Genomic DNA, 72,089 nt, shown 5'->3' with positions numbered 1-72,089 from the left:
GTCATGAAATTAAACGTACTAAAATGACAAAATACCATCACAAATAGTTGGGAAGTCCATAGAGTAAAACAGAATTAAAAGTATATTGGACTGTGGGTCCTCGTCTTACACTGAAGTTGTTGACACAAGTCGATGGCCGTCCCATAGCTACCAAATATGCTGTCGCACTGTGCCGGCTCGGGAGCTGTTGTGGACTGACGTGCCTAGGTGTTGTGGCGTTATTGGGACTCGCATAACTCACAGAGGAATAACTGAACACCACCTTGATCAGTATTGAAGCCGCGGTGAACTCCAGGCCCATCACACCGGGAGATGATTGTGATGCACTCACACCATCCCATTTTCTGACGGGAGAAAAACTTACGACTATTCCGACGGGACCAGAGCCTTCAGCGAGCACGAATTTAACAAAGGAATTCCGACTGAGACAGCAACTCTGTGACAGTTTTTGGAACCGTCGGGTTGAAGAATACCTATTGGAGCTCCGAAACTACCACGAAGTTAAACGCCCATCGGGACGAGTCATCCCCTTTCGCCCTGGCGACATCGTGCTGATCCAAGAGGACCTTCGTCCGCGACATATGTGGAAGAAGGCCAGGATAGGAAAGGTACTACCAGGAAGAGACGGCAGGGTAAGGACGATAATACTCCGGACACCAGAAGGTCTCATCATTAGTCGTCCTGTGCAGCTGGAGGTCGACCACGGTGGGGAGGATGTCACAGAGTGATGTACTTCTCGCAAGTGAGAGACTGTTTGTTTACTCTTAGGACAATGTATCTTTGACTTGTTTTATTGTAGGATCTGTGACTATGGAATAAAGTTGTTAGACTGCTAATCGCTGCTCTACCGTGATTCACGACAGGCGTGCTTCCAGCCGTGTGCTTGACGGTAACGCTATGCTATTGGGCGCCTGATTTCCTTATTGCATTGGTCTGCTGTCGTTAGCCTCTCGCAACTCCGTCAGTGACATGCTACAAGTTTAAAGTCGCATACCTACCCTAAAGTAATTCTAAAAACTCGCTAAAAATCTCATGTCTTTAAAATTATCTTGTGAATTTAGAATATTGCTTTATTTCTTTTCATGGATAGCTATCTCGAATTCCTATAGTAAATCAAGTTTCCTCCCTTTCCTTTCTACATGCAATATTTCTACGTTGTCTTCTATGCTATTAAGGGGATGGCCTGTTTCATATATATGGTTCGCACCATCGCATCATATCATCTATAGTCACATTATTTAATTTATATGACATCTGAAAGATAACATCATGAAAAAAACATGTGCCTTTTCATGAAGTGTTAGTGAATTTCACACGTTATATGACTATTTACTATTTGTAATTAAAAAACCCAAATCAAACCTTGACAAATACTGATACGAGTGACGTTATTCACAGTCAGTAACTCAGAAGTGGCAGACCGCAAGGGTACGGTAATGTGGAATTCATTGACATCACACGATGCAGGATGGTATTTGTCATAGACACGTGGAAAATATAGATTGAAACTTCATGTGAAATATTGTGATCTTTTTTTATCGTTATACGAGGGTTGCCCAGAAAGTAATGCACCGCATTTTTTTTTCTCAGCCGAAAACAATACAACGAATGCGAAACGTTACGCATGTATTATCTGAAGTGCCCTGAGTGAGCGCGCCAAGTTTCCGTCACTTCCGACAGATAGCGTAGCTGCAGGACAGTTTCAAAATGGCGTCTGTAGACGACGTACGCTACAAGCAATGTGCCTGATGTGTTGGCAAACGTGCCAACACCTTGTAGATAGAGGAGGCCTAAATGCACGCTATAATCTAACGCAGACGGGCGTGAGGTCTGGAACAGGATACGTAATTAATGCTATAAAGAAAAGTACGTAGCTTGTATAATACTTATCTTTAATCCATCATTGTGCTACATCGCTCTTGACGATACAAATGAGACTTTAATTACAAGCACTGTAAGGGTAATGGCGCCTTGCTAGGTCGTAGCCATGGACTTAGCTGAAGGCTATTCTAACTGTCTCTCGGCAAATGCGAGAAAGGCTTCGTCAGTGTAGTCGCTAGCAAAGTCGTCGTACAACTGGGGCGAGTGCTAGTCCGCCTCTCTAGACCTGCCGTGTGGTGGCGCTCGGTCTGCGATTACTGACAGTGGCGACACGCGGGTCCGACATGTACTAATGGACCGCGGCCGATTTAAAGCTACCACCTAGCAAGTGTGGTGTCTGGCGGTGACACCACAGTGCCGTTATTGAATTTCTCAGTGCAGAGAAAGAAACTGTGGGAAATATTCACAAACGCTTGTCCAAAGTCTATGGAGCATCAGCTGTCGACAGAAGTACACTTAGGAAATGAGATTAAATCAAGACCCTAAGCTGTCGGCAGGCGTTGATATACATCAACGGGGAAATGTGTGTCCCGACCGGGACTCGAACCCGGGATCTCCTGCTTACATGCCAGACGCTCTGTCCATCTGCGCCACCGAGGGCACAGAGGATAGGGCGACTGCAGGGATTTATCCCTTGCACGCTCCCCGTGAGACTCACATTCGTAACTTAATGTCCGCACACTACATTCGTAGTGCCCCTGCCCATTATACTCATAACTCGCGGCAGACAATCTTACCAAGTCCCGTAAGAGTTCGGGCAATGGGTGTGCATCCAGCACAGAAGGAGGTCAATGGCCGGTTAGCCTTAACTACACTCCTGGAAATTGAAATAAGAACACCGTGAATTCATTGTCCCAGGAAGGGGAAACTTTATTGACACATTCCTGGAGTCAGATACATCACATGATCACACTGACAGAACCACAGGCACATAGACACAGGCAACAGAGTATGCACAATGTCGCCACTAGTACACTGTATATCCACCTTTCGCAGCAATGCAGGCTGCTATTCTCCCATGGAGACGATCGTAGAGATGCTGGATGTAGTCCTGTGGAACGGCTTGCCATGCCATTTCCACCTGGCGCCTCAGTTGGACCAGCGTTCGTGCTGGACGTGCAGACCGCGTGAGACGACGCTTCATCCAGTCCCAAACATGCTCAATGGGGGACAGATCCGGAGACTTACACCTTCTAGAGCACGTTGGGTGGCACGGGATACATGCGGACGTGCATTGTCTTGTTGGAACAGCAAGTTCCCTTGCCGGTCTAGGAATGGTAGAACGATGGGTTCGATGACGGTTTGGATGTACCGTGCACTATTCAGTGTCCCCTCGACGATCACCAGTGGTGTACGGCCAGTGTAGAAGATCGCTCCCCACACCATGATGCCGGGTGTTGGCCCTGTGTGCCTCGGTCGTATGCAGTCATGATTGTGGCGCTAACCTGCACGGCGCCAAACACGCATACGACCATCATTGGCACCAAGGCAGAAGCGACTCTCATCGCTGAAGACGACACGTCTCCATTCGTCCCTCCATTCACGCCTGTCGCGACACCACTGGAGGCGGGCTGCACGATGTTGGGGCGTGAGCGGAAGACGGCCTAACGGTGTGCGGGACCGTAGCCCAGCTTCATGGAGACGGTTGCGAATGGTCCTCGCCGATACCCCAGGAGCAACAGTGTCCCTAATTTGCTGGGAAGTGGCGGTGCGGTCCCCTACGGCACTGCGTAGGATCCTACGGTCTTGGCGTGCATCCGTGCGTCGCTGCGGTCCGGTCCCAGGTTGACGGGCACGTGCACCTTCCGCCGACCACTGGCGACAACATCGATGTACTGTGGAGACCTCACGCCCCACGTGTTGAGCAATTCGGCGGTACGTCCACCCGGCCTCCGGCATGCCCACTATACGCCCTCGCTCAAAGTCCGTCAACTGCACATACGGTTCACGTCCACGCTGTCGCGGCATGCTACCAGTGTTAAAGACTGCGATGGAGCTCCGTATGCCACGGCAAACTGGCTGACACTGACGGCGGCGGTGCACAAATGCTGCGCAGCTAGCGCCATTCGACGGCCAACACCGCGGTTCCTGGTGTGTCCGCTGTGCCGTGCGTGTGATCATTGCTTGTACAGCCCTCTCGCAGTGTCCGGAGCAAGTATGGTGGGTCTGACACACCGGTGTCAATGTGTTCTTTTTTCCATTTCCAGGAGTGTATATATGAAGATGGTATCTGTTCTTTCAGACATGACCGAAAGAACAGATACCATCTCCATATGAAGTACAATGAAAAAAAAAAGTTCAAATGTGTGTGAAATCTTATGTGAGGTAACTGCTAAGGTCATCAGTCCCTAGCTTACACACTACTTAACCTAAATTACCCTAAGGACAAACACACACACCCATGCCCGAGGGAGGACTCGAACCTCCGCCGGGACCAGCCGCACAGTCGAGGACTGCAGCGCCTAAGAACGCTCGGCTAATCCCGCGCGGCCATATGAAGGACAGTTAGTCGCCGGACACGGAGGGTGAGGTCATCAGAAGGTGGTTCGGCAGAGCTCCCCGATTTGCAGCGGTCTTTGAGACCATCCACGGCTATCACATCTGACATGTTGCAGCGAGCTGATGTTGTCATTCTCGAGGACACACGCATTACGATTCGGCAGTTGGCGCTGCGTCTCTCGATCAGCAAAGTAAGTGTGTTGTATGCAATCATCCGCACTCTTGGATACTCAAAAGTGTGTGCAAGATGTGTGCTGCGGTGTCTAACGGTGGATCAGAAATCGGACAGAAAAAACATTCGTCTTGATTTGTTACAACTTTTTGCAGGTGAGGGGGAGGCCTTCTTGTCTTGGATTGTGATAGGTGTTTAAACTTGGATTCACCATGTTGAGCCGGAAACAAAACGACTGTCGATGGAATGGTGCCATTCCCACTCCCTACAGAAGAAAAAATTCAAAGCAACTGCTTTCGCCGGTAAGGTCATGATCACAGTGTTCTGGGACTGTGAAGGTGTGATTCTCATTGATGTGATGCCAAGAGGCGGTACCATTAATTCAGAAGCAAATGTCAACACATTAACAAAACCCAAAAGGCCTTCTGGCGACTTCGCCGCCACAGCAACCGAGGAGATGTTTCGCTGCAACACGATAACGCTCGGCCCCACACAAGTCTGAGGACTGCTGAACGCCGGTCGGAGTGGCCGTGCGGTTCTAGGCGCCACAGTCTGGAGCCGAGCGACCGCTAAGGTCGCAGGTTCGAATCCTGCCTCGGGCACGGATGTGTCTGATGTCCTTAGGTTAGTTAGGTTTAATTAGTTTTAAGTTCTAGGTGACTGATGACCTCAGAAGTTAAGTCGCATGGTGCTCAGAGCCATTTGACTGCTGAACACATCGCAAAACAGGGTTGGACAGTGTTATCCTATCCATTCTACAGATCTGACCTAGCCCCCTCGCACTTCCACTTGTCTGGGCCATTAAAGGATGCCATCCGTGGGAGACGTATTGAGGACGATGAGGAGCCGACTCACACAGAGAAGCACTGGCTCCGCCACCAGGACAAAGATTGGTACTGACAGAGCATACACGCCCCTGTTTCGGGCTGGAGGAAAACCATAAAACGGGATGGTGATTGCGTGGAAAAATACGGTGTGTAGATAAAACACAATTCTTTCGATTTTTGCAATTCTCATCATGTTCAATTCAGAATCGTGGAAGAAAAAAATGCTGTTCATGATTTTCTGGGCAACTCTTGTATTATCTCTCAAACACCGAACAAATGAAATAATATGACCAGTAATGAGAAAAATAGATTAATAATTAAGTCTGAGTGGGAGTCGAATCATCTTCTCACACACGCTCTGATTACGAAGCTCGAACGCTAACCACTTTACCACCATGAGCTCTAACGTATGTCACTGACTCACATATAATACATAAGCTACATAATAGACGCGTAGAACTTCTCTTGTGATTTTCTCGAAATTGCCAGAGTACTGCACCTTGCTAATTGCACGTTATGATGTTTTAATGGCCCAATAAAGGTGTACAAACTTTGAAATAAATCTTTAATCCCAACGACGGGTCTCCCCTTGTCAGACGCCATCCAGTGACTAGTCTACATTCCAAGTTACTCAGCTCTCCTGACCCACGCACTCTTGTCTGCTGTTACTGATTTCTTACTTACAAAAAATACTCTTCGCCTCCTTTTGTACCGGCGGATCAGTCTCTCGTGAGATCTAGTGGTTGATTTCGCTTTACATTGGGGTGTCCAGATACTTTTCATAAGACACTGTAAGTGCCACAACGTGAAACGGTGATGCTCTGTAGTGGAAGAGGTTGGAACATCCCCTTGGAAAAATTATTAATGACTGTGCTGGTAAACCTCTTATGTTATTTGATTTTCAAACAGCTGAGCAAAACTGAACGTACTCAGACAGATCTCCCTTTACTTATTCTGATCATTAATAAACTGACACACAATGTTTTTATCTGACTTTCAATAATCCCTACAAAAGAATGGTCCTGACTAACAATAACCTATACCTTTCATGAATCACTTTCCTCACAAAAATCTTCACTACTCGAACTGCTGCAATACAGCGTCCATCAATACTGCCAGCTAGGTAAAAGATTCTAACTACGGAAGGCACTAACTACTGATAGGCATAGTCAGCAAATGAAAGATTTTAATAGAGAACAATCAATGTATTTGCCTTAATAATGTTCAAAAGTCATAATATACATATATCAGTTCATGACATCCTGTCTTACAAATTTCCTTTTTCTGGCGGACACACGTCCAGATCGTCCGCACTCAAAATACCGCCATCTTTCTCCCCACATCCACCACTGCTGGCGGCTCACCTCCAACTGCACAACGCTACGCACTATTCACATCCAACTGCCCAACACTACAATAGCGAATACTCCAACACTGCCAACCGGCCACAGATTGCACACAGCACAGGCAGTGATTTTCATACAGAGCGCTACGTGGCGTTACCAACATAAAAACCTAAACAGCCTACTTAGAAGGTGCAGGACTCCGTGGACTCACAGCATCGAAACAGTGCTCGAGACTGTTACGTAATACAGGGCTATTACAAAGTGATAGAAGCGATTTCATAAATTCACTGTAGCTCCATTCATTGACATATGGTCACGACACACTACAGATACGTAGAAAAACTCATAAAGTTTTGTTCGGCTGAGGCCGCACTTCAGGTTTCTGCCGCCAGAGCGCTCGAGAGCGCAGTGAGACAAAATGGCGACAGGAGCCGAGAAAGCGTATGTCGTGCTTGAAATGCACTCACATCAGTCAGTCATAACAGTGCAACGACACTTCAGGACGAAGTTCAACAAAGATCCACCAATTGCTAACTCCATTCGGCGATGGTATGCGCAGTTTAAAGCTTCTGGATGCCTCTGTAAGGGGAAATCAACGGGTCGGCCTGCAGTGAGCGAAGAAACGGTTGAACGCGTGCGGGCAAGTTTCACGCGTAGCCCGCGGAAGTCGACGAATAAAGCAAGCAGGGAGCTAAACGTACCACAGCCGACGGTTTGGAAAATCTTACGGAAAAGGCTAAACCAGAAGCCTTACCGTTTACAATTGCTACAAGCCCTGACACCCGATGACAAAGTCAAACGCTTTGAATTTTCGGCGCGGGTGCAACAGCTCATGGAAGAGGATGCGTTCAGTGCGAAACTTGTTTTCAGTGATGAAGCAACATTTTTTCTTAATGGTGAAGTGAACAGACACAATGTGCGAATGTGGGTGGTAGAGAATCCTCACGCATTCGTGCAGCAAATTCGCAATTCACCAAAAGTTAACGTGTTTTGTGCAATCTCACGGTTTAAAGTTTACAGCCCCTTTTTCTTCTGCGAAAAAAATGTTACAGGACACGTGTATCTGGACATGCTGGAAAATTGGCTCATGCCACAACTGGAGACCGACAGCGCCGACTTCATCTTTGAACAGGATGGTGCTCCACCGCACTTCCATCATGATGTTCGACATTTCTTAAACGGGAGATTGGAAAACCGATGGATCGGTCGTGGTGGAGATCATGATCAGCAATTCATGTCATGGCCTCCACGCTCTCCCGACTTAACCCCATGCGATTTCTTTCTGTGGAGTTATGTGAAAGATTCAGTGTTTAAACCTCCTCTACCAAGAAACGTGCCAGAACTGCGAGCTCGCATCAACGATGCTTTCGAACCCATTGATGGGGACATGCTGCGCCGAGTGTGGGAGGAACTTGATTATCGGCTTGATGTCTGCCGAATCACTAAAGGGGCACATATCGAACATTTGTGAATGCCTAAAAAAACTTTTTGAGTTTTTGTATGTGTGTGCAAAGCACTGTGAAAATATCTCAAATAATAAAGTTATTGTAGAGCTGCGAAATCGCTTCAATCATTTGTAATAACCCTGTACATGCAAGTCACGCACGTAAACACATAGTCTAACGTTCCACCAGTACCACTTTTTATCAAAAGCCAGAGCTTGTGGACATATGATGGCACAACTTAATAAATCTTAACCGATAATGATACGAACGAATGGTAAACGTGCACAAGGAGAGCGTCCTTGCCGCAGCACGATGGAAAAAGGCCGCAGTGAGGCTCTTACGACCCTTGGCACGTGTCTCACATCCGCCTGCCGACCACTCCAACAGGTTCCGCGGCAAAGAGAAGATAAACTGGGTAAATAATTAGCACACAGTTAGTATGTGGCGCGCAGCGTCCACGGCTGCAGCTACACACCAAACCTAGCCGTGAGAACGCTAGAATTGTGACGTAGCATTGGAGGGGTGGTGCTGAGTTTTACAGGCATATGTAATGAACAAAGTTTCTTGCTTTTATTACAAACAAATATTTAAACAGAAAACTCAAAACGTGAATCCCTCAGTTAGTGTTGCAAGAGAATCGATAAAACAATTTTATCACAGAATGTGGTTTTTTTAATACAACTTTTAAGATCAATGAGCAGGGAAAATTTGAATTTAAACTTTCATTCCCCTTTTACCTTTAAGAAACAACTAGTATTAAGACAGCAAACAATGAACCAGCGTCACACAAACGTACTTAGAATCAATCAAAAGAACTTGTAAGAAGGCTGTTTAAGTTTTCTTATCGGCAACGTTACGTAGCGCTCGGTATGAAAATCACTGGCTGTGCTGTGTGCGTGCAGTCTGTAGCTAGTTTGCATTGTTGTCTGCCATTGTAGTGTTGGGCAGCGGCAGCTGGATGTGAACAGCGCGTAGCGTTGCGCAGTTAGAGGTGAGCCGCCAGCAGTGGTGGATGTGTGGAAGGAAATGGCGGAGTTTTGAAAATATATATTATGACTGTTAAGGTAAATACATTGTTTGTTCTCTATTAACATCTTTCAATTGCTAACTATACCTATCAGTAGTTAGTGCCTTCTGTAGTTTGAATCTTTTATTTAGCTGGCAGTAGTGGCGCTCGCTGTATTGCAGTAGTTCGAGTAACAGAGATTTTTGGTGAGGTAAGTGATTTGTGAAAGGTATAGATTAATGTTAGTCAGGACCATTGTTTTGTAGGGATTATTGAAAGTCAGATTGCGTTGCGCTAAAAATATTGTGTGTCAGTTTAAGCACAGTCATGTATAAATGTTCAATGGCGATGTTTCAAACTATCAAATTATATATTGGGTTCATTTTCATGCATTTAGAATAAACAGTTTCAAAAGGACCCACAGGTAATCTTTACATAAATAACAAAACTAATCAACTGACATAACAGACAGAAGTCGGCACAAAATCTCACCAGCAATTAACGAGAAATCAGTATGACATAAGCGTACTTGAAATCAACAAAACAATTTGAAAATTATGTACTGCGTTGAGCTTCCTGCATTTAGAATAAACAATTTGAAAGCCTCCACAGATAATCTTTACATAAGGAACAAATCCCATTAACTAACATGGCAGACGAAAACCGCACAGATCTCGCCAGTAATTAACAAGAAAGATTTAAATTTACACACTGAATTCACCGTCCTGCATTTCAGAGTAAATAATATTAAAATGACCAGAGGTGATCCTTATACAATACACAGGTCCATACCCAGGTCCATTGAATTGACATGGTGTTATCCGTAGGCCGGTTAACAAGCGACTATATCGAGCTGTCCTATTCACTGCCCACTCCACTATACTGCCGCGGGAACAGCTTAATTCTGATTGGCTGTTGATCTAGACAACCCATTAGAATGTTCCTTCCAGATCATTCTCGCGGCAAAGCTTACCTTATCCAATCAATAATCTGATAGTAATTAACATAATTAAAACTTCAATTTCTAGTACTGTATTGTTTAATCAAAATAAGGTAAGTGCAAAATAATCTCCAAATTGATAAATAAACTTATTCCGCCACTAACTTCCATTCTGGCTGCTTTTATACAAAAGCAAGCTCACACTGACATACGCCATCCGAATCGTGGATGCACCATAACTTTCCCACGGTTCAAACGAAGGTCTTACATAAAATGACATATTAAGTTTTAACGTATGTCCTTCATACACTCTCTCAATCATTCTCATGCACACACACAGCAAAATTATAAGCAAATAATAATTTTGAGCGATTTTTGTATTAAGTAATTTAAAATAACTAAAGTTTTGAAACGGAAATTCTGATTAATTGATTTTATGCACTGATAACTTTGTAATTGCTTCAAATGATAACGAAAGTCAATTTGTTATTGTTTCTGATTGGGTTTTAAAACATAAGCGTCAGTTTTAGGATTTTTTGGAACTTCATTATCTACGGAATTATAATAAATAAAAATCTGAAATTTTGACAGCGTCATTTTATTAATAACAACAGCCTATGTACCAAATTTGAACAAAATCGAATAATAACTAATATGGATTATTTAGATTCGAAGAGGGTATGAATTTTCATGCCGACTGAATGTTACTCTATGCGTCAGCTGCTGTGTGAGCAAAGCGGAAAAAAAAGAACGTGGCCTCCTGCAGCCGCCATACCAAACGTTTGCGTGCCTTACTGCAACAATTGTGATCTCATAATAACTTGCTACGTTACAGAGATTGATCAAGTAATCGGAATGACAATCGATATTAAAAGTAGTAAATACAGTGCTGCAAACTTAAATGCAAACTTAAAACAAAATTTTTACACTCAGTTTAAAAACTGCGTAATATATGAAAGACCCTGTAGAAAGAACTGCTAAGGCGAACTACTGAACTGAAAGAAATACACAATGAGACGAACAGAAATGACACTTTACTTTTAAACAAATACAATAATTATACTGAAGTCATCGCGATTTGTGATGGGTCCCTGGACGTTACAGTGGCCAAGACGGTATGTGATCACCACAGAGAGCAGTGCATGATCTTCAACGTGCTCCCACGCCGGCAAAGGTGTTGGTAAGCAGTTCTTGTGGTAGGGCGTTCCATCCCTCCATCAGTGCGGGTAACAACTCCTGGATGATGTTTGGTGTATGTGGACACGCTGCAGCCATACTTCCCAACGCACCACGCTCGCGCTCGACGATGTTTAATCCGGTGGAACGGGCGTGCCAGTCCAGTCGCATAATACACTGCAGCCCCAACGAAACTGGTACAGGCACGTCTTTTCAAATACAGAGATATGTAAACACGCAGAATACGGCGCTGCGGTCCGCAACAACTACAGGGTGTTTCAAAAATGACCGGTATATTTGAAACGGCAATAAAAACTAAACGAGCAGCGATAGAAATACACCGTTTGTTGCAATATGCTTGGGACAGCAGTACATTTTCAGGCAGACAAACTTTCGAAATTACAGTAGTTACAATTTTCAACAACAGATGGCGCTGCGGTCTGGGAAACTCTATAGTACGATATTTTCCACATATCCACCATGCGTAGCAATAATATGGCGTAGTCTCTGAATGAAATTGCCCGAAACCTTTGACAACGAGTCTGGCGGAATGGCTTCACATGCAGATGAGATGTACTGCTTCAGCTGTTCAATTGTTTCTGGATTCTGGCGGTACACCTGGTCTTTCAAGTGTCCCCACAGAAAGAAGTCACAGGGGTTCATGTCTGGCGAATAGGGAGGCCAATCCACGCCGCCTCCTGTATGTTTCGGATAGCCCAAAGCAATCACACGATCATCGAAATATTCATTCAGGAAATTAAAGACGTCGGCCGTGCGATGTGGCCGGGCACCATCTTGCATAAACCACGAGGTGTTCGCAGTGTCGTCTAAGGCAGTTTGTACCGCCACAAATTCACGAAGAATGTCCAGATAGCGTGATGCAGTAATCGTTTCGGATCTGAAAAATGGGCCAATGATTCCTTTGGAAGAAATGGCGGCCCAGACCAGTACTTTTTGAGGATGCAGGGACGATGGGACTGCAACATGGGGCTTTTCGGTTCCCCATATGCACCAGTTCTGTTTATTGACGAAGCCGTCCAGGTAAAAATAAGCTTCGTCAGTAAACCAAATGCTGCCCACATTCATATCGCCGTCATCAATCCTGTGCACCATATCGTTAGCGAATGTCTCTCGTGCAGCAATGGTAGCGGCGCTGAGGGGTTGCCGCGTTTGAATTTTGTACGGATAGAGGTGTAAACTCTGGCGCACGAGACGATACGTGGACGTTGGCGTCATTTGGACTGCAGCTGCAACACGGCGAACGGAAACCCGAGGCCGCTGTTGGATCACCTGCTGCACTAGCTGCGCGTTGCCCTCTGTCGTTGCCGTACGCGGTCGCCCCACCTTTCCAGCACGTTCCCAGTCCGTAGAAATTTTTCAAACAGATCCTTTATTGTATCGCTTTTCGGTCCTTTGGTTACATTAAACCTCCGTTGAAAACTTCGTCTTGTTGCAACAACGCTGTGTTCTAGGCGGTGGAATTCCAACACCAGAAAAATCCTCTGTTCTAAGGAATGAACCATGTTGTCTACAGCACACTTGCACGTTGTGAACAGCACACGCTTACAGCAGAAAGACGACGTACAGAATGGCGCACCCACAGACTGCGTTGTCTTCTATATCTTTCACATCACTTGCAGCGCCATCTGTTGTTGAAAATTGTAACTACTGTAATTTCGAAAGTTTGTCCGCCTGAAAATGTACTGTTGTCCCAAGCATATTGCAACAATCGGTGTATTTCTATCGCTGCTCGTTTAGTTTTTATTGCCGTTTCAAATATACCGGTCATTTTTGAAACACCCTGTATATAAGACAACAAGTGGGTGGCGCAGTTGTTAGATCACTTACTGCTACTACAATGGTGGGTTATCAAGATTTAAGCGCGTTTGAACGTGGTGTTATAGCCGGCGCACGAGAAATGTGACACAGCATCTCCCAGGTAGCGATGGAGTGGGGAGTCTCCCGTACGACCATTTCACGAGTGTACTGGGAATATCAGGATTCCGGTAAAACATCAAATCTCCGACATCGCTGCGGCCGGAAAAAGATTCTGCAGAACGGGGCCAACGACGACTGAAGAGAATCGTTTAACGTCACAAAAGTGCAACCTTTCCGCAAATTGCTGCTGATTTCAAGGTTGGGCCATCAACAAGTGTCAGCGTGCGAACCATTCAACGAAACATCGTCGATATGAGCTTTCGGAGCCGAAGGTCCACTTGTGTACTCTTGATAACGGCGTGACACACGGCTTTAGGCCTCGTTTGGGCCCGTCGACAACGACATTGAACTGTTCATGACTGGAAACACGTTGTCTGGTCGGACGAGCCTCGTTTCAAATTGTGTCGAGCATATGGACGTTTACGGCTCATGAATCCATGCACCCTGCGTGTCATCAGGCGACTGTTCAAGCTGGTGGAGGCTCTGTAATGGTGTGGGGCGTGTGCAGTTGGAGTGATATGGGACCCCTGATAAGTCTAGATACGACTCTGACAGGTGACACGTACGTAAGCATCCAGTCTGATAACCTGCATCCATTCATATCCATTGTGCATTCCGACGGATTTGCCCGCATCTCGTGGTCGTGCGGTAGCGTTCTCGCTTTCCACGCCCGGGTTCCCGGGTTCGATTCCTGGCGGGGTCAGGGATTTTCTCTGCCTCGTGATGGCTGGGTGTTGTGTGATGTCCTTGGGTTAGTTAGGTTTAAGTAGTTCTAAGTTCTAGGGGACTGATGACCATAGATGTTAAGTCCCATAGTGCTCAGAGCCAGCCACTCCGACGGATTTGGGCAATTCCAGCAGGTCAATGTGTCACCCCACATTTCCAGAATTGATACAGAGTGGCTCCAGGAACACTCTTCTGAGTTTAGACACTTCCGCCCGCCGCCAAGCTCCCTAGTAATGAACATTATCGAGCATATCTGGGATGCCTTGCAACGTGCTGTTCGGAAGAGATCTCTACCCTCTCGTACTCTTACGGATTTATGGATTTATGGACAGCCGTGCAGTATTCATGGTGTCAGTTCCCTCCAGCACTACTTCAGACATTAGTCGGGTCCATGCCACGTCTTGTTACGGCACTTCTGCGTGCTCGCGGGATCGCTACACGATATTAGGCAGGTATGACAATGGGCGACCAATGTCGTCTGATAAAATAACTTCACTATCATTCATCGCTAAATGGTTTATCATTTAATACTGTACTCAAGTTCATAGAGCAACTACAGTGCAACTCATTGAACGTCGCCAATGGCAGCAGTTGAAAACACCATACCGTAGACATGAACACTAATAACTTGAAACAGGGAGCAAAGTGAGATTGCTACGGGGACAGAAGGTAGCACCTGTTGTTTACGTAAAATCTTGTAGTTCTTTTTGTTTTGATTATAAGAAATAATGTCTTAAAAACCTGAAATTCAGAACAGTCTTTTTTTTAAAAAAAAAAAGATTTCTCATCCTAAGTTTTTTTCAAAAGTTTTCAAAGATCAAAACTTCTAATTTTTATGTGCGAATGGGGAGGGGGGTCAGGTGGAAAGAGGGGGGGCAGTTTAATCGAAGTAGTGCCTTCAGGGCTAGTGGAACGTAAAATTTTAAAATTAAACACAGGTATTGCATCAGATTGACGTTCTTTATCTGGATCGTTTACTGCCCTCTGCGTTGCCTTGAAAATAGCATCAGTGGAGTTCTAAGATGATCGAACAATGACTTGCTTCTGACTCGAATGAATTCGTAGATATATTTTTCTAAAATAAAAAGAGAAATTCACTTAACAAAATAGTGTTGTGAACCTGAACCTAAAGAGATAACTTCTATATTTGCTTGTTTAACTTACAGCAGAATGGAACTCAAAGGTTCTTCCTTCGATGGGGTGTAATGTTTACCACGGGCCGATAAATTCTCTTTCGTTAAATTTTCAAAATTTTTTTGCTTTATTTATTGATCCACATCATCGTCAAACAGTGACAAGACAGAAAATTACCCGTCAAATACCACAAATACTGGCTTTTCTTCTCTAAACTGCTTTTGAGATGCTTTTATCAATTTTTACGTAAGCCTTTCATCGACTTCAAAAAGCACAAGCCTTAGTGGGGTGCTTTCACTGCTAACATAGACTGAATCCATGGCTTGACGCAGGATGTCACGATAAACAAGCAAACGTCTAAGAGCGCTGCTGCCTTATCCTTGCTCGTAATTTAGTATTGACCACAAACTAATGACATTTTAATGGAATAAATAGCTCCCATCTTCCATCGAGCTTGGTGTATTGAACCCGGAGGTCGCATTTAAAATTTTCTGTGTGTCGCCACATAAATATATCTCAGAAATCTCTCAATTGCGGATAATCATGTCTGACTAATTCTTTAGTCAGTTCAGTTCGGTAAAACTCAAGGAGATTGTTAATTTCAGATACAGTCAGGTACAACGCGAGCTTTTATTTATAGGACTTTATTTTATGTTCATAGGTACTTTTCCAGTAATCTCGGAATTTTTTGAAGAGTGGAATATCAGGATTTGAGGTCACTTGACTGAGTTTTACTTCGAACACACTTTTTAACATCAATTCACTCGTGTGATGGTGGCAAGGAAAAATGACCATATCTCCGTTTAATTGTTGTTCAAGAAGCACACAGGTACAACCGATTTATCGATGTGATGTACCTGAAGTTTGTGATTCTTGAAAATGTTTGCTAATCGGATGTGCACTGTTAGGCACTACCTCGGAATCAAATAAATCTGTCCTACTTTGAGTATACTGTTCATTTTCGTTGAAAACAATTATCTGTTCGCTACGTAAATTTTGCAAATCGGGCGTGTCGAACTGGGCAGCGTTCATTGTAACAGAACGTCCCGCGTCATCAATTGTCGTTAAATTAACAAAGGACATAAATGAATTCGTTTGTTCATCATTAGGATAAAAATCATTACAAGTGGTCGTTACGCACTGATTCTCTGTAAATAGAGGATTGTCAACATTACACTGAGTGTCGCAAGTACTATCGGTCAACTTATTTGAGTCGGCTATTTCACTCATTACACATCGCGATGTACTGTTAACAGTTTTTCGCGGCATTTTTCACAAAACAAAATTATTCACAAATGAAACAAAGACAATGAAAAATGCAACAAACACAAATACAACAAAGAGCAACAAATTGCCGATGATCTGTGAAAGAAAGAGTGACAAATTAGTAAAATGCGTTGCGCCAGATGCAAACTACGTTTAAGTAAATAAGAGCAGATATATGACTATTTATCAGAAGATTCACAAAGAAATACGATCCTGGCTGGATGTCGCCAAGTGTAACCTCCCCACACAAAATAAAAAATGAAAATGAGCCAAGTGCAACCGTCCCACAAAAAATATAATTTATAGTTAAATGAATTTTTAATATTGTGACCTCTGAACAAAATTGGCTCCCATTTATAGTCTGTGTGCAGAAATGCATTTACATTTAATGTTCCCACAAAATTCTTTTCTCATTTAATGTCAAGTTCGAAACAGAAAAATTCCTAAACACCTAAAATAATAAAAAAGTTTAGTAACCTGATAAATTTTAAGAGGACAGCAGCGCTGCCCTTCGACCCTGTATTCTGAATAAAAAAAGCAAAAATTCTTACCTCAATAAAAACTGCAATTATATCTGCTATTAATTAGATACTTTTCGACACAGCTTCATGCAATGCTGGCGTATATATTTTTTTATTCTTGGAAGGAATGATCATGCATTGGAAATATTCTTTAAATTGAAATGAATGCTTTTCTTTAAAAGAGTTACTTTATATCATAAAAATTATTATTGGGGAATTTTTTGGAACAAATTAAATTACAATTAACATACATTATTAAATATGCGCAAGGCTGCTTCTTTACCTTCTACAACAATACTCATCCTCCAGAGTCCTCACCAGCGTCCCGAGCAGGGCACACAGCCGACACATGCCGACTCCACCAGACTACTACTGTCGACTAGCGCAGACTAGCCACAAGCAACAACTAACGATAAACTACTCTCTGGTCAGAGATTCTGTCATGCCTCGCCCATCGCCGGCAAAGCATACGTCTTACATAACCCTCCAATGGGGGGTGGAGGGGTCAAAAATTTGGCAGTGATGGTGAGTCAATTGGACTTGCCATGAGCAACAATTTTTTTTAATTAACTAACATTACAATTACAGAATATATACATACACTCCTGGAAATTAAAATAAGAACACCGTGAATTCATTGTCCCAGGAAGGGGAAACTTTATTGACACATTCCTGGGGTCAGATACATCACATGATCACACTGACAGAACCACAGGCACATAGACACAGGCAACAGAGCATGCACAATGTCGGCACTAGTACAGTGTATATCCACCTTTCGCAGCAATGCAGGCTGCTATTCTCCCATGGAGACGATCGTAGAGATGCTGGATGTAGTCCTGTGGAACGGCTTGCCATGCCATTTCCACCTGGCGCCTCAGTTGGACCAGCGTTCGTGCTGGAAGTGCAGACCGCGTGAGACGACGCTTCATCCAGTCCCAAACATGCTCAATGGGGGACAGATCCGGAGATCTTGCTGGCCAGGGTAGTTGACTTACACCTTCTAGAGCACGTTGGGTGGCACGGGATACATGCGGACGTGCATTGTCCTGTTGGAACAGCAAGTTCCCTTGCCGGTCTAGGAATGGTAGAACGATGGGTTCGATGACGGTTTGGATGTACCGTGCACTGTTCAGTGTCCCCTCGACGATCACCAGTGGTGTACCGCCAGTGTAGGAGATCGCTCCCCACACCATGATGCCGGGTGTTGGCCCTGTGTGCCTCGGTCGTATGCAGTCCTGATTGTGGCGATCACCTGCACGGCGCCAAACACGCATACGACCATCATTGGCACCAAGGCAGAAGCGACTCTCATCGCACGATGAGCGGAAGACGGCCTAACGGTGTGCGGGACCGTAGCCAAGCTTCATGGAGACGGTTGCGAATGGTCCTCGCCGATACCCCAGGAGCAACAGTGTCCCTAATTTGCTGGGAAGTGGCGGTGCGGTCCCCTACGGCACTGCGTAGGATCCTACGGTCTTGGCGTGCATCCGTGCGTCGCTGCGGTCCGGTCCCAGGTCGACGGGCACGTGCACCTTCCGCCGAGCACTGGCGACAACATCGATGTACTGTGGAGACCTCACGCCCCACGTGTTGAGCAATTCGGCGGTACGTCCACCCGGCCTCCCGCATGCCCACTATACGCCCTCGCTCAAAGTCCGTCAACTGCACATACGGTTCACGTCCACGCTGTCGCGGCATGCTACCAGTGTTAAAGACTGCGATGGAGCTCCGTATGCCACGGCAAACTGGCTGACACTGACGGCGGCGGTGCACAAATGCTGCGCAGCTAGCGCCATTCGACGGCCAACACCGCGGTTCCTGGTGTGTCCGCTGTGCCGTGCGTGTGATCATTGCTTGTACAGCCCTCTCGCAGTGTCCGGAGCAAGTATGGTGGGTCTGACACACCGGTGTCAATGTGTTCCTTTTTCCATTTCCAGGAGTGTATATATAGGTGCAGAACATGAAATATAATATGATGCACATGCACTGAGTACAGAACACATCAGGCAATGACAAAATGTATACACAATGAGTGCAAAACATATTAACAAATGGCAAAAGTGCACACGCACTGTAAAACTCTTTAGCATTTTTACAACAAATAAACATAATGAGTACAAACCATATTGGCAAATGACAAAAGTGCACACGCACTGTAGTTCAGAACATATCAACAAATCATAAAAATGTATATGCAATGAATACAAATCATGTTACCAAAATGACGAAAGTGCACACGCACTGTAGTACAGAACATACCTGGGAATCACAAAATGTATATGTAATGAGTACAAATGGCATAAAGTGCACACGCACTCTAAAACTGTTTAGCATTTTTACATAACACATCATGGAGTGATGCACACACGCACTGTATAAGTCTTTAGCATTTTTACATATCATGGAGTAAAACAAAGTGCACACGCACTGTAGAAGTCTTCAGCATTTTACAAGAATTTAAACGCATTGTATAAGTGTTTACCATTTTACAAGAACTAGGAAAGGAATGGGAAGGATGGCGTCATGTTTGTAGCACTTTAGGTTGCACGCTGCTGCACTGAAAGTCCATATCTTTCTATAGAAGCACAACACCAAGTGAGACAATCTGAAGTTCTTTTCCTTGAAGTATTAATCAGTGTAGCCAAGACACTGAAATGTCGTAATAATATTCCACGCTATCATTTTGGTAGTACACTAGGTACACCAATTAGTGGGACCATAATAACATCTCCATCGCTCAAGGTGGTGGACAGCATGTCGTGTCAACACCACGTTCTTGTAAAGTACACCAACGTAGAATTAGTGCAAAAACCAAATATAGTGCTCCATGATCATGAGGATAGACAGGACAAACGGATATTGCAGTAATTCCTGGTAATTTGGTCAGAAGGTGAAGAACATTAAGTCACATACTAGTCTTCATTGAGAATTACACTAGTCTAACAACTGATTTGAGTAATTGGTGGCACTCATCGCCCAGTTACTGAACATTTCTGTACCATGTATGTAGTATTACAGAATAATGTTAATAAATTATCTGTTTACAGAGAACATTGGCACTCATTGGCCAGTTACAAACCATCAGAAGTCATCATTCAAAACAGGAGCTAATGAATGACACAGTATTAACACAATTCACTTAGTTATAGTAATCATTGGCACTCATTGTCCAGTTACAAAACATGTAGCAAGTATTGAATAGTACAAAACATTTTTCATCATTCAAGTGACACAACATATTTAAAATAATTATTGGCACTCATTGTCCAGTTACAAAACATGTAGCAAGTATTGAATAGTATAAAACATTTTTCATCATTCAAGTGACATACAACATATTTAAAATAATTATTGGCACTCATTGTCAGTTACAAAACATGTAGCAAGTATTGAATAGCACAAAACATTTTTCATCATTCAAGTGACTTACGGCATATTTAAAATAATTATTGGCACTCATTGGTCAGTTACCAAGTATTCTTATATTTTTATAAAACCTTATTCAGTATTATTCAGAAGTTATCATTCAAAATGAGAGTCAATTATTGGCATAGCATTTATAGAGTGTAACAAAATATTATTTACAGAAATTATGCGCATAGTATTTATGCATTATTACAAAGCATCATTCAGTATTACTCAGAATTCATTACTCAAGTGACATACTATTCAGAGCTGTTCAGTATTACTCAGAACTCTCTTAAACTGGTAGCATTATTTGGGACCGGTAATACATTTTTTTTGTGCTAGCAATGCATTGCGTTGGGATCGATAATTAGTTACTGGGGCATAACAATATTTGCTTTTGAGTTATTGCTGCAAATGAAGATGTGTAGTGTCATTCATCATGAGTCAGCTGTAGCAAGGTTATGAAACCAGTAGAGTATATGTGATCACATTCATAAATGACATAGGTTTAATGAACAACTGCTTATAGCACATTAATCTCATTAATAATTTCTCCTGCAAAATATACAAAAATGGATTATTAAACTGAAAGAAGAAACGCATATTATGCTGAAAAGTAGTGAATTTCGAATTAACAGGTAGTGAAATGTGTATAAAAAATATATGTGTTCTCTAGCTGTCCTTTCCAGAACCTTCAGTCATCATACCATGCGATATAAGACATACTGTCAAAACGAACTGCAACAAATACTTAAATAACTACATAGCATAAGTACATAAACTTCAACTTTACCCTCATCTGCAAAGAAAAAACTTCATTATCCATATTATCATAACTCCATTATTATCATCACCTGTAAAGAAAAACTTCATTATCCATAGTAGCATATTTTTCATCGTTATTCATCACCATTCATTATCATCTGCAAAAAAGTCACTTCATTATTCATTATACAACTATTCCTTATTTCTAGCATATTTCATCACTAAAACTAAGATGCGTAGTTCTGTCTGACAGCCTGCATCAATCGCCTCGTATTCTGAAAGAAAAAATTAGTTAAGACTGCTATCATACGATGTGTATAGTATATTCTTGTTAATGCTTGTGAATTCTGATCCATTTACTCTTCGTCACGAGGTATTGCATCTTCTTTCGTTCATTCCGAAGGTGAAACGCCCATTTCTGATTAATTTATTTCTTTTACACGTTATTGCTTTCTGAAAATGATGAACAAAGATTAATGTCTTGCATTTAAATCATATATCCACTGAATAAAAACTGGTTTATAGTAACATAATTGAGCATACAGCATAGCATGACAGAAAACGTAATATGTCAAAAACATAGACAGTGTTCAGAGGCAAAAATGTACACAGTGTATCACAATGTAGCAGCAAAAAAAAAAAAAAAAAAGTATAGTAGTCACGATGTTGAGATATCATAAGGCAAAATGTTAAAGTCAACTGGTGTTTGTTATATCTTAAATATTTCATAGTGCATACAAACAAAACAGGAAAACAATCATACATACATGAAAAATGGAAAGTATGCGCAGTCTGATATATGATGACAAGAAGAGCGACCTGCTAACCTTACCTTGCCGGGCACTTGCCAAGAAAAAATACGACAATCATCAGTAAGTAGTCACATAAATATGATTGCATAAGTGGTCATAAAATGTGTAAGTTCATCTGGAAAAATATGCACGGTCTGATGTGTAACGACAAGAAAAGCGAACTGCTAACCTTACCTTGCCGGGCAATTGCCAAGAAAAAATACGATAATCATCAGTAAGTGTTCATGTGAATATAATTGCATAAGTGGTCATAAAAAAAATTAGGAAATGGCATTACAGTGTGATAAATCGTAAAGTATGTTCATTCAATAAAAGGTTTGATGTTGGAGACGTGGTGGTTCCCTTTGGTTTTTCTGGTTCTCAAAGTTTCGACGTGTACTACATTGGGGTGAGGAATGCTGCGAATCCGATATGGACCTGCGTATAGAAGCTCAAATTTACTGCATCTACTCTTTACTCTGTTGGATAAATAGTGTGTACGTACTAATATCTTCTGTCCAATGTCAAAGTCACGGCCGGCCGCGGTGGTCTAGCGCTTCTGGCGCTGCAGTCCGGAACCGCGGGACTGCTACGGTCGCAGGTTCGAATCCTGCCTCGGGCATGGGTGTGTGTGATGTCCTTAGGTTAGTTAGGTTTAAGTAGTTCTAAGTTCTAGGGGACTTATGACCTAAGATGTTGAGTCCCATAGTGCTCAGAGCCATTCAAAGTCACGGCGTGTACAAACCTGTTTTTGCTGTCTTCTCCGGCGCTCTGCGGCACGTTTGATGTTGTTCAGCGCAATGTCAATTATTTCATGGTGTCGTAGTCGACGAGATGTAGGAAAGGTTACTAATTCTTTAATTTTGTTAGGTGGTTCAACATTTTTCAGTATAACAGACGGAGATAGCATAGTAGGTTCATTTGGAATGGAATTAATTACATCCTGGAATGAGAGTATGTATGTGTCCCAATCAATATGTTTTTTATGGCAGTATATTCTACACAGTTTACCAATTTCTTTCATTAATCGTTCACAAGGGTTCGAAGAAGCATGGTACCTGGATATATAGATCGGAGAAATGTTTCTAGCTCGTAACATACGTGTCCATATAGCAGATCGAAACTGTGATCCACTGTCGAAAATTACTTTCAACACATGCCCTACATGAAATAGAAAATGTTTTACAAATGCTTTCGAAACAGTTTTAGCAGTAGCTTTGCGTAACGGAGTGGAGGTAACAAATTTTGAAGTGAGTTCAACAGCGACAAAGATGTAGCAAAAACCTCTATTAGTTCTGGGAATCGGACCAAAAATGTCTACAGCGGCCATCTGTCTCAATTTAACAGGTACAATGGGATGTAATGGAGGATCATGTGAAGTCGTATCTGATTTAGCTTTCTGGCAGATTTTACTCGTCGTATACGTTTCTCCATGTTGGTAAAATAACAGTTCTGTCTCAGTATAAGAAAACATTTTCTGGCTCTGTAATGTGCGTAACTTAAATGAGTATACCAGATTAATTTGTTAACAAGTTCGTCAGGAATGCATAATAACCAATTGTTGCTGTCAAGATGAGAGCGGCGAAACAGAATGTCATTACGTACAGTGTAATGGTTTCTAATGGTAACATTATTCCTATCTTCCCAAATGTGTTTAATTTCTTTCCATACGTTGTCTTTATTCTGCTCTTGTGCTATGTCTCGTAATGACGACGAAATGAATTTTTCAAATGCAACTTGTTGAATGTACATAACGCTGAAATTTGCTTTGCAGAAGTTGGTTGCGATGTCTTGCTGATTGTTGTTAAGAGAAAGGGGTAGTGCGTCTGCTACAATATTTTGTGTACCGGGAATGTGAACAATTGTAAAATTAAATTCCTGTAAATAAAGTTTCCATCTACTTAATATGTCGTGTGTAAATTTAGCCGAAAGTAAAAATTGTATCGCTCTATGATCTGTGTAAACGGTAGTGTGTCTTCCATAAAGAAAATGCCTAAATCTGGTAAAAGCCCATACAACACATAATGTTTCAAGTTCTGTAACAGAATAATTGCGTTCAGCAGGTGACAGAATGCGACTTGCAAAAGTGATGTTTTTAGTTACTGTACAACCATCTTCTTCAATTTGTAAGTAGGCTGTTTAGATTTTCATATGGGTAATGCCACGTAGCGCTCTCTGTATGAAAATCACTGGCTGTGCTGTGTGCAGTATGTGGCTAGTTTGCATTGTTGTCTGCCATTGTTGTCATGAACTGCTATAGCTGGATGCGAACAGCGCGTAGCGCTGGGCAGTTGGAGGTGAGCCGCCAGCAGTGGTGGGTGTGGGAAATGAGATGGCGGATTTTTGAGTACAGAATGGATATTATGAACTGCTATGTATATTATGCTTTTTCAACACTATTAAGGTAAATACATTGTTTGTTCTCTATTAAATCCTTTCATTTGCTAACTATGCCTATCAGTAGTTAGTGCCTTCTGTAGTTTGAATCTTTTATTTAGCTGGCATAATGACATTTCTTTGTAGAGGGCATCGCTAATGCGACACGCTCGTTACTTGAAAACATATGATTTTTGTAATGCGTTGTGGGCACACAGCTGTGTCAAACACCTGGAGAACAAGCCATTAGGGCGTGCCTTTCATCGCTAATGCGACACCCTCGTTACTTAAAAACATATGATTACTCGCACTTTGTGCTAATTATTGAAATGCTTATGAATTGACAAGAAATATTTTTACATCTGCACACCTGATTATGACAAGAGTCTTTGTACGAGAGTTGAGAGCAATTAACTTATGAAATGAAATGTCACATGACTACTGAATGATATTTTTATGCTTTGCTTTTCGTAGTTGCTTATTTCATTTGATGTCTGGTTTCCAGCTGTGTTGCAGCATTGCTTTTATAAAATGAGATGCATTTGCTAATGTGAACTCTTTCTGTCAACAGATCTATTAAATGATAATTTTGTAATCCACATTCTTTAAAAAAGGAGCACTTGGAAAGGAAAGAACAATAAGAAGGAACTAGTAACAGTAACACTTAATTTTCTTTTCAGGTACATGGTAATATTTTTTTACAATCAGTTGTTATGGTGCACCACTTCAATTACATAGACATTAAGATGTGAATATGCATTTCCCTTGTCTGCATTGTTGTTTTTACTGTAATATTTTTTCTGGTTGCGCTATGTCATGTTTAGGTATAAGTTGCTGCTGTTTGCCAGGCATAGTGTTATTGAATTTGACTTTTGCTAATTTATGCTGCTAGCTTTGCCAATTTGCATTTTTTGTCATTTCTGTTTGTGTTGATTTGTTGTGATGCTGCATTGCCTCGTCCCTTGGTATATATATCTGAGCTCAGTAGATTTAAGTTAGCTTAAGAGGGGGTAGACTATATAAGAAACTGACTATGGAGAATAGGTAAAGAATGCATTGCGAAGAAAGATTTGGGCCCCAATGAGTATTGTACAATCAGAAATAATTATTTTGAAAGAAAGATGAATAGAATACAGGAACGAGGTATAGGTAGGATTTTCTTGTAAATAAATGATGAGGTAAGCAATATGTGAACATATAAATACAGAAAGCATGCTTGGATAGGATTTTTTGGTGGAAACAAATGTTGAAATAAGACGAAAGATCTATCGAATGAAGTTGTGGGGTGGACTGCAGTACCAAATGTTACACTGAAAACAAACCCTGTCCTTTCCTTTTGTGTTATCCCACTATGTGTTTGGGTACCCGTGTGTATTTGTGTTTTTCCTGTCTTTATGTGTTTAGCTGATGAGAGCTATGTTGTAGAATTTTTCTAATACTCTGTTATTTTCTTTGTGAAGATGCTTAGACTTTATTTATTCTGTTTTGTTTTAATGCTCATGTGTGAAGTTGACGTTTCAAAAGTGATTCTGATCTTTTATTTTTGTACTCATGTCATCATTCCTGTAACACTGATGTATATGTTTATTTGTATTCTTTTGTAAAGCCCCTATTACTACAAATATTATCTGTGTTGTTATGTTTTTAATGATGTATTTTGTACCTTTGTCATTGTATTCTTATGTTATAGAATTGTAATTGACGCCAGTTAATCAAATTAAGTAACTTGTAAGCATTCATTTCACTGCACACATTTCTGTTGGTCATAGTATATGGACGATATGTGAGAAGTAGGGACTGTTAGTGTTTGCACGTGTGTTAATAATTCAGCAAGGGACTGGATAACAGCATTGCTGGTTCTAAGGACAATTCCCAAAAACTTTGTGAATGCACAAGTGGTGGTTATGGACTTGCTCTATTATCCGCAAGACTCTTCAATGGTGATTGTGCACCTGCACAGTCACAACAGATGGCTGCTGGCCATCTCTACAAGGACTACAGTGGGTCTGCATCTTTGATGGCCCACCAATACAATACTCTCTACCAGGACTACAGTGGGTCTACTCTGTGATGACCTACCTACCAATATTCTTCGAAACGTCGACTGACTCTGCTGTGGGTTTGCTCTGTTGTGGCCCATTACCTATCAGCATGTCAAGAGTCAGCACTGTCTTTCCGTTGGAAGGACAACACTACTTCTTCAAGACTGCATGGAAATCCACTACTTCTGTGTGCAATTTCTTTTACTAATGAGACTTTGTGAAAAAAACTGTAATTACTATTATGATGAACGATCAGGACTGTCTTTATGGACTGTGAGAAAATTTTAGCTGTTGACCAACATTGTATCAATAAGTGTGTGCATTTGATATCTTTGTTATTGTAATTATGAAAAATTTTTTCAAATCTGTATTGGCCACTGGCCAAAAACATTTTGTAAAATTTTTTGTGGGGAGCATGGGGGCTATGTAAGTAGGCTGTTTATGTTTTCTTTATGTAAGTTTGCTGTTTATGTTTTCTTATTGGCAACGTTACGTAGCGCTCTCTGTATGAAAATCACTGGCTGTGCTGTGTGCAGTATGTCGCTAGTTTGCATTGTTGCCTGCCATTGTTGTCATGAACTGCTATAGCTGGATGTGAACAGCAGATAGCGTTGGGCAGTTGGAGGTGAGCCGCCAGCAGTGGTGGACGTGGGGAGAGAGATGGCGGAGTTTTGATAATCTGTAAGACTGAATGTCAATTATGAATATTAAGGTAAATACATTGTTTGTTCTCTATTAATATCTTTCATTTGCTAACTATCCCTATCAGTAGTTAGTACCTTCAGTAGTTTGAATCTTTTATTTAGCTGGCAGTAGTGGCGCTCGCTGTTTTGCAGTAGCTTGAGTAGCGAAGATTTTTGTGAGGTAAGTGATTTGTAAAAGGTATAGGTTAAAGTTAGTCAGGGCCATTGTTTTGTAGGGGTTATTGAAAGTCAGATTGCGTTGCGCTAAATAATATTGTGTGTCAGGTTAAGCACAGGCTTGTATAATTGTTCTAAGTGGACGTTTCACATGTAAAATTGTTCAAAGGGGACGTTATGGCAGACAACAATGCAAACTAGCCACATACTGCACACAGCACAGCCAGTGATTTTCATACAGAGTGCTATGTAACGTTGCCAATAAAAAACATAAACAGCAAACTTACATAAAGAAAACATAAACAGCCTACTTACATAGCCCCCATGCTCCCCACAAAAAATTTTACAAATTTTTTTTGGGCAGTGGCCAATACAGATTTGAAAAAATTTTTCATAATTACAATAACAAAGATATCAAATGCACACACTTATTAATACAATGTTGGTCAAAAGCTAAAATTTTCTCACAGTCAATAAAGACAGTCCTGATCATTCACCACAGTAAAACTGCCGTTTCTTTTATCAAAGTCTGAGCAATAAAAGGCAATGCACACGGAAGTAATGGATGTCCATGCAGTCTTGAAGAAGTAGTGTTGTCCTTCTAACAGAAAGACAGTGCTGACTCTTGACATGCTGACAGGTAATGCGCCACAATGGAGCAAACCCACAGCAGAGTCAGTCGACGTGTTGAAGAAGATTGGTAGGTAGGTCATCACAGAGCAGACCCACTGCAGTCCTGGTAGAGAGTATTGGTTTTGGCGGGCCACCAGAGGTGCAGACCCACTGTAGTCCTTGTAGAAATTGTGGTATTGGTGGGCCTCCAGAGATGCAGACCCACTGTAGTCCTTGTAGAGAGTATTGGTGGGCCACCAGAGGTGTAGACCCACTGTAGTCCTTGTAGAAATTGTGGTACTGGTGAGTCAGCAAAGGTGTAGACCCACTGTAGTCCTGGTAGAGATGGCCAGCAGCCATCTGCTGCGACTGTGCAGGTGCACAATCACCATCGAAGAGTCTTGCAGAGAAGATAGCAAGTCCATAAACCACCACTTGTGCACGCACAAAGTTTTTGGGAATTGTCCTTAGAACCAGCAATGCTGTTATCCAGTCCCTTGCTGAATTAGTAACACACGTGCAAACACTATCAGTCCCTACTTCTCACATATTGTCCATATACTATGACCAACAGAAATGTGTGCAGTGAAATGAATGCTTACAAATTACTTAATTTGATTAACTGGCGTCAATTACAATTATATAACATAAGAATACAATTATAAAGGTACAAAATACATCATTAAAAACATAACAATACAGATAACATTTGTAGTACAGGCTTTACAAAACAATAGAAATAAACAGATACATCAGTGTTACAGGAATGATGACATGAGTACAAAAATAAAAGATCAGAATCACTTTTGAAACGTCAACTTCACACATGAGCATTAAAACAACACAGAATAAATAATGTCTAAGCATCTTTACAAAGAAAATAACAGAGTATTAGAAAAATTCTACAACATAGCTCTCATCAGCTAAACACATAAAGACAGGAAAAACACAAATACACAAGGGTACACAAACATATAGCGGAATAACACAAAAGGAAAGGACAGGGTTTGTTTTCAGTGTAGCATTTGGTACTGCAGTCCACCCCACAACTTCATTCGATAGATCTTTCGTCTTATTTCAACATTTGTTTCCACCAAAAAAATCCTATCCAAGCATGCTTTCTGTATTTATATGTTCACACATTGCTTACCTCATCATTTATTTCCAAGAAAATCCTACCTATACCTCGTTCGTGTATTCTATTCATATTTCTTTCAAAAATAATTATTTCTGATTGTACAATAATCATTGGGGCCCAAATCTTTCTTCGCAATGCATTCTTTACCTATTCTCCATAGTCAGTTTCTTATATAGTCTACCCCCTCTTAAGCTAACTTAAATCTACTGAGCTCAGATATATATACCAAGGGACGAGGCAATGCAGCATCACAACAAATCAACACAAACAGAAATGACAAAAAAAAATGCAAATTGGCAAAGCTAGCAGCATAAATTAGCAAAGCAAGTGCAATATTACAACTAATATAAGGCACTGTGCAGGAAACAAGAAAAACTAGCTTAGAAGAGTAACACAAAGTCCAATTCAGTAACACTATGCCTGGCAAACAGCAGCAACTTATACCTAAACATGACATAGCTCAAGCAGAAAAAATATTACAGTAAAAACAACAATGCAGACAAGGGAAATGCATATTCACATCTTAATGTCTATGTAATTAAAGTGGTCATCTTAATGTCTATGTAATTAAAGTGGTGCACCATAACAACTTATTGTAAAAAAAATATTACCATGTACTTGAAAAGAAAATTTTGTTTTACTGTTGCTAGTTCCTTCTTATTGTTCTTTCCTTTCCAAGTGCTCCTTTTTAAAGAATGTGGATCATAAAATAATTATTTAATAGATCTGTTGACAGAAAGAGTTCACATTAGCAAATGCATTTTATTTTATCAAAGCAATGCTGTAACACAGCTGGAAACCAGATATCAAATGAAATAAGCAACTACGAAAAGCAAAGCATAAAAATATCATTCAATAGTCATGTGGCATTTCGTTTCATAAGTTAATTGCTCTCAACTCTCGTAAAAAGACACTTGTCATAATCAGGTGTGCAGATGTACGAATATTTCCCATCAATTCATAAGCATTTCAGTAATTAGCACAAAGTGCGAGTAATCATATGTTTTTAAGTAACGAGGGTGTCGCATTAGCGATGAAAGGCACTCCCTAATGGCTTGTTCTCCAGGTGTTTGACACAGCTGTGTGCCCACAACGCATTAAAAAAATCATATGTTTTCAAGTAACGAGCGTGTCGCATTAGCGATGCCCTCTACAAAGGAATGTCATTAACAGAAGTATAGGCCTCTCTTTGTCCTTCTGAGAAAGTAGCTGAACTTTCGGATCAGGTCACTAACTTATCTACAAAGGTAGATGATGATCTGAATGACACAAGACCCGTAGCCTTCACTGACACAGAAGAGTATGAACAAATAAGAAAATTCAAACAAAATCAGAATCAAATTAATACGCAATACAAAAGAGAAATGCGGGAAGTACAAGATCAGCTGACACAGGTAATACAAGAATTACGTATTTCAGAGGACACTCGCGCCCCAATAAGGGAAGAGGGACATAGAAATACGGAAAAGCCACAAAATAATAACACAGGGCATTTCGGTAATTATGAAAGAAATTGGCAAGGTACACCGAATTTTGAGATGGAACCGCCGACACGACGTAGCAATGACCGACATGCTACTCGCCGACACGATGATTTTGATTATAAGCTGTTCATTACTACACGTAAATTCAAAACATTTAAGAATTCTGGCAACGACATTCATCCACAAGCATGGCTCCATCAATTCTCTCATTGTTTCCCTCCCAACTAGTCATTGGAGCACAGGTTAGAATTTATGTGTGGCTACTTGGAGAATGAACCAGCTGTAAGAATGCGATCGGTGATTCACGATTGTCACAGTGAAGGAGAGTTTTACCATGCCTTCCTCTCAGCATATTGGTCTCAAGCCACACAAGACCGCGTAAAACATAGCATCATGATGATGAAACACTTTGAACAATCTGAATTTTCCAGTCTTGTCAAATATTTTGAAGACATGTTGCACAAGAATCAATACCTGTCAAACCCATACAGCCCCTCAGAACTCATCCGCATTTGCTTAATCAAACTGCCTGAAAATTTACGACATATTATTTTAGCAGGACGTTGCAAAGACGACATTGAAGCTTTTCAGGGACTGTTACAAGAATTAGAAATTGACACAGACAGTCGCGGGATGCGAAAACAGGAAAACAATCACTACAGGTCACATCCGTCACAATTCCGTGACGACAGAAACGATAACTGGACGCGACAAGGCTATTCTCACCACACAAATCGTGACCAAAATAGACACCACCTGTATGACAACCGTTGGCAGAGTAGTAATAATTACAGGAAAAGATCACCTCTCCGCAGTAATGACTATCACAGAGACAATCAGAGAAACAGACAATATGGGAACCAAAATAACTATTATCAAGGGAGACAGAATAACTTTAGACGCAACGGTCCAGCACGCAGTTACGACTCAGGGAGAAATCCTCCACCACGTGACAGACAAGAAAGAAACTATGTAAACTACCGACAAAACGACAGACGTGAATTTCATCAGAACTGGCGGGTTTCTAACAGAGCTGGGCCCTCTGGTCAACGTGAATTTGTAGAAGTTAGGTCTCCAAATCCCAATAATGACGCGCGCCAACAAAGAGACAATAGGCAATGACTCACACCACTGGCAGCCACAATACGTACTTATGAAACTGACGACGGAGCTGCCGTAGCTAGTAATTACGTAAAAATGGAAGACATTAGGGACATCTTACTCCAGGAACACGACGTAAAACATAACAACATTGCATATCCTGTGATTCACATTACTGTAAATGACGTAAAATTTACGGCAGTACTTGACTCTGGCAGTCCCATTTCAGTAATTAGTGAAACAGCTTTTAGCAAATGCAACAAATCGAACGATTGCCCCACACTTCCGTTACGTAAGATTAAATTACAAGGTGCAATCTTTGGAAAAAGTGTAGATGTACGCCAACAAACCAATTTAGAATTCGTTTGCCAAAGCCACAGCTTCTCTATGAACTTTCTTATTGTTCCGTTATTGTCGACGGAAATTATACTGGGAGTAGACTTTTTGAATGAATATAAAGCAATTTTAAGCTTTCACGATGCTGAAATAAGTTTAGAGAAAGAAGGTAAGTCAATAGCTTTGAAATTTGAAGACTGGCTCTCAAACCATGATGAGGAAATTAATCGGCTTTACCTTCTGTTAGATAACAGTTCGGAATTTTCTACGGAACTAGACACTAACAATCACTCTGCAAGTACTGACAGGGATGACATCGATGGCATATTTGAAATTAATGAGTTAATTCAGAATAAAATTCAAACAATTGAGAATTGTAATGACACTGATAGGCAGGACCTTTTTGAGATTTTACAAGCACATTCCACAGTTTTTACTCACAAAACAGGAACAATCAAGGGATTTCAATACCAATTTCGTGTTCGTGAGCATACTAAATTTTGTGTTAGACCATACGTAATTCCGGCGCATTATAGGGACCGTGTTAGAACAGAAATACAATCTATGCTTGTCGAGGGCATTATTGAGCCTGCAGTAAGCTCATACAACAACCCATTACATGTTGTTGAGAAGAAGAATGGATCGATCAGGCTTGTTTTAGATTCGAGACAAATCAATACTATCATCATTCCTGAAACAGACAGGCCGCAGACGATGGAAGAACTTCTTCAAAATTTTAATGGTGTAAAAGTGTTATCTTCCATTGATCTCAGATCCAGCTTTTATCAGCTCGAACTTCATCCAGAATGCAGAAAATACACAGCTTTCCTTTGTTTCGGCGTTTGTTATCAATTTCGGAAACTTCCTTTTGGTTTGAACATTTCTTCGGCAGCATTCATTCGCGGGTTAAATTCCATATTACCTAAGTTCTTAAAACGTCACATCACCTTATATGTGGACGATATTCTAATAGCAGAAGCTTCATGGGAACAACATAACCGCATCCTCAACAGTTTGTTACGTATTTTTGCAGAATCTGGAATTACAGTTAACTTGGAAAAGTCAGAATTCGGTAGGTCAAAGGTGAAGTTTTTGGGACATATTATTTCTTCTGAAGGCATTCAGCCGGATCCAGAAAAGTTAGAAGCAATCAGAGCCATTCCAGTTCCATCCACAAAAAGACAAGTCCGCAGTTTTCTAGGTCTCGTAAATTTTTACCGTCGTTTTCTGAATATGCAAATTCTAGTTACACCAAAACTTTGTTCTCTCACTGGAAAAAATACTAGTTGGAACTGGGACGAACAAGCACAGTTGGAATTCAATTCTTTGAAAGAAGCGTTACTTCACGCGCCAATACTAGCTCATCCAGATCTGTCACAAGATTTCTGCCTTAGCACGGATTCTTCTAAAGTCGGTCTTGGTGCCCACTTATTTCAAGAAGCCATAGAAAATGACACTACTGTTCAGAAAACCATTGCTTTTGCTAGCCGAGTGCTAACAAAATCTGAAAAAAATTATTCCGTTACTGAATTAGAAGCTTTAGCTATCGTTTGGGCATTTAACAAATTCCGTTTCTTTCTTTCTGGTAAGCACGGAAAAGTATACAGTGATCATCGTGCATTACAATTTCTTATGTCTTCAAAATTAAATCATGATAGGTTAAAACGTTGGGCATTGTTTCTGCAAGAATTCCGCTTCACAATAGTCTACATTCCCGGCAAGGAGAACATTGTTGCGGACGCGCTGTCACGCGCACCGGCTGGGCTTGAGAAAAGTAGCACAGAAGGCAACCTCGAGAAAAATTTCAGTATTCTTTACATTCAGAAAGTCGCCTTTGAAAACTTCATCACCACATCTTTAAAGGACATTGCTCATGAACAAGATAAAGATCCGATTTGGAAAGACATTAAAAGTAAATGGCATGAAAAGACACACACGCAGATTCGGCATTATTACCTGGTTAGAAACAACATACTCTTCAAACGCTGCACTGTTGATGACAAGCTATGGGTACTTTGCATTCCAGACGATTTTGTTAATAAGCTCATTTGGTACATTCATTTCAGCTACGCACATTTTGGCCCACGAAAATGTTATCATATTCTTCGAACGACTTGTTATTTTAACAATATGGAAAAGCGAATTCGAAGAGTCTTGTCTATTTGTAAACTTTGTCAAAAGGCGAAACCATCTACTATCTCACATCGTGCTCCGTTATTTCCTATTATTCCTTCTAAATTAAAAGAATTTGCTGCTGTTGATCTCTTGGGACCCCTTGTCAGAACATCGAATGGATTTTCGTACGTTCTAGTCGCTGTTGAACTTACTTCAAAATTTGTTTCTTTCACTCCGTTACGTAAAGCCACTGGACGGTCTGTATCCAACGCCTTTGTTAAAAATTTCTTACGTGAAGTTGGACACGTTAGTAAAGTCATTTCAGATAACGGACCGCAATTCAGATCTGCTGTTTGGTCACGCATGCTTGGGAATCATAAAATCAAACCTGTTTTTATTTCATTGTATTCACCACATTGTAACCCGTCTGAACGGATTATGAAAGAAATCAATAAGCTTTGCAGACTTTATTGTCACAGAAAGCATCAGCATTGGGACAGATATTTACACTTATTTCAAAATGTGCTGAATGAAATGCCTCATGATTCCACTGCTTTACCACCTACTCTTGTACTGAAGAATGTAGAACCTCCAAACAGAATCAGAGAGCTTGTACCTTTCCCGAATACACGTAAACTTCGACACAAAGACATAATTGATTTGGCTCTTAAAAATATAAAATCTGCAGCAGACAAAAGGAGAAAACTACCCGGTAAAGCAAATGCAAAGCAATTATATATTGGTCAGAAAGTTCTCATTAAAGCTCATTCATTGTCACATAAGAAGAAACACTTGAGTCACAAATTCTTTCTAGTTTACAATGGACCTTACAGAATCCGACGTATACCACATGATAATTGCGTTGAAGTTGAAACTCTGCGTACTAGGAAGAGTAAAGGTTTACACCACATTTCTCATGTAAAACCATTTATTGACATATAATCTGCTTTTTAACTTAGTCTTTGCAATTTTCACTTCACGCTACTTGTACAATTTGTCACACTGAGAAACTGTTAACATGCAACTATGTTTTAAAGCTAACTAACCATCCAGTCAAGAACATAGGTAACTTAGACAAGTAATTGCGAATGCATTGTTATTGCGAACAGACGACACAGTGTTGTTATTTATACATTCCTCCTTGTTAGTTGCACGATTACGTAACGAATATACGGCTTACATACTTAGAACATATACCAGCACTGCTAATGAAATTTTCATGCAACATTTTGGTTTGCTTGAGAGTGGATTCTGGATTTGAGGTGCTTTCTGTGAAATGCCAGATGACACAGTGGTTAGTTTATGTGACAGCTACACGATTTTATCACGACGCTGCTAATACGTGACAATTTACAATGTTGCTTTTGCGGTGTATCTGTTTTATATCTGCACAGTTTTTTCTGAATTCTTCTATAAAGTGAGACATGTTTTAGTGGTGACTTTTGTGCTATTGCTACAAGGAGACAGCCTTTTCCTTAGGACAACAATACGTTACAGCACAGTACTTCCCTCATCACGGCAATAAGCGTAATAACTAAGTTATCTATACGCAAAGCATTTCACTTTTGTGTATCATGAGGTAAGTACATTGACTTCTGCAGAACTTAGCTTTCGGAGGACAATAACTACGACACTTCCCAGAGATTATCTTACAGCAAGACGCACATTTAGCGCTACAGGACATGTATTTGAGTGATTAATTTTGTACTTAAAACATTTATTTTTAAAGAGTTTTGAATTACAAAGAAAGTTTTTCGTGATACATTTCGTTCCATTGCTGTAATCTGTAACACCTGAGGGTATAATTACAATAAATCCTCAGGGGGGTACACGCTTACTTTGTGTACCATGTGTTTGGCAAGCACAAGGAGCCCTAGCTAATATGGTATTTGCTTATACAATTTTACACATCGGTACCATATTTCTCTAACACATAAATTACACAGCTATCTGATCATTTAACAGAGAAACAAACATTTTTTTTCTACGTCAGTGACACATGTTTACGCAATTACACCATTGGATAACTTCACACTTACGAAATTGTATTTTTGTCTGTACTTTGTGAACTGTTCATATTTTTTCGGAGCCATTGTGATACTATGAGAGCCTTGAATGATGTATTTGGTACGAGATCATGATTTTTAAAGTACGTTTGAGGTAGATGACACTACTGAAATGAGCAGAGAATTTTCTTTAGGTTTTGAAATTATTGCAGAAAGCTACGACGTTTTTGAGATTTGACTGAGGTGTTATGATGTTATTATTACGACGACGATGTGTATTATGCTGTTGAGGTATGTTTATGATCAATAAGCCGGTGTTATATGAGGAATTTGATTATGCTACATACTTATTAAGATGAAATATGGAAAAAGTGTCGACGAATATGTACATGTATAATGAGGTAAGGAATAATGAGTACTGGATAGGGACTCTGACTTGTGAAAAAGGATGTTGGAAACCAAGAATCGTACTTTAAGAGTTATGAAATGTGTGTGTAAATGCGTGAACGTATCACAATGCCGCGAAGAATTTTTTGGAAACTGTCATATCAATAGCATTTTGTTTCTACAGATTTGTAACGCAAATTCTTGACCTGTGAAATATTTTTATATGAGACTGTCACTGTAGCGGAAACTGCTGTCGTAAATATTTCCGTAAGAAAGTTAAGTGACCACCTGCACGTGCGTCGTCGGCACACAGCTGTGTCAAACACCTGGAGAACAAGCCATTAGGGTGTGCCTTTCATCGCTAATGCGACACGCTCGTTACTTGAAAACATATGATTTTTGTAATGCGTTGTGGGCACACAGCTGTGTCAAACACCTGGAGAACAAGCCATTAGGGTGTGCCTTTCATCGCTAATGCGACACCCTCGTTACTTGAAAACATATGATTACTCGCACTTTGTGCTAATTATTGAAATGCTTATGAATTGATGGGAAATATTCGTACATCTGCACACCTGATTATGACAAGTGTCTTTCTCCGAGAGTTGAGTGCTATTGACTTACGAAATGCCACATGACTAGTGAATGATATTTTTATGCTTTGGTTTGCGTAATTGCTTATTTCATTTGATATTTGGTTTCCAGCTGTGTTGCAGCATTGCTTTGATAAAATAAAATGCATTTGCTAATGTGAACACTTTCTGTCAACAGATCTATGAAATAATTATTTTATGATCCACATTCTTTAAAAAAGGAGCACTTGGAAAGGAAAGAACAATAAGAAGGAACTAGTAACATTAACACATAATTTTCTTTTCAAGTACATGGTAATATTTTTTTACAATAAGTTGTTATGGTGCACCACTTTAATTACATAGACATTAAGATGTGAATATGCATTTCCCTTGTCTGCATTGTTGTTTGTAGTGTAATATTTTTTCTGCTTGAGCTATGTCATGTTTAGGTATAAGTTGCTGCTGTTTGCCAGGCATAGTGTTATTGAATTTGACTTTGTATTACTCTGTTAAGCTAGTTTTACTACTGACTTATATTTATTGTTTCTGCACATTGGCTCATATTAGTTGTAATATTGCACTTGCTTTCCTAATTTATGCTGCTTGCTTTGCCATTTCTATTTTTTGTCATTGATGTTTGTGTTAATTATTTTTTTTTGCTGCATTGCCTCGTCCCTTAGTTTAGCATCTGAGCTCAGTAGATTTAAGTTAGCTTAAGAGGGGTAGACTATATAAGAAACTGACTATGGAGAATAGGTAAAGAATGCAATGCGAAGTTATATGAAAAAGATTTGGGCCCCAATGAGTATTGTACAATCAGACTTAATTATTTTGAAAGAAATATGAATAGAATACAGGAAGGAGGTATAGATAGGACTTTTTGGGAATAATGATGAATGAAGGGAGATCTCCGAGAAGTAAAGAAAGTTTTGTTTGCAAAATACTGCAGTAAAGCAAACCCTGTCCTTTCCTTCTATTATTCTGCTATATGTTTGTGTACCCTTGTGTATTTGTGTTTTTCCTGTCTTTATGTGTTTAGCTGATGAGAGCTATGTTGTAGAATTTTTCTAATACTCTGTTATTTTCCTTGTAAAGATGCGTAGACTTTATTTATTCTGTTTTGTTTTAATGCTCATGTGTGAAGTTGACGTTTCAAAAGTGATTCTGATCTTTTATTTTTGTACTCATGTCATCATTCCTGTAACACTGATGTAGTGGCGCTCGCTGTATTGCAGTAGCTTGAGTAACGAAGATTTTTGTGAGGTAAGTGATTTGTAAAAGGTACAGGTTAATGTTAGTCAGGGCCATTCCTTTGTAGGGATTTCTGAAAGTCAGATTGCGTTGCGCTAAAAAATATTGTGTGTCAGTTTAAGCACAGTCAGTATAAATTGTTCTAAGGGGACGTTTCACATGTAAAATTGTTCTAAGGGGACGTCACAAATTTCCTGAAAAATATGTACGCCTAAAGCGGTGTTAGAACTGTCGGTGGCAATGGAAAAATTTCTGGTAAGCTCTGGGTGCGATAAAAGTGGTGCATTCAACAAGGCTTCTTTCAGATAACATTCTCGTGAACAAGATTCTGCGTGTCAAAATTATTGCTTGTATTACTGGAATATGCAACCTGTACTGCATCTAGTCAAATTTTATCTGACATGTTATTATTTTCAGGAGGATGCTGTGGCATTTCAACTATTTGTACTGTTCTGTTATTTCTTCCAGATGTATTACGCTCTGGATGATACCTACTGTCTCGTTCATTCATGATAATACGTTGTTGCTGATCTTTGTGCTGCTCATAAGATCGACTGTTATTAAATGTACGCTGAAAATTGTGCTCATTATTTTTACGTCTGTCATGATAGTCATTTCTATACGGTGCAGTGCGATAGGAATTGAAATAGTGTGTTTTCTGTACATAGTTATTTCCTTGTTGCTGTGCGTTACTATTTGTTGGAGCTGACACTATACGTGTAGGCGGCGAAACATTAAAGCTTGGTTGACCTTGTACATTACATTGTTGGTTAGGTATGTTAACCGGTTGGTTTTGTTGCTGTTGCGGAGAAAAACCTCTACTGTTACCAAAATGCGTTCACTGTCGCTGATAATTTTACATATACTGATGATCAACTTTTTGTCTGTTATTGAAGTTCTCGTAGTTGTCATTTCTGGAGCGTCTAATGAAAACTGTCACTTTCGGTAAAACTTGTCTTATCAGGTTTTATTTACTCTTTCTTAATCCTAGATAGACCGATAGTTAAAGAGCTGTTTTGATAGATATAAAGGATAGTAGAAGAGAAGGCAGCAGTGCAGAAAACTAAAGATGAAACAGCACTACTACAGCTCGGGGCCCTGTGCACGCTACGGCACATATTCATTAAAGCGTAATGAATCCCCTGAGGTCAATTATGCGCTGCAAATAAATTTTAGCTTTTGCGTTACAGGCAATGCCGGTGAAAATTCAAAAACAAATTGCTGTATCCATGCCAATTCTAGTTTCTGCATTACAGGTAATGGCGGTGAAAGTACAAAAATAAATCAACGTTTCCAGTTCAAAGCATGTACCTGTGCTCTGTCATTTTTAAATACCTTAGATTTCTTTACACATACAAATTGCTTATAATCAACGTTATCGTCACTGAATGTGTGAACAGGTTCAGGATTGCATAAGAATCTGTTTGTCTGTGTCTTTTCAGATTTTAAGTCGCGTAGTCTTTGTAAATTACTTAAGTTATACTGGCTGTGTGAGTGTGAGAAATGTCCGGAATGTGGCGTATGCTGTGACGTGTTAGTGACTGAAACATTTCTCAACTCTGTGACCTCTTGCTGTAGAGTTGAAAATTTTCTACGTAATGTATTATTAGACGAATCTATCTCACTGATCGTCTGCTGTAGATTTTGGAATTCAGATGTTTGATTAAACGAAATCTGTGAAGTATCGTCTGATTTGCTGTCATTATTACTTTCGATAACGTCAATACGACTGGCCAATTCATCATATTTTTCAGTCAGTATTTTTACCTGTTCATCGTTTTTAGTGTCACAAGCATTAATTTGTTTTTGTATTTTACATGCGGTTTCGTTCAATTTTGTAACGTCAGCTTTGATGGCATCGGGAACCTGTATTAATTCTAATTGTTCAAGTCTGTCGGTCACTGTCTGAAAGTTTACTGTGTGTGTATCTGTTTTTGATTTAAGATCGGAAATTTCATCACGCAATTCGGTGTTCAACTGTTTGATTATATTAATTTCGTCTGATACTGTAGCAATATTGTTGTCTACGTATGTTTTTGCTTTCGTAAACAATTTACGTTTATCTTCCTGTCTCTGTGCGGTGTTTCCATGACTTGTCGCTTTACTTTATTCTGTTCTTGTAAAAATTTACGGAAACGCGTTTCACTGTTTTGCAGGTGATGATTAAAACGTTCGTCAATTTGACTGTTCTGTCGGTCGAATTTCGCGTCTACTTTTGCATCCAGTGTACGCAAAAGTTCTGCTGACATTAATTTAAACCTGTTGCGTTTTCAGAGCATTGTTTACTTACTGCACTAATTTCGTCTCTAAGTGATTCTGTTGTAGCTGTTTGCATATCCCTTAATTCCTGAGCAACAGATCTAATTTCTTCACTACTTTTCCTAGCACAAGCCTCAATTTCCTCACGCAATTATTCTTTAGTATCATGACATTGCGCGGTAACTGCTGTAATTTGTTCACTAAGCTGTCTGGGATTGTTGTCTACTTTTTCATTAATTTCATTAATTTGTTGTTTGAGATTTTCATTAAGTTGTTGTTTGAGATTTTCATTATTTTCGTTAAGTTGTTGTTTGAGATTTTCATTATTTTCATTAAGTTGTTTGAAGTTGTTCTCTTGTCTTTCATTCTGTTGTTTGGGATTTTCGTCTTGTTTTTTATTATGTTCATTCAGTTGTAGCAACAATGCCATAATTTGGTCCAAGCTAAAATTAGCAACTCTATTCTCTGTGCTGTGTGATGGTGTATCTGCAATTGTCACGTTTTGTGTATCCATTTGGATACTCTGTGATTCTTGAAAATGTTTGCTAATCGGATGTTCACTGTTAGGCACTACCTCGGAATCAAATAAATCTGTCCTACTTTGAGTATACTGTTCATTTTCGTTGGAAACAATTATCTGTTCGCTACGTAAATTTTGCAAATCGGGCGTGTCGAACTGGGCAGCGTTCATTGTAACAGAACGTCCCGCGTCATCAATTGTCGTTAAATTAACAAAGGACATAAATGAATTCGTTTGTTCATCATTAGGATAAAAACATTACAAGTGGTCGTTACGCACTGATTGTCTGTAAATGGAGGATTGTCAACATTACACTGAGTGTCGCAAGTACTATCGGTCAACTTATTTGAGTCGGCTATTTCACTCATTACACATCGCGATGTACTGTTAACAGTTTTTCGCGGCATTTTTCACAAAACAAAATTATTCACAAATGAAACAAAGACAATGAAAAATGCAACAAACACAAATACAACAAAGAGCAACAAATTGCCGATGATCTGTGAAAGAAAGAGTGACAAATTAGTAAAATGCGTTGCGCCAGATGCAAACTACGTTTAAGTAAATAAGAGCAGATATATGACTATTTATCAGAAGATTCACAAAGAAATACGATCCTGGCTGGATATCGCCAAGTGTAACCTCCCCACACAAAATAAAAAATGAAAATGAGCCAAGTGCAACCGTCCCACAAAAAATATAATTTATAGTTAAATGAATTTTTAATATTGTGACCTCTGAACAAAATTGGCTCCCATTTATAGTCTGTGTGCAGAAATGCATTTACATTTAATGTTCCCACAAAATTCTTTTCTCATTTAATGTCAAGTTCGAAACAGAAAAATTCCTAAACACCTAAAATAATAAAAAAGTTTAGTAACCTGATAAATTTTAAGAGGACAGCAGCGCTGCCCTTCGACCCTGTATTTTGAATAAAAAAAGCAAAAATTCTTACCTCAATAAAAACTGCAATTATATCTGCTATTAATTAGATACTTTTCGACACAGCTTCATGCAATGCTGGCGTATATATTTTTTTTATTCTTGGAAGGAATGATGATGCATTGGAAATATTCTTTAAATTGAAATGAATGCTTTTCTTTAAAAGAGTTACTTTATATTATAAAAATTATTATTGGGGAATTTTTTGGAACAAATTAAATTACAATTAACATACATTATTAAATATGCGCAAGGCTGCTTCTTTACCTTCTACAACAATACTCATCCTCCAGAGTCCTGACCAGAGTCCAGAGCAGGGCACACAGCCGACACATGCCGACTCCACCAGACTACTACTGTCGACTCGCGCAGACTAGCCACAAGCAACAACTAACGATAAACTACTCTCTGGTCAGAGATTCTGTCATGCCTCGCCCATCGCCGTCAAAGCATACGTCTTACAAGCTGTAGCATCATAACAAAGAACTTGCACTTCATTTTCGAGATGTCAGTCTACAATAGCGTTATAAACAGCTTGCGCCTGTTGGTATCCTGAAGAGTTTTGCAGCCTTGGCATAGCAGTAATATTTTTTTATTCAGGTATGAAGTAACTACTGGAACACAATCTTCTTTTGATTTTCGATTATCTAAAGCAGGCAACAGTTTGCCATCGTAGTGAATAGAAACATCATTTGGTACACCGTTCTGACAATTGGCTTTTATGACCCGCATAGGCTCTTTCCGTTATTCTGTACGAATTCTCTGAATCGAGAACTTACTAGTACGAAATTAATCAGTATTACATCCAAGCACCCTAACGTAGCTTCGAACATAAACACTGAATCTTTCATATAATAATGAATCTTTCATATAATAATGAATGCAAATGCATGTCAATTTCGCTATAATCAGAAGATGAGTCTTTGGTAACGGTTCATAAGATGATGTCGAAGGAGTTGGCTTGGAAAACTATTTAGCACGTTGTTTTACTTAATAGCTCAGCGCACGCGCTGTCTTCTTAATTAGCCAGTTTTTCGTCCACTCCAAGTGAGTAGACCGACTTGTCTTCATTAATTGAAGAGGATCGGCGTGTGCAGTGTCAAGCAAGTCACCTAAATTGTTGAAAACTTCTTGTCGGCGCTGCTCAAATGCGTTTTGGGTTTCTTCTACATTTCTTTGTAACTCCATTCAAGCTTCACAGAATTAGGCAAGGATTTTATAGACATTCAGTGAGATTTGCAGTTTCATTGACATATAAGCTGACTTCACTGATATCATAAAGTAAAACTGCCAAAATCTGTTATTAGAGGGCAATTCTGAGCCTTTTTATTTTATGTTTTACGCCACCTTATTTAAAACATACTCTTTTTAGAACTACTATGTACAACGTATTAACTTTTAGATGGCAGACCACACCTTAGTCCTGAATCGGTAGAAGCCGGTAAAAGTCGGACAGCTTTGGCGGATAGTTATTCTGTTTTGGCTGCAGCCGACATTGGCCAGCTGACAGTACTGTGTGAGGTACCCACTGTTGTGTGGTGTTACTTTGCTCCAGTTAAGTGTATTCAGTAGTGTTTTATTTCCTTCCGATAAGTGTACATAACTGCTGCAGCTAAAATGTGTATTAAAAGTGTCAGTACGTATGACGATTTCAGTTCCGTTTACGAACAGTTTAGCATTTTTTTTTACTCCCATTCATGACATCTCGTTAGCGGAAGCATGTCGCGTATTTCACGGTGCCAGCCAGCACTGCCGGGGCAACTTACGCTGTAATTCCACTGACATGTTCACCGACTGACAACAGTCCGTTTACTGACAATGTTAAAAATGTTTTCAAACACGTGAACGCCATATTGCGCGTTCGCCGTTAGCAAGTAGTGACATGTTTCAGTACAAGTCGGCACGGATTACCGAGGTCCTACGTTTACGAAATTTTATTTGCAATTGTTCTTCACATCGTATAAATTAATTAAGAGGATATGCGTGCAACAGAATTTTTTTCGCGACACTTTAGTGGCCATTTAATAAAAGTTGTCCGTTTCTGAGTAATGACTATAACATCAGTTTCAATATTTGTTTCAAGATAGCTCACATGTTCCAAATGGGATGGAACTAAAGTGTTTTGCAAATTGTGCAAGTACAAGCACATAAAAAAGGTTTGTCTAACCAAGCAACTGTAAGAAGCATTTAAGGGCCCTCAAATTTTCACAAGTCGATTGCAGCAAATCAAAATTTACAACATTTTATGAATATATCTAGAGAAAGAAAAATCGCAGAGCTGCAAGTGGCGGCATTCATGGCGGAGCCTTGCTCAGTATCAGCTGTACACCAACTATAAGTTCTGTCGGCAGCGTTGGACAAGTCTTGTACAGGTCTCAGTGGAATGAAGTTACATCACACTAAATGTGTAGGGCTGATTACTAACATGATTTCACTATGAAGACCAGAATGAGATATTCACTCTGCAGCGGAGTGTGCGCTGATATGAAACTTCCTGGCAGATTAAAACTGTGTGCCCGACCGAGACTCGAACTCGGGATCTTTGCCTTTCGCGGGCAAGTGCTCTACCATCTGAGCTACCGAAGCATGACTCAATCCCGGTACCCACAGCTTTACTTCTGCCAGTATCTCGTCTCCTACCTTCTTCTGTAAAGTTTGGAAGGTAGGAGACGAGATACTGCCAGAAGTAAAGCTGTGGGTACCGACCGTGAGTCGTGCTTCGGTAGCTCAGATGGTAGAGCACTTGCCCGCGAAAGGCAAAGGTCCCGAGTTCGAGTCTCGGTCGGGCACACAGTTTTAATCTGCCAGGAAGTTTCATATCAGCGCACACTCCCCTGCAGAGTGAAAATCTCATTCTGGAAACATCCCTCAGGCTGTGGCTAAGCCATGTCTCCGCAATATCCTTTCTTTCAGGAGTGCTAGTTCTGCTAGGTTCGCAGGAGAGCTTCTGTAAAGTTTGGAAGGTAGGAGACGAGATAATGGCAGAAGTAAGGCTGTGGGTACCGGTCGTGACTCGTGCTTCGGTAGCTCAGATGGTAGAACACTTGCCCGCGAAAGGCAAAGGTCCCGAGTTCGAGTCTCGGTCGGGTACACAGTTTTAATCTGCCAGGAAGTTTCATATCAGCGCACACTCCGCTGCAGAGTGAAAATCTCATTCTGGAAACATCCCCCAGGCTGTGGCTAAGCCATGTCTCCGCAATATCCTTTCTTTCAGGAGTGCTAGTTCTGCTAGGTTCGCAGGAGAGCTTCTGTAAAGTTTGGAAGGTAGGAGACGAGATACTGGCAGAAGTAAGGCTGTGGGTACCGGGCGTGAGTCGTGCTTCGGTAGCTCAGATGGTAGAGCACTTGCCCGCGAAAGGCAAAGGTCCCGAGTTCGAGTCTCGGTCGGGTACACAGTTTTAATCTGCCAGGAAGTTTCATATCAGCGCACACTCCGCTGCAGAGTGAAAATCTCATTCTGGAAACATCCCCCAGGCTGTGGCTAAGCCATGTCTCTGCTATATCCTTCTTTCGGGAGTGCTAGTTCTGCAAGGTTCGCAGGAGAGCTTCTGTAAAGTTTGGAAGGTAGGAGACGAGATACTGGCAGAAGTAAGGCTGTGGGTACCGGGCGTGAGTCGTGCTTCGGTAGCTCAGATGGTAGAGCACTTGCCCGCGAAAGGCAAAGATCCCGAGTTCGAGTCTCGGTCGGGCACACAGTTTTAATCTGCCAGGAAGTTTTTTGATTTCACTATGTTTGCTTGAGGATCTTCTTGAAGACATTGACGATAGTCCTTATTCTGTGATAATAGATGAGAGTACGTCCACCGACACCAAGAAAATGGTGTGCATCCTTGTGCGTTATTTTAGTCAAAACACGAAAAAAATAATAACGACGTTTTATAGACTGTTGGGAACAGAAGGTAGTGATGCTGATTCTTTAAAAAGCAACCAGCTGCAGATGTCCTTGATTTATATAAGTTAGTAGGTGTAGGTGTGGACACAGCTAATACACACATCAAAAAAAGTTTTGCATCACTTCGGTTCCGAGAGTTCCGGAATCCGTACAGAAAATTGGAATAGAGAGCAACATAAACATCATTTTCCCCCTTTTTATTGCTCATGAAATCCACACATTGCATATTGTGCCACCATACAGAGAGACCTTCAGACGTGATGGTCCACATTTCTGTACACACCGGTACCTCTAATACCTAGTAGCACGCCCTCTTGCACCGATGCATGCCTGTATTCGTCGTGGCGTACTATCCACAAGTTCATGAAGGCACTGTTGGTCCAGATTGTCCCAGTCCGTAAAGGCGTGGATCACTCAGAGTGATTGGTGGGTCACGTCGTCCATTTATGCCTACCCCAGGCATCTTAGATAGGGTTCATGTACTGGAGAACAGGCTGGCCACTCTAGTCGAGCGATGTCGTTATCCTGAAGGAAGTCATTCACAAGATGTGCACGATGGGGGCGCGAATTGTCGTCCATGAAGACGAATGCCTCGCGAATATGCTGCCGATATGTTGCACTTTCGGTCAGAGGATGGCATTCGCGTACCGTACAGCCGTTACGGCGCCTTCCATAATCACCAGCGGCCTACGTCAGCCCCGGATAATGCCACCTCAAAACATGAGGGACCTCCACCTTGCTGCACTCGCTGGACAGTGTGTCTAAGGCGTTCAGCCTGACCGGGATGCCTCCAAACACCTCCGACAATTGCCTGATTGAAAGCGACACTCATCGGTGAAGTAAACGTAATGCCAATCCTGAGCGGTCCATTCGACATGTTGTCGGGCCCTTCTGTACCGCGCTGCATGGTGTCGCGGTTGTAAAAAAAAAAAAAAAAAAAAAAATCGAAAAAGAAAAAAATGGCTATGAGCACTATGGGACTTAACTTCTGAGGTCATCAGTCCCCTAGAACTTAGAACTACTTAAACCTAACTAACCTAAGGAGATCATACACATCCATGCCCGAGGCAGGATTCGAACCATAGCGGTCGCACGGTTCCAGACTGTAGCGCCTAGAACCGCTCGGCTACCCCGGCCGGCTCGCGGTTGTAAACATGGACCTGCCATGGACGTCGGGAGTAAACTTGCGCATCATGCAGCTTATTGCGCACAGTTTGAGTAGTAAGACGATGTCCTGTGGCTCCCCAAAATGCTTTATTCAACATGGTGGCGTTGCTGTCAAGATTCCTCCGAGCCATAATCCGTAGGTAGCGGTCATCCACTGCAGTAGTAGCCTTTGCGCGGCCTGAGCGAGGCATGTCATCGACAGTTCATGTCTCTCTGTATCTCCTCCATGTCCGAACAACATCGCTTTGGTTCACTTCGAGACACCTGGACACTTCCCTTGTTGACAGCCCTTCCTGGTTCAAAGTAACAATGCGGACGCGATCGAACAGCGGTATTAACCGTCCAGGCATGGCCGAATTACAGAAAACACGTGTACCTCCTTCCTGGTGGATTGACTGGAATTGATCGGCTCATGCATGGTTGTTTACATCTTTGGGCGCGTTTAGTGACATCTCTGAAGAGTAAAAGGGATTGTGTTTGTGATACAATATCCACGGTCAACGTCTGTCTTTAGCAGTTTTGGTAACGGGGTGGTGATGCAAAACTTTTCTATTGATGTGTATATAACGGCAGGAGAGAATCATTCATTTTCTTTAAAAAGACTCTCTGCCCCATCTTATTACTGTCAAATGTATGTCACACTCATTGCATCTAGCCCCAGAAATCGCGTGCAAGTTATTACCTTCGCCTTTAGAATACTTCGTTAGAGAAGTTCACAACTGGTTTTCGTTCTGTACCAAGTGGTAAATTGAATATTCTCTGCTGCATGAAACACTGGCCGGAAAGAAATCGCTCACAATAGACAAGCTGTCAGGGACGGGCTGACTGGCTTGCATAGGAGCCATTACTAAAATTTTAGACCAGTGGGGTGCTTTAGAACTTCAGTTTATAAATTGGCCAAGGATAAAAATAGATGGTATATCTGTTACGGCGTAAAGTCAAGCGCCGGCACTCCAGTCGGAAACGACAGAGAAGAGTTGGCTGTGAGAAGACGTCAGCTCAGCCAATCGCACGCTGACGACCCCTCTCCAGGACGACAACGCCACAGCAGCAGCCCCTATGTGAAGAGGACATAGGCGTCGCGACCGAATGGTGACGCCCCAGATGAACATCAGCTTCAAGATTAGACACTTGTATAGAAGCGTCAACACTAGCCATTTCGCTTGCATACTCTATGTAGCACAGACCTGGAATTGTTTATAGTGAAGAAATTTGGAAATTTATGGTGAGTCCTATGGGACCAAACTGCTGAGTTAGGTATTGTCTCTTTTCTTTTTGTAATAAAACTTGTTATACGATTTGTTTGAATTGTTTATGTAGCGAGCCGAGTACGAAGGTTTACTAGACACAATGCCGCTGGTCAGTTAAATCTTATGCTATTATCAAAGCCCAATAAATTATATCTTATATTTTTGAAACATACACTAAAACCAATTAGCGATTGAAATCGCATGTTTAAGGCTGATAGTGTTCAACCTCTTAAGCTGTTATCAGAACTACGTACTGTGATGTAACAAAATAAAAGTGATGTTGTTTTTCGATGGAAAAGTTGGAAATTGAGATTTCGCTTACGGTTTTATCAGTCACAATTGGCGTAGGAATCATCGATTGACCATTGTCATAAAATATAGCATTATTAAATGTGAATAATCTTTACATGCAGTTTCGCGCGGCTTGAAGCAGTCACAGCTAGCGTGCTATTGATTAAGAAATTGCATTATCGTCTTTCTAATTATTTCATGATTATAGATACGATCATACCCGATCGTGAAGTTATTGTTATGACAAAACGATTTCCTAAGTGACCAGAAAGTTCTTAAGGGCGCAAAAACAACTGTAACATCACACACAGGGAAATTCAATATTAAAACTGATGCAAGAAGACGATAAAACAATTTTCTTTTTGTCAATGTAACACGCACACTGGACTGCTGATCTTGGTGTCTGTAATCTTAGCAAAATGCATAATTAAAGTGAAAATAATACTGAGGAGATGACAGTAATGAGCACTGCTAAATGATCCAATATTTCCAGAACCAATATTTATTATAACTAAAACATATATCATACCTTAAGCTTAGTACTACAATGACGGTAGATTTTTATGTCCGTTACATGTCCATTGAGTGCTCTTTTATACAGCCATTGTCCTCTTGAGTCGCTCGTGCGTCGTCACGATAAGTTGTAACAGTTCTTCTTTTTACACTGCACTCAAACTTAGACGGAACACGTTTTTATTTATTTAGTAAAAAATCAGATCAGACCGCCACAAATCTGCGTCCGTCTTACTTAAGAGAAAAACACTACAAGTCTTTGGCGCTCAAGGCTTCATTTGTTCTCCAGCGAACAAAATAGTGAAGGATCGCATATCTACCCGTATTCTTCTGTTCATGTTGCCGCCCAAAGACGACGAATTACATTATTTAGGAAATTCCACCGTCGCTGTGCGACGCCTTATTATACATTAATCATTCTTTATAAACAAGTATTTGCCTTCTGGCTGAAAGGATTAACTATTTGCTGTTTAAATGAAGCCAAAAATTGTGAATATCACAGTACTTTCCTGATGAGCTTCCTGTCATTTTTAGTTCCTTCCAACGATTAAGTAATTTCAAGAGACAAAATTTGACGGGCTTCGTCTCCGGAATATTGAATACATCAATTTAGGATCAAGAGACAGATGGTATTGACCAAAAAGATACAAGGGTTATAAAAGAGCGGTATGTATCACTTCTTTGCCAATTATGCCAAGAAATTCAGAGGAGAATTCGAAAAAATGTAAGGCTTTTGGAAGCAACTGTCTGTTTCAAACCTGACTCGGCTAGTATCCAAGTCCGGCGTGATGTGTGGAATATAAAGGCCAATTTGAAAGAATTGCTTATGAAACCTGGTGGTAGTCAAGGGAAGGCAGGATTCGGTTACGATTGTCGCCGGGGCCGTAATCAGTTGCGATTGGTTGCCTCCTACAATTAGACACAATTTTAAACCAATAATTACAGACTCAACAATAAATAAAAAATACCACACATTATTAATGAAGGAATAAACAACACTGTAAATAATAGTGTTTTCAGTGAGATACAGTTTAGCAAGTCACATTTAATACAAATACAACAGATAATTTTTTAAAAGCAAGCCACTGTGATCTGGGCAGAAGGCTTTACACGTCAGGAATAGCAATAAATTAAGAACTGTTTAAAACTCGCTGCAACGTACAAATTACAGGTATTGAAATATTAAAGGCAAGTCGCCACAAACACAGCACACGGCATCAGACATCAGGAATGGCATCAAAAAAGGTTCTAAAGGCTCACTGCATAAATACCAGTGCCAAATTAAAATTTTAAGGCAAATGACTACAATCACGGCTGAAGGCCTTACACGCCAGGAACGGCAATAATATAAAAAAATTTGAAACCTGATGTAAAACAGCAAATACAATAGCAAAGGTTAATTAAAAAAAAAACAAGCAACTGATCCAGATGGTGCTCCATGAATCGACCTCTGAGGTCTGACAACGAACCCTTTGGCGAGCGATGGATGAGATAGGTAGCCAAGAGTTGCATTCACTTCACAAGATAGTAACTCAGACTAGTGGCAGTCTAACGAATGACTAATGATAATCTTGCTGACGTCTGATAAACCAATTGCAACAATGGAACAATACGCCAATGCCGGAACCAGCGGTCCGCACTACGTCCCCAGTATACTGTGCTTAGAGAGCCCAGAACGAGAAAGGAATCACTACCACCAGAGTAGAAGAATCGCCAACCGGCCCACCGATCTGTGTAGTAGGTTAGTCTCGGTAGTGACGTCATTTTCGGTTCTTTATCGAAATATCCTATTCAGTAAGCTTCTGAGACCTGTTACCGAACGGTCCTCCCACCGATTTTACGACAATTGAACCGAGAGGTTTTGGATTTCGGTGTGGCCCTGTCGATCGGTTGAGCTGTGGTTTATGCGCACCTATAATTTGTTATTTTAAACATACTTCGCGGTTTTAGCTTTGGATTTAGTTATTGTGTTACTGAAGAATCACCAGAGGACGCATCCAGTTGGAAAGTGAGTTCATAATAGACTATTTTCCTTTGTTAGAAATATGGTTAGGTTAGGTTGTTACTGTGAATGATTACAAAAAAAAAAGTTTTAGGTCAATATTCTCTCAAAATACGTGTTATTTTTTATGCAAATAAGAGTTTAAAAATTATTAAATATGAAGACATCGGCTCTGCTTACTTATATTACATGAGTGTGAACTGACGTTACTAGTGACTTTGTGCACTTTTTCCCACAAATGGTTTAGTTAGTAATTATCGAAACGTGTTTACAACTTTCAAGTAACAATGGAAAACAATTATGTTAAGCCTCATATTGGAAACCTTACAAACTACTACTCATTTATGACTTCTGCAGCACTGTTTGGCAACGAAATCAGCCTAGTTCCTCTGCACAATAGTCCAAGAATTGTACGTCGCGTTTCTGTTGTTTGCCGTGGCGAAGTTAGCGTGCGGGAATGACACGTCAGACGACACGGGTTCGCGCACGGGTGGGTGAAAAAAAATTTTTTTTCCTCTTCATATATGCAACACGTTCTGAGTCATTGTTATTCGTGGCTGTTGAGATTTTTCTGCAATATTCGTTATTACTTGCATGTAAGAACGCACTTCCTCAGTAACGATTTCGTGATTTCTGTGTGTTTAAAAAACTGAATATGAAATTGCTGGAGATGAAATTGCTGTGAGTGAAACAACCGACCGTGACCTTTATATTTTTTCTTGTCAGAAATAATTCACCATTTTTTCAGAATATGTATTGATTTCCGTGTTGCGGTTAGGCAGGAATCTAAGAGCACAACTTAAATTACTGGGAATGTAACTAGCAGCAATCATCTTCATAATCTTTCTTGTCGCAACTGTTTATCTGCGATCGAATCCTCAACAACAGTAGACAGAAAGATCTGCGCCGTAATATTTTTGGACTGTAGCACCATATACGAAACATTTTCATTCATTTTCATGCATGTTATAAACCTCGACGAAGTGCAGGAGCTCTAGAAAATGCGTTTTTTCAGTTTTGTTTTTAAGACCCAAATCGTTGACGTATCATATCGGGAAGTGGGCTACTTAATCACTTGGATCTCTACGAGCGAGTTATAACCACATTCTGTTTATCTTATTATTCTTTGAAACTCTCAGAATAAATTTTTTGGGTGTTTTAATAGATGTATTAGTACAATGTGATACTACACTTTATTCCTAACTCATTTTCCGAAACGTAGAATCCAAAACACGATGTCACTGTGAATGAGAATAACATGACATAATGCGGCATTTACGACAATCTGCGGAATACAGCCAATACGCTGTCGTCATTGTGCATGCATGGAAACATGCGGTCAGGGAAACTGTAAAAATTTCTATGCATTGCAGCTGAGAATCATGGAAATGGATACAATGCGCCTGATACTGTTAAGAAGGAGGCAAGAGCGATGAAGGCGGGCACGTCAGCTCGATGGAATGCGGCGTCATGCGTTATGGCAACGTAAACGCAATTTTCGGTACTTGGAATCACTATGAGTAGTGATTCTGCAGCAGAAGGAGGTTCTCATTCATTGGTCTGAAGATTACCACAGTAGTGGTCGAAGCCGGTCACCATAATAAATAAATTGTGATCAAGACTGTTTTTGATAGTAAGTATTTGTAACACTTTGGTCACTGTCACTCCCATAATGTATTCAAAAGGAATTCACTCATTTTAAAACTTGCTGGATACGGTGTACAACGAGGTCGTGCACCCTCGTGACCACAGCCCTTGCATACGGCAGTCCATGCGCGCCACCAGCGGTCCCGGCGTGTTCTGGCTCTCCACGGACCTGACTCCTCCTGACTCCCCAACCGAACAGGCCCACTCACACGACCCGGTAAACAACGACGTCGCCCCAAAGATAGGGCAACAGTTACGAGAGCAGTTCAATAAGTAATGCAACACATTTTTTTTCTGAAACAGGGGTTGTTTTATTCAGCATTGAAATACACCAGGTTAATCCCCAATCTTTTAGCTACACAACACTATTTTTCAACGTAATCTCCATTCAATGCTACGGCCTTACACCACCTTGAAATGAGGGCCTGTATGCCTGCACGGTACCATTCCACTGGTCGATGTCGGAGCCAACGTCGTACTGCATCAATAACTTCTTCATCATCCGCGTAGTGCCTCCCACGGATTGCGTCCTTCTGTGGGCCAAACATATGGAAATCCGACGGTGCGAGATCGGGGCTGTAGGGTGCATGAGGAAGAACAGTCCACTGAAGTTTTGTGAGCTCCTCTCGGGTGCGAAGACTTGTGTGAGGTCTTGCGTTGTCATGAACAAGGAGAAGTTCGTTCAGATTTTTGTGCCTACGAACACGCTGAAGTCGTTTCTTCAATTTCTGAAGAGTAGCACAATACACTTCAGAGTTGATCGTTTGACCATGGGGAAGGACATCGAACAGAATAATCCCTTCAGCGTCCCAGAAGACTGTAACCTTGACTTTACCGGCTGAGGGTATGGCTTTAAACTTTTTCTTCGTAGGGGAGTGGGTGTGGCGCCACTCCATTGATTGCCGTTTTGTTTCAGGTTCGAAGTGATGAACCCATGTTTCATCGCCTGTAACAATCTTTGACAAGAAATTGTCACCCTCAGCCACATGACGAGCAAGCAATTCCGCACAGATGATTCTCCTTTGCTCTTTATGGTGTTCGGTTAGACAACGAGGGACCCAGCGGGAACCAACCTTTGAATATCCCAACTGGTGAACAATTGTGACAGCACTATCAACAGAGATGTCAAGTTGAGCACTGAGTTGTTTGATGGTGATCCGTCGATCATCTCGAACGAGTGTGTTCGCACGCTCCGCCATTGCAGGAGTCACAGCTGTGCACGGCCGGCCCGCACGCGGGAGATCAGATGGTCTTGCTTGACCTTGCGGCGATGATGACACACGCTTTGCCCAACGACTCACCGTGCTTTTCTCCACTGCCGGATCACCGTAGACATTCTGCAAGCGCCTATGAATATCTGAGATGCCCTGGTTTTCCTCCAAAAGAAACTCGATCACTGCCCGTTGTTTGCAACGCACATCCGTTACAGACGCCATTTTAACAGCTCCGTACAGCGCTGCCTCCTGTCGGAAGTCAATGAAACTATACGAGACGAAGCGGGAATGTTTGAAAATATTCCACTAGAAATTTCCGGTTTTTTCAACCAAAATTGGCCGAGAAAAGAAATGTGTTGCATTACTTATTGAACTGCCCTCGTACTACATATCGATAACGGCCGCTGCTGCCACTAGCGGACAGTGTAGTGTAACGACGTATAGCTTTTGTTTATCATATGACGATGTGCAGACTTCGTCACCTACGTCAGTTACAAGCCACTTCAAAATGATTTATATTCTTTTTAAATTGTCACAGAATGATTCTTGAACGAAACTATAAAACATCAGTCGAGTCGTATGCAAAGAATTTCGTCACTTGGGCCAATTGGTTTGCGTAAACTCTTTCAATTTAATATTTCGTTTGTTTTTCCTCAGAACTTATACTGACACACGTTATCTTGACTTAATCGATATCAGAATCACACATTGACTAAACTTTTTAGATTCGAAGTTGCGATGACCACTGTCAAAATTCAATAATCTTGTCAAATATACTATTAATCAATTCACATAATTCTTCATAAATAAATCCTCAGAACACGTGTTTCAACTTTAGTAACCTCCACTAATTTATTAGCTTCGTACATACATATGTGAACTTGACGGTTAACAAAGTAGGACTGACTTTTCAACAAGATTAAGCTCTATATGACGTCATTGTTGTACAAAAAGAGTATACAAATTCATTTTTAATTTTTTAGAAGCACGACGCAACAACTCGGTTCCAGGATCTTCTGTTGCTCCTCGGCTGTCGACCCGCGACGTATAGCGGCCAGCAATTTGTTCTCTGGTCGCGGCAACGAAGATGCTGTCTCCGTTCGTTGCGCCGCCCTCTCCGTACATGAAACACATAAAAAAATACAAAACTTTTAGATAATTCACATCTATTACCAATAATAAGAAAAATATATAAACAAACTAAATTAAACTTATATTCACCTGCAAACTGGGCTGACACTGGTGGATGGGTGACGCTTCAATTTCGCGTCCCACTACATACCCCACCCACAAGCTCAGTTTGTCAGGTTTTTAACCGAAAATAAGACCTTTTCTATATACCATATTTAACTGTTAATACATTTTCCTCACATTTTACGTAATCTAGAGTCCTTGTTATCAGATAGATTTAATCCTTTGAATACGATATTGTTGTGACTATTTGTCATTTACTCTTAATTGTGCCATTGTGGTAATTCATAACCGAATATATGGAGATTACTCCTCTTCATTTAATAGTTGCTAGTAAATACTAATTTAGTACGTTCTTTAACGTTGTTACATTAGGACAGAGCGTTCAAATTGTGGTAAATTAGTCTCAGTTTTATTCATTTACTAGAGTTACTCTTTCCTAAACTGTACATTACTAATTAGTTTCTCACAATAACTAATAGTACTACTTACTTTACTTCATTCTTTTCCATAATACCTTATTTATGCTTGAGGTCAAGAAGAAATCAAGCAAAACTTTCTTTAGAATCTCGGCACAGCTTTCTTTACCTTCGGACACCTTGTTGGGTAATGGCAATTTATTTAGGAGAAACATGCGAGAGAGCCCCGTTTGGTGTGTTCTATATTAACACTATTACAAACCTCAATTAAAGGCACTCTGCTATGTTCTCGTGAGCCATATAGCTCTGGACGCCCATGGTCCCTAAAATTATTGACCATCCCCTTTGGTTCCTACTATCCGAGTAAACCTAAAAATATACAAAATCCCTTTTGACCTAATAGCAAAATTTCTTCCATATAAATCCCCTTTTTGGTTATCTTTCTCTTTTTGAAGTACCAGTAGATTATTGTAGAACACTTGTTTAAGCTTTCTGTTATTTCTTTAAATAACACGTAACTATCACGAAAACTTCATATGAATAAACTGTGAACGTTCTTCCGTGTGTAACACATACTAAATATTAACTTATTTAGGAATGAAGGGTTTCATTTGATCAACACTATATAATCCTGTAATTACACCTGATGAAGGTTCCATAAGAAGTAACGCTTTGGGATGTACAATCTTATGTACAACATATGGACCTTCAAAGATAAAGAAGAATTTTCTACATTCCTTACTGATCTTCGAACTTTTAGGATGCGATCGTACTAGCACAAGATCTCCTACCTGAAATGAGGGTTCTATAGCATGTTGATTATAACTTTTAATTCTCCGTTCGGCATTTTTAATAATCTGTTCGCAAACTTTTTCGTCTGGGATGCATTGTTGGATCTCATTTACTGGTGGCCAAGGTAGAGCAGCTAGTAAAGGCTCACCTATAATTCGTAGAATAACATTTTCCTTTCCTTTACATAATACGGTAATCCACTAATTAGGACTCGTATTAGATGAAGTTCAATAATTGGTTCTCCAATTAATTTAGCACGGTTTAAATGCCATTCGAAATAATTCCTATAACCTCCCCACCGTTTAGAATATGGAGGAGGGTCTAGCAACTCTAAAGTTAAGTGTTGTTGTTTTCCTCTTGACCAATAATGTTGTTTAAACTGCTTAACAAAATCATCCCAGTCCCTAAATTCATTTCTATGCAATACTGCCCACTCCGCAGCTTCTGCTTCTAAATGTCCTATTACAAATTGAATCCTTTTTTCATTACTCCATTTAGGAGATAATGAAGTTTCAAAAGCTTTTATAAAGATTATAGGGTGAAGTTCGCCTCCTGGTCTGAATACAGGAAATCGACTTGCCACATTTGAATTTGTCGTTATATCATCCAAACATTCTGCGAGAGACATAGTTGGATTTTGTTTAATTGCGGAGACGGAGTTGCATCGGATTGGCTTGCCGTGATTTCTTTATTTGTATTGTTGTCGTCCGAGCTAGCAAACACGATGCGACTGTTGTCTCTGATTACGTTGTTACTTCTACTATCTGAAATGTTTTCGTTATTATCTAATTCCGATAACCGTTTACTAATTTCCTGTATTCGCATTTCTGTATTGGAAACGCGATTAGCTAATATCGATTCTTCACTGTGTTCACGATGTGAACGCTCTGTACCTTCGTCAATGTTATTATCTTTGGCAGTCTCAAGGTTACTGCATATTTCAGTAATTAAAAATTTCATGTTTTCGATTTCGGTATGGTCCTTTTCTACTTGATGAGTTAATGTCTCTAATTCTACATTATCTATTGAAGAAATCTCTACAGGTTTGGTAGAGACCTCTTTAATAGATCCCAATAATTCTCTACGAACAGTTTCCGTTTGCATAGAAAATTCATCTCGTAACATATCGTTATTTTTCTGTATTTCATTTACAACTAAGATATTGACACTATCTAGTCTCTCGGTTAAGTCAGTAATATCGTTTCGCATACGAGCTTTTTCCTCTCGTGATTCCTGGATATGTTCTTCTAACCTTTTACAATTATCAGCAATCTTATTACTAAGTCCTACTAGTTTTTCCTGCATTTCAACTTTAGAAGACTCTATTTTATCACTTAATTCTCGACTGGTTTCATTAAGATATTCCTGTAACCTGTCCGTAGGTTTTGTTAGCTCCCCTTTAAGTCTAGCAGTAGATTCCTCGTTAGACTGTTTTAACTCCTGTTTTAGTTCCTCTTTCAATCTAGCAGTAGATTCCTCGTTAGACTGTTTTAATCTAGCCATAGATTCTTCGTTAGACTGTTTTAATTCCTGTTTTAGTTCCTCTTTTAGTCTAGCAGTAGATTCTTCGTTAGACTGTTTTAATTCCTGTTTTAGTTCCTCTTTTAATCTAGCAGTAGATTCTTCGTTAGACTGTTTTAATTTAGCGATCGCCCTAAAAAGGGATCTCATGCTCCTATCGGACATAGACTGCTCTTCGTCTGACATTTCACTTCCCGACATTATTGTAAGATATTAACTAGTTACACACGCAGACTTGTAACCAACAATCCTGTAAAAGCACACTCCCTATGTACAACTCTGCACTTCCAACTTGAAACAAACTCACCGGACACTAATATTGTAGTTTGTAGTTCTCGGTGATCAGGTGTGCTGCTATGGGCTGCAGATATAACAGCCGTCGATGCAGCCGCTGAGATGCTGCGACCCCGCTTCCGCAACCGGCAGGACGCTGAGTCGAACACCGAAGACGTCACTGGCTGCAACCAGGCCCGGCACCGCCGTAGACAGGCGAAGCCCTCAGCAACACCTCTAATACCAGCCGGAGGAACGCCCCGCAGCTGACGTACTGGGCCTGTTAGTTTAGGGAGAAAAAGGGTTGTCGGGGTTTGCAGCGTTCAGCTGCTGCCCAACAGATGCGCTTTCTCGTGGAATAACTGCGTGACCGTACTGCTCAGCTGCGCTCCGTCAGATGCCCACACCCGCGAAGTCGCCGCTGGCTGGTGAAGGCTCCACGAAAACTCGCGTTGACTTCCGAAGGACTCTTGATGTTTTGTTTCGTACCTGTGTGCCTTAGTTGCACACAAGTCCTGTTTCTAAGGTCGCCACGGTGTAGTGTAACGACGTATAGGTTTTGTTTATCATATGACCATGTGCGGACCTCGTCACCTACGTCACTTACAACCCACTTCAAAATGATTTATATTCTTTTTAAATTGTCACAGAATGGTTCTTGAACGAAACTATAAAACATCAGTCGAGTCGTATGCAAAGAATTTCGTCACTTGGGCCAATTGGTTTGCGTAAACTTTTTCAATTTAAATTTCGTTTGTTTTTCCTCAGAACTTATACTGACACACGTTATCTTGACTTAATCGATATCAGAATCACACATTGACTAAACTTTTTAGATTCGAAGTTGCGATGACCACTGTCAAAATTCAATAATCTTGTCAAATATACTATTAATCAATTCACATAATTCTTCATAAATGAATCCTCAGAACACGTGTTTCAACTTTAGTAACCTCCACTAATTTATTAGCTTCGTACATACATATGTGAACTTGACGGTTAACAAAGTAGGACTGACTTTTCAACAAGATTAAGCTCTATATGGCGTCATTGTTGTACAAAAAGAGTATACAAATTCATTTTTAATTTTTTAGAAGCACGACGCAACAACTCGGTTCCAGGATCTTCTGTTGCTCCTCGGCTGTCGACCCGCGACGTATAGCGGCCAGCAATTTGTTCTCTGGTCGCGGCAACGAAGATGCTGTCTCCGTTCGTTGCGCCGCCCTCTCCGTACATGAAACACATAAAAAAATACAAAACTTTTAGATAATTCACATCTATTACCAATAATAAGAAAAATATATAAACAAACTAAATTAAACTTATAGTCACCTGCAAACTGGGCTGACACTGGTGGATGGGTGACGCTTCAATTTCGCGTCCCACTACAACAGGCAACGCTTGCGAAACCGAGTGGCGCGAGTCAAGACGAGAAGAAGACAAACAACCGCAACCGTATCAACTAAACGATACCGTCTGGCCTCCAAAAGAGGGCGGAGACCTACAAACAGCACCAACGAGAGCCGCAGCACGGCTCAACCTCCCCCTACCAAGGACAAACCTGGTTGGGGGGAGGGGGGGGGGGTGTTAGGAGACCCAAGGTCATCAGTGCCTAAGTTTACACACTGTAACCTCCCCCTCACTTATCGACCTTTACCTACATTATCCTAAGGACAAACACACACACACATGCCCAAGGGAGAACTCTAACCTCCGCCGGGACCAGCCGCACAGTCCATGAATGCAGCGCCCTAGACCGCTCGGCTACTCCCGTGCGGCGATTTGCTTAGGAGGTACAAAAACACTAAATACGTTAGTGAATTGCGCAATATTGGTGGCAGCAGTCATATTACGACTCGGAAGAAGCCAGGTAAACCTCGAAAACGCGTCAATAATGACTAATACATTCCGATGGCCTATTTTGGTGCGAGGTAAGGGCTTCACATAATCAATACACGGTTTCTCCATGGGGAAAGACTCACTCTCAGAACTAAGGAACGCCTGTTGAAGAACGTTATTCGGTTTGGCCACACGACACAACTGACACCGAGAAGTCGTTTCTCAAACGTCTCGGTGAATAGACGGCCAAGTCAGATGCTCCTTATTCTTCTGCAAGGTCTTATAGGTTCCTAAATACCCCCAACAATCAACGAGTTGTGAAAATAATGGAAACCCAGGCGTACTAGGGTGCCTGGCATACAGATCTTAATCTCCTTGGTACGGTCTACCCTTTTACACAAAATGGCTTTCCTGGTAAGGTATTCATACAAACGCTCCCCCGCCGAAACCCGTTTCTTGCCGGGTCCCCAAGTGGGGCCTTGATCCTGATGGTCGGCAATGTCACTAAACAAATGAGGAATACCGCCTAACACGACGCAACTAAGATTGCTTTTCGAAGCTTACTGGCCACCCTCACTTCATGGCTGTTCAGTAAACATACGGCTGAGGACGTCCGCGAGCACATTCTCAGTGCCTCTAATATGCTCAACCTCGAACTGAAACGCCGAAATGCGTACCGCCCACATCTCGATACGGTCAGTTTAACGCGGCCTCGCTAGCACCCAGCTTAAGGCTTGATTCTCAGTCTCTAGCTGAAATAATGTTCGAGATGAAACCGGTTCTTATCCAGCAAGTACAAGACGGCCAATGCCTCACATTCGTAAACAGAATATTTAAGCTCAGTGCTGGATAACCGACGAGACGCGTATGCTAATGGTTGCCTTTGACCCTCGAACTCCTGGAGGAGGACTGCCGAAATTCCCGCATTAGAAGCGTCGGTTTGGACAATAAATTTCTTATTAAAATCAGGCACTCCGAGAACCGGAGGACTGGCTACAGCCGCCTTGATGTCCTCAAACGCGGCCCCTTGAGCAGTTCCCCACTCGAAACGCACCCCTTTTCGGCGCAGTTCATTTAAAGGAGCCGCCAACTGAGCAAAATTAGGGACAAAACGCCTAAAATAATTCACCATCCCCTATGAACTTGGCAATCCCTCGCTTATCAGTGGGCGGCGGAAGGGCCCTCAAGGCCTTAGTCAGCTCCTGGTCGATGCGAATGCTCTCGCCTGATGCTAGCTGACCTCAGATGGATACCTGCTGCCTGGCTTGTGTCACCTTATTGGGTTTAACAGCCAAACTGGCCCCCTGCAACCTAGCAAAAACTTGCTGGATATGTTCCAAATGCTCTTGAAACGAACGGCTATAAATTACCAAATCATCCAGGTAATTGTAAACACAGACTAATTTCAAGTCTCCAAGAATATTATCCAGCAAACGAGTAAGGGGACCCTATTAAACTCAAACAGATTCCAATCAGTAAAAAATGCTGTAACGTGTTTACATTCTTCAGCTAAGGGAATCTGATAATAGGCTTGATTCAGGTCGAGCACAGTAAACCAATTAGCCCCTGCAAACCAAGTAAAAGAGTTATGAAAACCAGGTAAAGGAACCGACTCCAGGACAACCTTCTTATTTCGCCAACGGTAGTCAATAACAGGCCGAAACTCCTGACCCCTGCCCCTGACGAGGATATAGGGGACGCTTAAGCGGATGTAGAAGGTCTAATAACTCCCTGCTCAAGCATTCTGGAGATCTTTCCCCTTAGTATCTAGGTGGTGAGCGACGATATGGGGACTGCCTGACGGGAACATAGTCAGACAGACGAATATGGCAGTCAAGAACATTAGTAACCACAGACTATCACAGAGAAGCTCTGGCCTAGGTCAGAGGCCTGCTGGGAATAAAGATGGGCAAGATCAAACTCACTAACCTTAGTATCAACAGCCAGCATTCCTGCATCTCGATGCATCTTACGTTTAGTACACTCATACAACCCAAATTTCTGACCAGGACCGAACTTAAAGGAAAAGGTGTACCCGGCCAGTTTTACCAATAAAATCACATCCCAAAGTCAAGTCGACCGGCAGCTCCTTAACCGAGGCCAAAGACAAGGGCCCCGAGAAATCCCCAACCGAGATACTCCCTCGGACCCAACCATGCAGAGGCAACACCTGCCCGTTGGCAACCCGACATCTCTGCACCGAAGAAGGGACTGGCCTAACCCTCGCAAAGACCAAATTCAAGAAACCATTCCAAGCTCAACAATTAAGAGGAGCTAACAGAATCCAAAAGGGCACAAATAGGTTCGCCACCTACTTGAGAACAAGTATAAGGCAGTGGGGTTAATGATCGAGCAGCGACACGGGCACACCAGGGTTTAAAGGCTCGACCTCGGGGTCGCTGCCCAGTCGGGCGTCGTTTATTGACTCTGGTTGTCTGTGGCTGAACCCAAGTACGAACTAAATGCCCTGTTCGACCGCACCTGAGACAACACCGCGATTCCGCCTTAGCAGACTCAGCTGGTGGTGGTAATCCGTAGTTCCCCCCCCTCCCCGCCTCCCCCCCCCCCTGGTGACGTCCATTGGCTGAACTTTAATTTTACGATGGTTATCGTCCGACAGCGGCAACGTCGATATCGCTACAACGGCGGCACGAAGTTCTTCCCAAGTGGAGAGACGACCTCTAAACACAAAATGTGACTTATCCGCCGATCGCATTCCCCTCAGGAATGAAACTAGTGAAAGGTGGCTACACTGAGTCACAGCGCCAGAGATTGCGCCAAAGAGTATTATTCAGCCGCCTGGCAGTGCTTGTTCAGAAGTTCCCGTAGTTAGTGCTTGTTGAGAAGAGGTAGTGGAGAGTGCTTATTGAGAAGTGGGCAGTAGGAGTTCTGATGTAGCCGTGACTAGTTGTGAGCATGTTGTATGCAGTTGTTCTGATGGGCTAGACAGCCGATGGTATTTCGATTGCGGATGTTATAATGATCAGAGTGTATGTTTCGTCAATATACACTCCTGGAAACTGAAATAAGAACACCGTGAATTCATTGTCCCAGGAAGGAGAAACTTTATTGACACATTCCTGGGGTCAGATACATCACATGATCACACTGACAGAACCACAGGCACATAGACACAGGCAACAGAGCATGCACAATGTCGGCACTAGTACAGTGTATATCCACCTTACGCAGCAATGCAGGCTGCTATTCTCCCATGGAGACGATCGTAGAGATGCTGGATGTAGTCCTGTGGAACGGCTTGCCATTTCCACCTGGCGCCTCAGTTGGACCAGCGTTCGTGCTGGACGTGCAGACCGCGTGAGACGACGCTTCATCCAGTCCCAAACATGCTCAATGGGGGACAGATCCGGAGATCTTGCTGGCCAGGGTAGTTGACTTACACCTTCTAGAGCACGTTGGGTGGCACGGGATACATGCGGACGTGCATTGTCCTGTTGGAACAGCAAGTTCCCTTGCCGGTCTAGGAATGGTAGAACGATGGGTTCGATGACGGTTTGGATGTACCGTGCACTATTCAGTGTCCCCTCGACGATCACCAGTGGTGTACGGCCAGTGTAGGAGATCGCTCCCCACACCATGATGCCGGGTGTTGGCCCTGTGTGCCTCGGTCGTATGCAGTCCTGATTGTGGCGCTCACCTGCACGGCGCCAAACACGCATACGACCATCATTGGCACCAAGGCAGAAGCGACTCTCATCGCTGAAGACGACACGTCTCCATTCGTCCCTCCATTCACGCCTGTCGCGACACCACTGGAGGCGGGCTGCACGATGTTGGGGCGTGAGCGGAAGACGGCCTAACGGTGTGCGGGACCGTAGCCCAGCTTCATGGAGACGGTTGCGAAAGGTCCTCGCCGATACCCCAGGAGCAACAGTGTCCCTAATTTGCTGGGAAGTGGCGGTGCGGTCCCCTACGGCACTGCGTAGGACCCTACGTTCTTGGCGTGCATCCGTGCGTCGCTGCGGTCCGGTCCCAGGTCGACGGGCACGTGCACCTTCCGCCGACCACTGGCGACAACATCGATGTACTGTGGAGACCTCACGCCCCACGTGTTGAGCAATTCGGCGGTACGTCCACCCGGCCTCCCGCATGCCCACTATACGCCCTCGCTCAAAGTCCGTCAACTGCACATACGGTTCACGTCCACGCTGTCGCGGCATGCTACCAGTGTTAAAGACTGCGATGGAGCTCCGTATGCCACGGCAAACTGGCTGACACTGACGGCGGCGGTGCACAAATGCTGCGCAGCTAGCGCCATTCGACGGCCAACACCGCGGTTCCTGGTGTGTCCGCTGTGCCGTGCGTGTGATCATTGCTTGTACAGCCCTCTCGCAGTGTCCGGAGCAAGTATGGTGGGTCTGACACACCGGTGTCAATGTGTTCTTTTTCCATTTCCAGGAGTGTATATGAAGGTAAAGAAATTTTTTTTATTTCAAATGTCCTAACTAACAATGTCTCTTGGTCACAGGTTCAGTCAACAAAGCATCTGGCTTGTGTTCATGTATTAGAGTGTAATTCTGGTTTTTATGTGCAATTATAGTATTTTTGTTTTTTTTAATTACTTCATTGTAGATGGCGTTTAAAGCATCTTGTCGTATTGAGGAAGAACCGTGCCAGATGTGTACGTTGAATCACACTTCCACACACAGAACAGTTACATTTGTGCTTTGTTGTTTCGTAGCTTTTATAGTTGCTGGGGACTTAATTAATTAATTGTGTTAATGGAAGTTTTCTTTCATTCTTGTTGTTATTCTATGCAGTCAGATTGCGGAGTAATACTAGTCAGGGCCAACCGGTTACGAGACTGCGTAACCGGACAGACAGCGACAAAAATTAAAATTATTTGCATTTTTATTTAATTAAGCCCCCATGCACTAGTATCCCGCGTTTATGGCGATTATGCTGTTATCCTCTCTCTCCGCGAATGGCAGCAGCGGTGTGTATCAATATTCGCACCTTGTACTATCTTTGGCCTGGCACTTATAGTTTCCGACTGTGCTGTGTGTGAGCAGTTGGTCGGTTGGCGTGGAGCAGCGAGGAAATCTCCGTGCCGTGTAGTTTGGCCGAGGCCGCTGGCGGCGTCCATGCGTGGTCGGAGTGTGTGGTGTTGTTTCCATTGCTACGAGGTTCTTGGCTCACCGATCCTGGACCCGAAAGTTGAGTTTTGACTTAATCTACCAGAAAGTCACGACTGTTCACATTGTGTCGTTTGGAGTTCGTCGTCGGCTGTTGGCACATTTCCGCGAGCAACAACGTGTGTTTTCAGGCTGGCAAATTTTACCCACCCTCCGGTGGAGTTTAACTGTACTTGGTTATTTTGAATTGAAGTGCACCAGCGGAATCTTCTGCCTTGCGGCCGTTAACGTTCCGGTTGATGTTGACGTAAATTGAGGCAGTGTATTTTCCTCATCGTGTTGTCGCTGTCCAGCATGGTGTGTAGTTTGACAGCTCAATGTATAATTGGTTGTAGGCACCAATACCTTCTAGGTTGTTCCATTGAACTCCCTGTTGTCTGCAGGAGGGGTGGAGCGGAAGTTATCCTGTCGGTGGGTCCGTTGACTGTCGGTCGGTTGGGTTGTCGTCGGATGGAGAATGGTTGGACGGACTGCCTGTCTCACCTAAGCCAGCGTTCGTGTTTGAATTCCAGGCCGACCCTCGGAAACTTCTGAGCACCGTTGGATGTACTGCCTTTTCTTATTTGTTCTTGTTGTTTGTATTTGTATGCCTTTTAGCCGATTTTTAAATTAAGGTTGTTTTACCCTTAAGGCGTAATATTGTTTGGGCCTTCAGCCTAATTTAAAGAACTGTTTGAAGGTAAGGCCTTGGCCTTTTAAAAATTTATTTTGGTTTGAGTTTTAAGTTATTGGCTTTCAGACGATTTTAAATATTTTGGTCTTGCCCTTAAGGCATGACATTGCATGGCACACTGAGCCGGCAAATTAATGCTGTGTCTTTTTAAAAATTTTCTTCGCTCTTGTAATGTTTTGTCAAGTAAATAAAGTTGTATGTTCGAGTGTAACTGACAGCCGCTTATTTTGGCCTCTTTCCACAATTTAAACTACCTGTCCTGTCCTGTGGGTTTAGCAGGGCGTCTCACTTGTGAAATGGTCGTACGAGAAAAATTCCCACCTCATCGCTACCTCGGAGATGCTGTGTCCCATCGCTAGTGCGAAAACTATAACACCATGTTCAGCACCACACATTTGTCTTATGTAGGTATTGCCGAACGCAGCACTGTATTCTGCCTGTTTATGCATGCCTATACCAGTCTCTTTGGCGCTCATGTGTATTAGGCCTACGTATCACTTAATTTCATTCATTGTACCATGTAACATGATATCTTAATCATAATATATCAATGTACTATAATTTTTATGGCAGAGAAAATTTATATTTTGTTCTGGTAGATGCTTAAGACAGTCACCATTATCATCAGTGTTCTGCCAAAGGCAGGTTTTCAGATGGTAGTTCTCCAGGCTGTCCGATCCTCTTCAGGTATGCATAATTTCCTCTTCCCTTCACGTCGTCTATTATCTTGTATCTCCTTCTTCCTCTCAGTCTTCTCCTACAAACCAATCCTTCCAAAGCATCTGCTAGCAAACACTTCCTTCTCAATGAATGTCCCAACCAGTTCTTTTTCCTTTCTCTTACAACCTTCAGCAGACATCTTCTCTCACCAACACTTTCCAATACTCTTTCATTACTCACTCTTTCCATCCAGCTTATTCTCTCCATTCTCCTCCACATCCACATCTCAAATGCTTCTAACTTTTTTTCATCCTCTCGTCTCAGCGTCCATGTTTCTGCCCCATATAGTGCCACACTCCAGACAAAACATTTGCCGAGCCTTTTCCTTAGTCCTTTACCCAATTTTCCACATAAGTCTCCTCTTTCTGTTGAATGTCTCCTTCGCTATGGCAATTCGAGTCTTCACCTCCTAGTGACATCTCAAGTCTTCAGTTATTGTGCTTCCAAGATATTTAAATGCAATTACTTGGCGTATGGTAGATTGTCTTATTTTAATATTGGACAGTCTGCGTCTTATACTGATGACCATACTCTTTGTTTTTGTTGTATTTATTTGCATCCCATATTCCACACAAGGTTCATTCAGATCTTTCCGCATGTTATTCACTGTCCGCTCACTTTCTGGCACTAATACCACGTCATCAGCAAATATTATACATTCTATTCTCTTTCCACCAATACATATTCCTCTTTTCCCATCTAAGCCATTCGTAATAATCTCTTCAAGGTATACGTTAAACAACAGTGGGGAAAAGCAACAACCTTGTCTAACACCTCGTCCAATGCTGCTTCCTCCTGACATTTCATTTCCTATCCTTACCCTTACTTTCTGGTGTAAATATAGATTCTGTATCAGTCGTCTCTGTTTCCAATCTACTCCTTTCCTCTTCAAAATATCCATCAGCTTGTTCCCACTGAACTCTGTCAAAAGCCTTTTCTAAATCTATAAAAACAGCAAAGATTTATCTACCTTTTTCCATATATCTTTCCCCTATAGTTCTTAACAGGCCAATGGCATCTCTTCTTCCTTTTCCTCTTCTAAATCCGAACTGCTCCTCTGCAGTCCCTCTATCTAGCTTGCCATATAGCCTTCTACTCAACACACATTTTTTAGTGTTTCTCTTTTTCTCTATTGGTATAATAACTGTTGCAAGGAAGTCCTCAGGCCATTCCCCTTTGTCATTTATCTCGTTACAGAGGTAGATTATTTCTTTTCTTGCCCTGTTTCCCAGACTCTTCAACAGTTCTGCTGGCAAATCATCAATTCCACATGCCTTGCTATTCTTCATCTCCTTCAGCTCCTTTTCTACTTCTGCTTCCAAGATGGTGAATCCCTTTCCATCTTCCGGCACATATTGCTCCTCTTCAACTTTAATTTCCCTTTGAATTTCATCTCCCTTATACAGACATTCAATATATTCTTGCCATCTGTTCAAAACCTCCTGTTCTGCTAGAGTACTATCCGCTCTTTCTATTTCCAGGTTATTCCTCGTTCTTTTACGTTCTCACTAGCCAGTCTATACATCATTTCATATTTTCCCTCTTTCTCCTTTTTCTCTATTTCGCCGCATTTCTGTTTCATCCATTTTTCCCTTGCTTCTTCAATTTCTCTTCTTAATTCATTATTCAGTTTCCTGTACCTCTTTTTGCCTTCTCCCGTTCCTACACTTCTCCACTTTCTGCGCTCTTCCATCTTCTTCAACATGTTTTCTGTTATCCATTCTTTCCTGGTGCTTTGGGATTAATTCCTAGTACTTCTTTGGCAGAGTCCATGAGTCCATCCCTCATTTTTATCCATTTATCATTAACACTTTCATCAACACTACCTCTTTGCCATTTTTCCATAAATCTGTTCTCCAAATCTGATGCCTTTCCTACCTCTTTGAGTCTTTCTGTGTTTAGTCTTTCCTTTGCTTTAAAGATACAAGTGAAGTTGAAAAACGTCTGGAGAGGTAGAGCAAAGGAAAGACTTAAGACATTATAAAATAATAAATTATGCAGCCGTAATTGTACTTTTGTCAGCCACTAAGCAACGAAACAGCTCTTTCATCTATTTCTAAAGTTTCTATAGCATCTAATGGTAAACCAATGTAGCAATGAAGAAGAATGAAGAAAGAAAATGTTCGCCTAAGGTCCATGCTTTATACTTTTTTGGTGCCGGACATATAATTACTCCTCTTCATGCTGCGAGTACTGGCGGTAAAGATACCTATTACTTTAAACTATTGTTTTAGATACTTGGGGAAAAATTTGCCAAAATGTTATTATTTTGGGGAATCTGTTTGTCTGCTATGGAGAAATTTAGAAAACTAGTCTGCTGACGCCTTTTCAACTCGCGGCCATCGCGCTGGCCCCGTGCAGCCGCGCACCAGTCTCGTTAGAAGATAATTTATTCCTCACGTCAGCTGCCGTATCTGCTGCATCTCGTTGCACTGGACGGCAATTACGTTATTACTGTGGTGCGCTCGCGGCTCCCACCTCATTTATGCTGCGCAGTCTTTCCAATTGGCGGAATTCCAAGTAATTGTTTCTGTATAACTGTATAAATGAATGTGTGTGGTTTATATATGAACGCCCTTGAGTTTAGTTTCGTATTTGACAACAGAAAAAAAGGCTGCTCACTGATTTTGGATGCGCTTACCCGAAGCCGTAGTGGAAGACTGTTCCAAACGCAAAATGGCGAAACGGAGCAACCGCTTTCAGCGCAAGATGTGAGAAGGCGGGGAGGGGAAGGGGGTGGAATTTCAGGAATTAACACGCTGGATTCTTATTAGGCAGGAGCTGGATTCAAATCCCCGTCTGACAATCCTAACCCTAGCCGCCGTTTTTCATAAAACGAGTGGACGTGTGGCGTACTTAGTACACATTTAAAGATTAACTGTCTTTATGTTACCAGGGTAAACACGTATGAAGTATATCATTGTTTAATCTTAGTTTAGTGAAATAACGATGAAATGACTGACATAATATGAGCTAAAGCACCGTTTATCTAACAATAATCAAATAAACCTCCACTATATCACTCTGTTGTCGCGGACAGCTGTTACCCAACGGTAACGACTCACTCGAAGCATTTAAACAGCGCCGTTGCATCAGATTACAGCCAACCGGTTATTCGATTACTAATGATCTAGTAGACAACTGCTTCATTGTGGAATTCTGCTGCTAGCTCGTAATGTGGGTCATTTTGTTGTTGTTGTTGTTGCACAAAACGTTAACTTTTTCCTCAATTAGCTCGCTGTTTATTTTATATCAATGCTGCTTAGTTGGACATATGACAACGCTGTTTATCACTGCTTTAGCTGAAGCAGTAATGAAGCCATAGGTATGGACTCGAATTGTGAAACAACAACAGAATTGTGCGAAACACAATTGTATGGTGTGGTTGGCGCCTTTTATACATAGGTGCGCCCGCTTGTACTGTACACTTCAGAAACTGTTACGCGAACTGTACGCCAGGGTCAGTGAGCCCCGATTATTAGCTGGAGAAATTCTCTAAATATATAATATTTTATAATTAAAGTGGTCTCTCATATACTAAACGCATTTTACTTCACCTCTGTCATGTACTTTTTCAGTCAATAATAATATTAACGCATCCTAAATGTGAGAAAAAGAAAATGCTATCATGGAAACTTGTCAGTGATGAAACTTTAAAGTCATCCAGTTCTAAAGATTTTGTTTCCAGCTTAAATAGATGAACATGCTACTCTTTTTACTAAAATGCACATGTTACACAACTCTCTTATGCTGCCCTCAATTATTTATAAATCAATTCATTATTTCCACACGTTTGAAATACGGAGTACAATGTTATCGACAATCGGCCAGGCTCTTCTCTTAGGGACAGCTGTGTTCCAACAATGACAATTGTTACCGTGGACGGCTGTATTTCCTTCGTCGCTGTCTGAAGGTTCGGCACTCTGATCAATTGCGGCATTGCCTATTGATGCAGCAGGAGTATCAACTTGACAGTAACTTTCATCAGTAAAGTGACGTACGTCACTTTCACCCCTGAGGTGTTCTTTTTTTTCCAATGCTCCTATATAGAGCATCTTCCACTACTAAAATTTCATTTATTCATACCATTTCCACATATATGTAGTTCACACTTTGGTGGCAGTGGGCTGTGTACGAGATGTGGCGCATGCACGTCAACAAACAAGAAGTTCCGAGGTCAAACTCACCAGGTGTACTCTTGTAGTGCAAAGTTTCATTTTGCTATTGCTTCTCTAATTTCCAAGAGGGTGTTGCGGTTTTCTTCCCTGTCCTTTCTCAACCTGAGCTAATGGTCAGTTTATGATTCCAAACCGAGGGAGGTGGTGTTGTGGTTAAAACACTGGATTCGGGTTCGGGAGGACGACGGTTCAAATCCGCATCCGGCCATACAGATTTAGGTTTCCCGTGACGTCCCTAAAATCTCTGCAGGCAAATGCAGGCATGGTTTCTTTGAAAGGGCACGGCCGATTTTCTTCATCTTTGAAAAACTCCGAAACTATGCTCAAATGACCTCGGTGTCTCCGGGCCATTAATCCTGATCTTCCTTCCCGCCTGATTTCAACATTGAGCGGACAACAATTTCTAACCTTTCTATATTTTCTCGAACTCCCACATCAGCTATTCGTAAAATATCTGATATTGACTTGGTATTTTAAATGTTATACCGTTGTATATTTCATTTCTTCTTGTTTTTCTTTGACGAGACAGCCCTCGAGGAGCCTAGATTTCTCAAACAATCTGTCATGTCCATCTCTGTTCTCTGCTTTCATTTTTCATTCTCCGATCGTCATGTTTATTATATAATCCAAAACATTACTCATCTGTTTTCTTCTTGGACCGCCCTTCTTTCTGCTGAAATATACGTCTGGTTTCGTTAACCGCTCTACATGTGCTAACGACCCTATTCTCTAGGTTTTAATAAATTTAACTATAGCTTTCACTGCTATAAATTACTGGTCGTAATTTTTACTTAGATCCTCTGCCTCTCACACAGACCCATAGATTTCTCGCAGGACCTTTCGTTAAAATGCTCTTAGGTTGTTTCAATCTACTTCTGCCATCGTCTACACATCTGACTCATACATAACTGTGTAAGTAGTGATTGCAAGTGTACAATTCCCTAGTGGCACATTCCATATCATATACACTCCTGGAAATTGAAATAAGTACACCGTGAATTCATTGTCCCAGGAAGGGGAAACTTTATTGACACATTCCTGGGGTCAGGTACATCACATGATCACACTGACAGAACCACAGGCACATAGACACAGGCAACAGAGCACGCACAATGTCGGCACTAGTACAGTGTATATCCACCTTTCGCAGCAATGCAGGCTGCTATTCTCCCATGGAGACGATCGTAGAGATGCTGGATGTAGTCCTGTGGAACGGCTTGCCATGCCATTTCCACCTGGCGCCTCAGTTGGACCAGCGTTCGTGCTGGACGTGCAGACCGCGTGAGACGACGCTTCATCCAGTCCCAAACATGCTCAATGGGGGACAGATCCGGAGATCTTGCTGGCCAGGGTAGTTGACTTACACCTTCTAGAGCACGTTGGGTGGCACGGGATACATGCGGACGTGCATTGTCCTGTTGGAACAGCAAGTTCCCTTGCCGGTCTAGGAATGGTAGAACGATGGGTTCGATGACGGTTTGGATGTACCGTGCACTATTCAGT

Source organism: Schistocerca cancellata, chromosome 7 (assembly GCF_023864275.1).
Source record: "Schistocerca cancellata isolate TAMUIC-IGC-003103 chromosome 7, iqSchCanc2.1, whole genome shotgun sequence".
In the NCBI taxonomy this organism is placed as follows: domain Eukaryota; kingdom Metazoa; phylum Arthropoda; class Insecta; order Orthoptera; family Acrididae; genus Schistocerca; species Schistocerca cancellata.
This window is presented reverse-complemented; position numbering follows the sequence as displayed.